Source organism: Heterocephalus glaber, unplaced genomic scaffold (genome assembly GCF_053883595.1).
Source record: "Heterocephalus glaber isolate CG9 unplaced genomic scaffold, H.glaber_assembly_v1.0 deba00001195, whole genome shotgun sequence".
Taxonomy (NCBI): Eukaryota; Metazoa; Chordata; class Mammalia; order Rodentia; family Bathyergidae; genus Heterocephalus; species Heterocephalus glaber.
In genome coordinates, this window is record NW_028258212.1 from 903,621 (window position 1) to 975,417 (window position 71,797).

The window sequence follows — 71,797 nt, forward strand, 5'->3', positions numbered from 1 at the left end:
AAAAGGCAAAGCTGTGGAGACAGTGAAGAAAGGGGAAAGGCAGAGGGTTTAAGGCAGTGAAGTGCCTGTGTAACACTAGGGTGGCAAGGGCACAGGTCGTTAGATGGCTGTCCAAACTTATGGCACACAGGACAACAAGACTGTGCCCATTGCCACCCACGATGCACAGCAGGCTCTATGTCCCAGTCTCTGGGAGCAGTGCACTGGGAGCACTGCACTGTGCAAAGGAAGGACTTGGGGCCTTTATGGTGCCCGCCTGGCAGATCGACATGCCTGGCCTCGCGTGTGGAGGAGATCTGGCATCAGAGGCGCAGCCCACCTGCTCCTACAGATGTAGAAAGTGAGCAATTCGGGCAGGCACTAAGCCACACAAAGGAAACGAAACTCCATCACCAGGGCAGCTGGAGCAGGGCGGCAGGGCAGCTGCTCACCCGGAACAATAGTGTCCGGGGGCTGGTGGGGAGAGTGTAACCATGGGCTATGTAATCAGGGTAATTTCATCCATCACCTGTTACAGGTAAGACAGGAACCATTTCCTTGTCCCTCTAGAGGAAGTTCCGCCCAGAAACTGGGGGCTGGCTGGGGAGACTGTTTTATTAAGTGTTCTGGATGAACATAATACGTGTCTCAAACAACTGTAGCTGAAGTCATCGACAAGCACAATGGTCATTGTACCCGAAGAATCGGGGCCATATTTTATCTCTAGGTAAGAACTATTTTTAAGGTACTTCATAAATCAAGGGCAAGGCTGCTGAAGTAAACATTCCGCAACCCCCAGGGGAAATCTCCCAGGGAGGCAGGCGGGGCACAGAGGCTCATTGTCTTCCAGCTTCCTGCACAGGGCCACAGTCAGCAAGCCTGAGACCTGTGAGCCTGCCAGGGACCCTGCAGGGCTCCGCGTCCTGCTCACAGGTCCTGCGCATCACACGAGGGCGCCTCACACCCCAGGCCTCACCACCAGGCCAGCACTGATCACAGATGACAAAGGTCGCCTCACCCAGGCACCCTCCCTCCCATGCCCAGGGGTGCAGCCCAAGCACACCCCTGCACACATGCGTGCTTGTTCAGTTCATGGCTCAAGGAATGCACACATGAATAAGGAACCACAACTCCCAATTTCTGCTGTGAAGATTGTGAGCATCAGAAAACCCATACTGTGCAGCCTCCCCTGAACTCAGGTGGGCACGGAGATGGAGTGGGGGGTCATGAACCGGGCCCCAGAGTCTCTCTTATCCTGGGCCCTCATCCACTCTCCATCCTTCTGCTTCCTGGCTGCCTCTAAGGTGACCTGTAACACCTCTCCTGGCTCCAAGACCGAGTCTCAGTCCAGAGCCATCCACATTGATGTCAAGTCACAGTCCTGGGCCCTGTGTCTCTCTGACCTTCATTCCAATGGCAGCTTCCACATGCAGGGCAGACCTTGAGGCTGATGTCTCCTGGGTTCTTGGGTTTGGGTCTTCTCTCAGAATCATACTAGGAGGTGGAGCATTCATCCAGAGCCTGATATAAAAACACTTTGCTGCCTTGTATGGAGGTTAAGTAGAGGCTCCTACACGTGATTTCTCTAAAAACTGGGATTTGCCCCGTGTCTTCCACAGTTCACTGCTGTGCTGGGTCTGACATCCAGCCGACTGGTGGCTGGCTGCTCCCTGAGGAACAGCTGCTGTCAGCCTGGAAGCTCTCCTACCTACTTCCCATCACTAATTAATTATCCACTTTCATCACCGATAAAGATGTAACTTTGATGGTTTATTTGAGTTGTTTTTTAGCAAATTTGCCTTGGAAGCCATTCTGTAAGTCACTCTGAATGAAGATTATTTATTTCCATCTTGGAAAGCTCTCCAGTGTTACTTTTGACTACTGCTTCTCTCCACTTCTTTTTATTTCTTCTCACGAGAGCCCTGTTGCCCTCAGGTTACTTTCCTCTTACTTGCCTCTGGAGCTACTGTCTTTTCGTTGCTGCTTTTTCTTCCTCCGTCCTTTCCCTGGGGATTCTAGGAGCCACCCAGGTCCACTCAGCCTGCTGGAGCATGTTTTGGCCAGCTCATCCTTCGCCCCACCACGGACATCTGGGTTCTGACATGGAGGTCCAGGCTCTGGTGTGGAGATCTGGGTTCCGGGGCAACTGTGTGCACATCCATGTCTGCTGCTGGGGTTCCTGATTCTTTCTCATCTGCGCCTGCATCCCAGCCTGCTGGCCTTTACCCACCTTAAGCAATTCTAATCACCACATTTTTCTTTCTAGTTCACTGAGAACATGAAATATAGATCTTGAGACCATTGCTTATTTCTTCTTGAAAATAATTATTTCAAAAAGTTGTATTTCTAGCTATAGTCAGTGAGCTTGGTTCAGAGCATGTCTCTTGTCTTGGCTTTTCTATATACTCAGCCTATACGACCTGTGGACGGAAGATGCAGCACAGGCCTCTCTGCGCCTGCCCTGGCTCCCTGGCTGAAGGGCCCTTTGAGGGAAGTCAGAAGGAGAGCTGCTCAGGCCCGGGCATCACTGCAGTGGTGTCAGGCCCTCACACTCTGATCCCCTGGGCTGGACATTCAGTTCCCTGCCACACTGCGGGATGTACATGCCTTCATGAATAAGGGGAGGGTTTGGTCCTCTTCAACCAGATGTACTGCACAGAAGACAGAGTGGCAGGGCTCACTCGTGGCACCGCCAGCAGCATGCACCTTGGGGGCCACAGCAGCCAGCATTCCAGGTGACCTGTCTGCTCCTCCTCCTCCCCATAGTGCCCACAGGTAGGAGACGAGGTCCAGGGTGGCACACAGCAGCAGTGTCTCTGCACAGGGCACAGTGACTAATGGAGACCTGACTAGGGCCAACAAGGCCTCTCCTGCCTTGGGCCAACCAAGCCCCTAGCAGTGGAAATGTCCTCAGCTGTGCTCCTGAAGACAATGGAAGTCTCTCTAAGGCCAGCAATTGTTGACACTGTTCCCAGGCATTCGGTCGTTTCTGTACTTTCCTGTGTATTTTAAGGATAAGTTGGAAGAGAGATTACTCCGGCTAGAATGGCCTCAGGCCCCAACAAGTCTCTCTCTCCAAATCCCTTCGACACAGAGCCCAGCACTGGTGCCTGCAGGTCCCATGAGGAAGGAAAGTGCAGATAAGTTAAGAGTTTGGCTGACACCCTGGGGACCACCACTGACCTGGAACCAGGCCCAGGAGAACCCCGGGAAGGAACAGGTCCCAAAGAGGAGGAGCTGTTGGGCACCACCTGCATGAGCCAGAGGCAGGTCCAGCCCTCAGCCAGGCAACCCAGGAGGATACCCCTGGGACTCAGGGGGTCAGCTCTGGGGCCAGGAGCTGGGGCTGCAGCAGTAGCAATGTGCAGCCATGGGGTCCCAGAAGTTCAATGGTCAGGACATGGTCCAGCGCAGTGATGGTGAACCTTTTAGAGCTTTCAATGATATAGCCTGCTGCTGCATGTGTGCCATAGGTTCCCACCACTGGTCTAATGTGTCTCCCAAGGCTCCCCTGGTGGTAGTGCTCATGTGGGGATGTAGTTGGTCGCTGAAGACACTGCCCTGAGAGGGAGGGTGAGCGGAGCTCTCCTGGTGAGCTCTGGAAGGGTTGGCATGAAGGAGCAAGCCAAGGCTCCCACTGGCCTTCTGTCTCCCTGTCACACCACTGCTATCACAATGCCACCCACATGGGATCTCACAGAGTCACCGATGCTGCCACCACATCCCTGAACCACTGGGACTGTGAGCTAAGTAAACCCCTTTCCTTTATAAGGTCCCCAGCCTTGGGTATCCATTACAGTGACAGAAGACTGCCTGACACCAGAGGCTTGGTCCGGGTCCCCCTGAAAGCAGAAGCTGAGCTCCAAGGGCACCAACCTCTGGTGGCCTCAGGGTCTCCAGATATGAGGCCTAGCTCTGTGGCCCAGCCTCGGGGGGGGGGGCGCCCTTTAGTGATGTGCCCACATAGGATTGTCACTGCTGCTGGTCCCTGTCCTAAACATGAGCCTTCCTGAGGCACCACTGCCTTCTGGGCTGGGATCAGAAGAACTCCAAGTCCTCTTCTTCGAACTACGTGCCTCTATGGGTGTGGTTTCCAGACGCCCACACCCACGCTCAGCCTCCCCTGCTGTGCCCACCAAGCAGCACAAGCTCAGTGACTGGAGGGGTTAAGGCCAGGCTGAGAAGAGCACCACCCCTGGCAGCACAATGAGAGAAGCTGGTTTCCCTAGGTCCTCCAAGGAAGCAAGCAAGAAGTGCGGCCATCTGGGAGAACCTGCCCCAAGGACAACCCTCTCCAAGGATGTGACAGCCTCCCACCCGTGCCCTCCTCCCTCCCTCCCCTGGCAGAAAACCACCCACTCTGTCCTTGGAGGAGCTGGCACACATGCTCCAGGCTGGGGTGGCCAGCTCTTGAGTTTTGGCCCTGGGCCCTGCCTGCATGTGACGGTGACCCTGTCCATCTGGTGACCCTGTCTATCAGAGCTCAAAGATCTCCCAACTCCATCCATCCCACCCCCTGGAGCCACCAGGATAGAGGGGCTGTGTAGGCCTTCCAAGAAAGAATTTCCAGCTGTAGCCAGCTATTGCACAGCACATTCCGCACAGATTTCAAGGGAAGTCCAACATTAGGCCCAATGAGGTGGAAAAGACCCCTAGGAATCTGAACCAAGTGCGTCTTTCTGGAGACAAAGCCATGGGCAGGCAGGGAGGAAGCTTCTATGCCTGACACCCCTGCATTGCAGTGGCACAGCCGCCATCAGGATGTGTGACAGCCCAGCACCCTGCACAGTGCCGAAAGATGGGCAGGGCTCACACCCACATTTGAAGACAGAAGAAAATGCATCCGATGTGCTTAAACTTTACAACTGTCCTACCTATCAAAATTGTTTGGGTTATGGAGATAGACGTGGGGTGGGAGGAGAAATGTGAAATACAAATACTGGGGAACATTTTCATTATTAGGGACATAGACGTTTAGAGAACCCCTGATAACAGTTTCAGTTACCCAGAGTCAACCTTGGTCTGAACACTCAGGAAGAGATCAAAATATATGGTGACTATTTTTAAATTTTCTTTTTAAAACTTACTACAGTAAAAGACACTGTGTGAGTACCCCTCAAAATCGCGCCCCAAAACACACTTATCCAGGCCGGGGATTTAGCTCAGTGGTTTTGCCGCCTGCTGTGCAAACGCAAGGACCCAAGTTCAATCCCCGGTACCAAAAGAAAAAGAAAAGACATACAAAACACAATTATCCCATCATTATTGCCACTTTCTGAAACAGTTCTAGAATTCTCTTTGCTGAGTGTCTTTAGTTACATTCTCATGGTTGCTTTAATGTCCTGAATCAATTCAAGATTTCCTAGATCTTCAGGGCATGGTCCCCTGGGATCTCCAGGGCGTGGTCTCCTGGGATCTTCAGGGACTCATCTTTCTCCTGGATTTGGGCAGTGAGCTCTTCCTACCCAAAGAAACACATCTGACAAAATCAGTTTGAAACAAACCTTCTTGGCAGTAAGCTTCCTACGTGTTGTCGGCCACAGAGTGTGTCCCTCCTAATGCTGCTCTCCTGGAACCCTCTGACTAGGCCCATGTAGGATGATGCTGCAGTCCCCCTAGAACACAAGGTGCTGGGCAAGCAGAAGGGGAAAGCATGCTGCCCCTACCCATAGGCACCAGAGCCCTAGAGCCCGAGAGGGAACACTCGGATTTCCGGAGGATCCCCACCCAGCAGGCAGGTCCTGAGGCAGTGAGTTTAGGCAGTGGGTCCTCAAGCCCTGCACCTGAGGATCTGGGCCAGCAGGGCCTACGGGGGCAGTGAAGACCTGCTTTCACATACAAACAAATACACAAACACACATACACACACACACACAGGCTCAACACCACGTCTGCAGCTGCCAAATGCTTGATGAGTTTACCTGGGTCAAACTGAGCAGTGAGGAGTTGGACAGACCAGCAGAAAGGGCCAGGGTGTGGTTGAGGAGGGCCTAAACCTCGGACCCGGACCAGGATCCTCCTCCTGATCACCTGGGCCAGGATCTCTGCTGTCCTCCAGTCCCATGCAGCCCCTCCCTGGTCACCACATCTTCCCACACAGGATCTGCACCTGCCTGCCCTGTGGGTCCATGTGGAGGATGATTAAAAGGGAGCTGGAAGGGTGACATGCTAAATAATGTTGAAAGTGGAGTCTTCTTTACAAATGGAAAAAGTCTGTCAATGTCAACAGACAGCTTTCCTGGTCCCTCAAGAATTCTGTTATTAAAAATAATCTTCGATGGACTCCAGCCCCTCTCCCATGGGCATCCCAGCACTTAAAAATAATGAAGCGCTGCAGAGGAACAAAGGTGTCCAGCAAGGCAGCCGAGCCAGACAGCTGGTGCCATGGGGGTCATAAACCAAGCACAGGGAGGACAAGATCAGTGACTGTACTGTATGTAGAGGAACAGCCTTCCTGGAGACACCCACCAATACCATCAGACAAACGCACACAAAGCGTGTGCATGCACACAGGGATCAAAAACATGCAGGCATGAGCACAGCCCCCTCCCCACATCACACACACAGAACACACGAGTGTGCACCATGGACATAGCTGCGCAGCTATGCAGACCTGCTGTCCTGTGGCCGAAGCTGTAATGTCAGGCCCTGAGCCCAGCAGGTTTGTTTCTGGGAGGCATGGGGTGGACAGAGTCTCACCTGACCCCACAGAGTGGGTCTTTGCATCACCCTTGTGGGAATGGGGTGGCAAGGTGCCGTGAGACCACAGAGCCCCTGGCAGGACAGCCTGCAATCCCCTCCCCTTGAAGGAAAGTGGGATGTGACAAAGCAGAGGAGCATCTCGAGACCCTGGGGTCCCTTCCCTGAGGAGCATCTGTGGCTGCACGTGCAGAGGGAGCCTGTGGTTGCACAGCCCTGCACAGGCAGAGAGGCCGGGCACTGTTTGACCACCTCTGCTGCCCCTCATTATAACATCAATAATTTTATAGGCTTTTCATTTAAAATTTTAATGCATGACTTTGGGAAATGAATACTTGTGTGCTTGCTGTCTTTCTCTGCTTCCCGTCCTACTCTCCTCCTACCAGAAGCAAATCCTGGTCATCTGTGGCCACTGGAGCAGGGAGTGAGGTCACACAACAGAAAGCAGCACTGGGGTGGAGCCCATGGCCACAGGAGTCCTGCAGAAGACTCCTGCAGAAAACCAGCACTGTTTATGTGGGGTTTACCATCAGGTTCTCTAGAGAAATTTTCTTGACAGGAAAACCCAGTGTAACACGGGCAGGTGAGTGGGCAAGCGTCTCCTGAGAGCTGCTGTGGACAGTTACTATGGCTCTCCAGGAAGAGGGGTGTGGGTCCTTCCAAGGCAATGCCGTGGCCATGGGGCCTTCAGAGACATCCAGGAGCCATGGGATGGGTAGGGCTGAGCCACGACCCTGGCCGGCCAGCCTGTCCACTCATGGAGGAGCTGTGTCCCTTCCTGCTTGAGAATATGACACCTAGTTTTTAAACTAAATAACAGAAGAATGCAATTGTAAAATATGTGCATCCCGTGGTGCAGAACCAGTATGAAGTTCTTACATGTTTACTCCTAGACATTTAAATTCCAAGTAAGTCAAAACAAACTACTTTTAGTTTAATGTAAGCTTGTCAATCAGAAATTTCCTTTTCTCAAACCAATCAACATTGAACTTAAGAAACTCCATGTATTAGTATAAATGGAAAGAGCACATATAAGTGGTCTTTGTTTTCTCTGGGGAATATTTGGTAGATGTTAGAAAAAGATATCAATCCTTTCAATTATCTAGAATAACCTGATGAGATAAAATCAATGTCCTTCAAAACTTCAAAGACCAACCTGAAAGTACAAAGATATTATTAAAAAACAGAGGAAACACTTCAAGATTATGGGACAGGCAGTGATTTTGGGGATACGACACCAAAAGTACAGGAAATGAAAGTAAAAATAGATAACAAACTGAAAAGCTTCTGTGCAGCAAACAATCAACAGTGATGAGACACCCTACAGGATGGGAAAAATATTTTGCCAACTATTCACCTGACAATGGAGAAAGGTCCACCCTACAGAACTGGGGGTGTAGCTCAGTGGAAAAGCACTGGTCTAGCATGTGCAAGGCCCTAACCTTAAGGATTCCAGCCTTAGCATCACAAAAAAAGAAAAACAGAATACGTAAGGAATCTTAAAAACTCAATAACTAAAAAAAATTTTAATGAGGGCAAAAGATGCAAATAGACACTTCCCATAAGAAGAAATCCAAAATGGCCAACAAATACATGAAAAAATGCTTAATTTCATTAGCCATCGGGGAAATGCAAATCAAAACCACAATGAGAGGGCCGGGGATTTACCTTAGTGGTTCCGGCGCCTGCCTCGAAAGCACGATGTCACAAGTTTAATCCCCAGTACCAAAAAACAACAACAACACAATGAGATATCATCTCACCCTTATTGGAATGGCTAGTATTAGAATGACAATAGCAAACGTTGGCAAGGATGTGGAGAGAAGGGAATTCTCATACCCTGTTGGTGGGAACAGGGTTAGTACAGCCACAGTAGAGGACAGCATGGTGGCTCCTCAAGAAACTAAAAATAGGCCTAGCATACCATCCTGCACTTGTACTGCTGGGTACACAGCCAAGGAAACGAAACCACACACAGACACCAGCATCCCCACGTTTGTGTGGCACCATTCACAACAGCTAAGTTAAAGACAAGCCTAGATGCCTGCCAACAGATGCGTGGATAGCAGGTCATCCAGGCACAATGGGGCATTATTCATGTAGTTTTGAAAAATGAACTCTATCATTTGAAACAAACTGGATGGAACTGGAAGCCATAATTAAGTGAAATCATTCAGAAGCAGAAAGACAAATACCATATATTCTCTCTTGTGTGTGAATGTTCTTTAGTATATGTGCTGCTGAAGTGACCACTTGTGTGTGAGGTTTTTGAAAAGCCAATCAGATTGTACTATGTCACCAAGAGGCTGGGAATAGTGGGAGGTTGGAGTCAGGGACCAGATGCAGCCAGGGAGGAGGAACAAGTTCCACGGTTCTGCAGCTCCCAGGGGAACACAGCTCACAATCAGCGATCACACTCTGCGCAGAGCAAGGAGAGGTGCCGGGAGGCTCCAGACACCAAGGGAAGATAGCAGATGGAAATGTGAACTGCCCCGATTTGGCCAGCACCTATTTCCCACATGTCCTGAAATATCACAGCACACCCCATAAACATGGACGACTATGACTGCTAATCAAAACGTGTTTAAATACTTCAGGAGACAGAAATGTTGATGGCCCTGATCAGATCATTACATTATACACTTCATACATGTATTGAATTACCACATTATACCCCATGAATTTGTAAAATTGAAATAATTTTTATAACATTAAAGACTGAGCCTAAAGACTCAACACCTGCACAAACACACACATGTGCACACTCACGGTGGAAGGCAGGATGGCCCCCAGATTCCTGCCTCACTGTGTGGTCCCCCAGTGTGCCTGATGGGCTGTCCGCCTTCTGCTATTGGGTGGCAATGGATTGTCCCCCCACAACTCAGGTTGAAGCTTGGTCTCTGTGCCTGCCATGGGAGATGGGCCTCATGGGAGGCACCCAGGCATGGGGCAAAGCCTTGCTCTAGGGTGAGCTCCACTCTTGCAGAAGGGTCAGCTGATGTGTGAGGAAGATGACCAAGCAGTGCATCTACTCAGTCTCCTCTCCCACAACCCACAGTGGCCCTCGGTTACAGTCACTTTCCTGCTCCCGGACGAAGCACTCGACACTGTAACTTGAGGAGAGGGTTATTTGGCTCATGGTTTCAGAGATTTCAGTCTGAGGTCAGGTGTGAGCTGGGAGAGGACAGCAACAGCGCAGTGGAAGGGTTTGGTGGAGCAGAGCTGCTCGCGTCCTGGCAGCCAGGAGGGAGCAGCAGGAGGCCCTCCCTGGCACCATGCTCCTGGTCCTGGCTTTCAGAACCATGACTCAAAATAAACTTAGAAACTTCTCAGTCTCAGGTATTTTGTTACAGCAACAGGAAATAGGCACCTGTTTGGACAGAAAAGGTTTTTACAGATTTGTTGGAGACCCCAAGCAGTCGATTGTGAGTTAATTAATGGAAAGACTACTCCTAGTGGGCTGACCTAACCAGGCGGGTCCCTGAAAGGCCTCTTCCTGAAGGATTCCTGAAGTGTGAGGTCCTGGGGGAGGGCACTCATGGCCAAGAGCTAGGTGACAGCCAGGAGGAGACAGGCAGCTCAGCCCCACAACCTCAGGGAACTGAAGCCATGTGGAGGACCCAGCCCGGAGCACCCTGGCTTCCACTTCATGAAACCTGAGCAGAATTCTCAGCTCCACTGGGCCTGAACTTCTGACCTAAAGAAGGTCAAGGTCACACACAGGCATCATCCCACACTGAGGCACAAACTCACCATTTCACTTCCCTCCGACTCCCACTCCTCCTTACCCCATTCCTGGGATAATCCAACAACCCAGACCTTTCTGCAACCTGCTTGGACCTGCCACGGCTTCCCTTGGTTTGCTGCCACTCAGCTGAGCTCCACATCTCATCTGTAGCCCTGTACCGATTGCCTCAGCAGAAACTAAAATAAGTGGGCTGCACAGAGCCCGATCTCCTGGAGGCTGCAGAGAGAGCAACTGCTCGCCCAGGAAAACCCGAGAACCGGCCAGTCTAAGCAGACAGAGCCTTCTGCTGGGACCAAGCACGGGAGGAACGTGAGGATGTGTGGAGTGGAACAAAGCAAGATGTTCAGAGCAGGGACCTGGCTGGCACAGAGGCACACACCTGTGATCCCAGCTACTTCAGAGGCTGAGGGAACACAGCCTGGGCAACTTATCGAGACCCTGTTTCAAAATTCTGTATGTATAAAGGGCTGGGTTGCAGCTCAGAGGTGAGTGCTTGCCTCGTATGTTCAGAGCCCTGGGTCCCATCCCCAAAACTGTAGCGATTTTGGGGGGGGGGGGTCACTCTGTCCCCTGGCTGCTCTGTCATTGCCTGTGGCATGGCTTTCCTGCCTGACTGCAAGGGTGGCTGGGCTCTGTCCCGGGCAGGAGCATGGACTCAGGCAGAAACCCATTTATCTTGTATGTTCTGGCTGGCTCTTCCTGGGAGTCCAGGATGCTTGTCCAAACAGCGCTTCCTTTCCAACCGTGACCACCTCAGAGGTTCTGATGAGGCTGCCATGGGCATCAGCATTCTGAGGCTGCGTGTGGACTGAAGGCTGTTTGAAACCAGCACGCATTCCACTTTGTGAATACCTGGGGCAATAAGGGGTCCCGGGGAGGGAAGGACAGGCTCCTGCAGCCCACAGTGTGACAGGTGTGAGGAGCAAGGTAGATGGCCCACCTGGCCCAGGAGGCCATGGAGGCTTCACTGGGTACAGGGAGGAGAGCAAGACTGAGCTAAGGAAGGGGAGAAGCCAACAGAGAAGAGGGGTGCTGCAGACCTATTAAAGGGGGTGTACCCCCAAAGCCCTTCAGTAATGGGGTTCATGAGCTGAGGCCCTGCCTGAGCAGAAACCCGGGGAAGGAGCCAATGTCGGGAAGGCAGTGAGCTCTGTAACTGTCTCCCTGTGGGACACCCCAAAGCTGCTCTCTGGGAACCCCAGGCAGGTCCAGAAGGAGGGGTGAGCATCTGTGGGGTACACAGTGAGAGACTCCCATAAAGGGGGACATCTGCTTTCGGAGATGAGTGAAAGGCAGCATGAAAAGGCATGAACCCAGTCACAGATGTAGGGCACAGACCCTCGGCCAGGGCTGAGGGCTGCACACCCCATCTGTAGTCCCTCCCAGTCTTCCCAAGACTCAGCAAGGTCCCTTGCTCTCTTCCCACTTGGAGAAGACAAGGGAGCCTCAGAGCTGGCTTGGAACAGCCCAAGTCACAGAAGAAAGGGAAGAGCCGAGAGGTCAGGAGGCAGGCTGCCTGCTCACCTGAGGCCCTTGAGGAGCAGGAGCCAGACTGCAGCACCCATGGGAAGCCTGAAGAACCGAGCTCACCTGCGAGGTGAGGCAGGCCTTGCATGGCAGCCAGAACACTTTGTTTTTCTCCCTCCCTCTCTCTCTCTCTCTGCCACTGGTATTTCAGCCTGTGCAGCCTCACACTTTGCAGGAGAGCAAACGAGGAAGCACTGAGGGTCTGAGAAAGCAAAAGTCAAACAGCAAAGTACAAAGGAAGAGAAAAGAGGCTGAAGTCGAGATCCGAGTTGAAGGATTCGCCCCGGGAGGAGAGGGTGGTGCCTCTGCTCAGAGCCTGGAGAGCGGTGAGCATCTGTGGTCTGGGGGAGGAGGCTGAGGAGTCTGCATCTACGTGAGGAAGGACTTGGGAGCAGATGCTCTCGGGCTAGTGGTAACGAGAGGACGCCAAGCTGCGTCCTGTGTGTGGTGGAGCTGGAGGAGCGCGTACTGATCTCGGTCTCGGGGCCAAGACCACAACTCCGCGCTTCCTGCCAGCCCCGGGCTGCGGGTGAACAGGATGGCCGAAGCAACCGCGGCCCCAAGTCACGGCAGGGCCCTGGCAGGAGGTCAAGGGGGCGAGGGCAGCCAGCCGGGGTGACCTTGAGGAAACGCTTTCGGGAAGAGGCGTGTTGCAACGTGTGTTGCAATGGGAACTGGCGAGCCCTTGCCATCAGGGCGTCGGAGGGTCCAGCTTTGAACAGTGTCCAGAGCTCCCCAAAGTGGTTTAAAGGTCCCTCATCTTGTCCTTGCCCCGCCTCGCTTTCAACACATGGCAGAAGAATAGGAACTATTCCCAGTCAGTCTCAGTGACAGGGAAAGGAAGCCGTGGCACCACCCAGGACACACTCCGGGGAATGTGAACTGTCCATGGCTCGGGCAGCCCTTGGTCCTCTGGGGCTCGGCATCCTTGAAACCATCATCTTTCACATTCCTCTCCTGCAAGCTTGCTGTGTCTCTTATCTGTTAAGCAAGGCCCACAACCTTAAGGGGCACCACCCCTTCAAAATCCTCAAATTTCGTGACCTCTCCCAATCCCTGCACAGCAGCTCTGTGGCCTTCACCTCCACATCATCCTAAAACACCTTTCTCATGTCTGGGGCAAAGCAAAAAGTGTTCAGCTTAGAGGAAGGGCTCCTTGGAGAGGAAGTGAGACCTACTTGGAAATTGTGTTTCACTTGGGGAAAAGAAGTGAACAAGCAATGTAAGAACAGCAAGCCAGGCTCCAGCGTGCTGTGCAAGTCAGCACATTGCTGGCTCCCCTACTTCCGATGGTCAGCAAGTGTGGGTCTGGGACAGCAGAAAGCAAGAATGAGAAAGACAGGAGCCATCAGAACCCTTCCCAGACTCTTGGACCTCCTTACCACAGCCTTAATAGCTATTTATGCCAAACATTGCCCTTCAATGTGTTGAAAATATGCCACTTTTTAAGTCATGCTACTGTCCTTGTGGAGAACAGTATGGGAACTTCTCCAAACATTAACCAGAATCACCCTGTGACCCAGGACTTCCAGGTCCACAGATGGAAAGGCCAACTTGGGATCTAACCCAGTAATGAACCACGTTCACATCAGTGCAGTCCACGGCAGTCGAGGGACAAGGTCAAGGTCCAGATACATGGACAGGCAGAGTGTGAGTCACATGGGTAACAGAGGGACACTGAGCCTTAAGAAGGAAGGTGACCCTGACAGGCCCACACCCTACCGAGGTCCCAAGTAGCGCGGAACACACCGAATCAGCCCGCGCCCCGGCAAGAATCCACTGGACCCCCACCCCCACTCCTCTGTACATCCACCTGGTTCCACACTACAAAGACGCAGAGGACACCAGACCACCAGACCACAGCACTGAGTCCCACTGCTCCCGGCCCAGAGGTAGGGGCTTCTGAGCCGCTATCCCACTGCTCCTGGTCCAGAGGAAGGGGCTTCCCGGCCACCATCCCTCCCGCTGCTCCCAGCCCACAGGAAAGAGCTTTTGGGTCACCATCCCTACCGCTGCTCCCGGACCCTGTCCCACCTCTCCCAGCTCAGAGGAGGTAATCCATGCAGGCGCCAACAGCCGCCCCCCCAGTTGAAATGAGAAAACACGTAAATAAGTCTCAAAACCAGACTTCCAGATCACCTACAGCAACCCCAAAGGGAAATGAGATGGAACCCTCTGATACTCAACCACCTGGACCCACTGAACTGGCAACAAAAGGGGATCTGGAAAAAATGAAATCAGAAATAATTTCTCAGATAACAGGAGAAATTGTGCCCCTAGTGCAAGATATGATTAATAAATCCAGAGAGAAGCTAAGGAATATGATGGAATCCCAACATAGGAAACAAATGGAATGCATAAAACAGATGCAAATAGATTTCCAGGACATGAAAAATTCCATTGAAAGTCTACACAGCAGAATGAGCCAAAGTGAGGACAGAATTTCAGATATAGAAGATAAGATTGCAATTAGTGACCAGGAAAAGAAAAATTGCTTCAAAATTATAAGGAAACATGAGAAATCGATCCAGCAGCTACTAGCTAGATGATGCAAAGAAGAATAACATAAGACTGATTGGGCTCAATGAAGAAACAGGAGAGAATGCAGATGACATAAAAAATCTCTTCACAGGAATAATGGCAGAAAACTTCTCAAGCAGGGGAAAAGAGCTTGACATACAGATAAGTGAGGCATATAAGACTCCAAAGAGAATTGATCAAAAGAAATCTACACATACGCATATAATTGTTAAGATTCCAGAAACTCAACAGAAGAACAAAGTTCTACAAGCAGTGAGAGAAAAGAAACAAATCACATACAAAGGAAAGCCCATCAGAATCACAGCAGACTTCTCAACACAAACCATCAAAGCAGGAAAAGCTTGGAGTGACATATTCCAAGCTCTAAAAGAAAACAGCCTCCAACCCAGATTGATGTACCCTGCAAAACTATCTTTTAAAATTGATGGAGAAATAAGATACTTTCATGACAAAGAGCACCTTAGGAACTTCATGAATGCTAAACCAGCACTCCAAAGAATTTAGCACAATATCCTAGGAACAGACATTGAGGATCACAACCCCAGGAAGCAAAGCAGAATGAACCCATCTGGCATGACAAGAAATTAAATGTAAAGGGGGAGAACCCAGCAAAAAGAAAAACTCATGGCAATGACAAGTCAATACATTTCAGTAATAACCATCAATGTTAATGGTCTCAATTCACCAATCAAAAGAAATAGACTAGCAGAATGGGTCAAGAAGCAAAATCCAACAATATGCTGCATACAAGAAACACACTTAATTCAAAAGGAAACTCATAGACTGAAAGTTAAAGGGTGGAAAACAATACTCCATGCAACAGGAACCCGAAAAAAAGCAAGGGTAGCTATCCTCTTTGCAGATCAAGTAGATTTCAAACCAACACTGATTAAGAGAGATGAAGAAGAACATTACATCCTTGTAAAGGGAAGAATCCAAGAGGAAGAGATGACAATCATAAATATCTATGCACCAAACACTAGTGCACCCAACTATATAAAACAAATACTAACGGACATGAAAAGTCATATATGCACTAATACAATTGTAGTGGGGGACCTCAACACCCCACTATCACAAATAGATAGATCAACTAGACAAAAAACAAGTAATGAAATACTAGAACTCAATCAAACTCTTAAACAAATGAACTTAACAGATGTTTACAGAGTCTTCCACCCCACAAAATGAGAATACATATTCTTCTCAGCTGCACATGGGTCATTCTCCAAAATAGACCACATACTCACACGTAGAACATGTTTAAGTAAGTGTAAAGGAATTGAAGTTATCCCCTGTATATTATCAGACCATAATGCGATGAAATTGGAGATCCATAGCAAAAGAAACTGGAAAAATTTCATAAACACATGGAAATTGAACAACACACTTCTGAATAAGCAATGGGTCACAGAGGAAATTAAAGAAGAAATCAGACAGTTCCTTCAATTAAATGACAATGACAATACAACATATCGGAATCTATGGGACACAATGAAAGCAGTCTTATGAGGGAAATTCATAGCAGTGAATATGCATATTAGGAAAACAGAATGAGCCCAATGAAACAACCTGATGCTGAACCTCAAGCTTCTAGAAAAAGAAGAACAGGACAACCCCAGAGCTCATACGAGGGAGGAAATTATAAAGATCAGAGGAGAAATCAATGCAATGGAGACTAAGAGAACGATACAAAAACTCAATGAACCCAAGAGTTGGTTCTTCAAAAGAATAAACAAAATTGACAAACCCTCAGCCAACCTTGTCAGAAAAAGGAAAGAAAAGGCCCAAATCCATGCAATTAGGAATGAAAAGGATGAAATTACAACAGACCTAGCAGAAATCCAGAGGATCATCAATACCTACTTCCAGAAACTATACACCAATAAGATGGACAACACAGAAGAAACGGACAGATTCCTAGATAAGTATGAATTACCAAAGTTGAACGAAAAAGACCTAAATATTCTAAACAACCCCATATCAATCAATGAAATTGAAAATGTAATTAAAAACTTACCAACTAAGAAAAGCCCAGGTTCTGATGGCTTCACTGCTGAATTCTACAAGACATTAGGAGAGGAACTACTGCCACTATTGTTTAAGCTCTTCAATGAAACTGAAAGGGAAGCAATACTCCCAAATTCATTCCTGGAAGCAAGCATCGCCTTGATCCCCAAAGCAGAGAAAGACCCAACTGAAAAAGAGAACTATAGGCCAATCTCACTAATGAACATAGATGCAAAAATCCTTAATAAGATACTGGCAAACAGAATGCAAAAGATCATCAAGAAGATCATACACCTTGATCAAGTGGGATTCATCCCAGGGATGCAGGGATGGTTCAATATACGAAAATCAATCAATGCAATACACTATATCAATAGAGCCAAGGACAAAAACTATATGATTATCTCCATAGACACAGAAAAAGCATTTGACAAAATCCAACATGCATTTATGATAAAAACCCTGCAAAAACTTGGAATAGATGGTCTCTACCTCAAACTGATAGAAGCCATCTATGAAAAACCAACAGCCAATATCATACTAAAGGGTCAAAAACTGAAATCCTTCTCACTCAAGTCAGGAACAAGACAAAGATGTCCACTATCACCACTCTTGTTCAATATAGTTCTGGAAACATTAGCCACGGCAATCAGACAAGAGAAAGAAATAAAAGGAATAAAGATAGGATATGAAGAAATCAAATTGTCATTATTTGCAGATGACAATGATACTCTATGTAGAAGACCCCAAGAACTCCACCAAAAGTCTTCTAGACTTAATGACCAAATTCAGTCAAGTAGTTGCTTACAAGGTCAACACACAAAAATCAATAGCTTTCCTCTACACCAATGACAGACTCGCTGAGAGAGAAATAGGGCAAATAATTCCTTTCACAATAGCATCCAAAAAACTGAAATACCTAGGAATCAACCTAACAAAAGAAATCAAAGACCTCTTCTCTGAAAACTATGGCACTCTGAAAAGAGAGATTGAAGATGATATCAGAAAATGGACAGACATGCCCTGCTCCTGGGTAGGAAGGATTAATAGAGTGAAAATGACCATACTTCCAAAACTGCTATATAGATTTAATGCAATTCCAATTGAGATCCCAGCAGCATACTTCATGGACCTCGAGAAAACAATCCAAAAATTCATTTGGAACAAGAAGAGACCCAGAATAGCAAAAGCAATTCTAGGTAACAGAGACATGGCAGGGGGTTTCACAATCCCCAACCTGCAACTCTACTACAAAGCTGCTGTGATAAAAACAGCATGGTACTGGCAAAGAAACAGACCTGAGGACCAGTGGAACAGATTAGAAGATGCAGAAACAACCCCAGACACACTCAGCCATCTCATCTTTGACAAAGGAGCCAAACACCCTCACTGGAGGAAAGATAGCCTCTTTAATAAGTGGTGCTGGAAAAATTGGGCTTCAACTTGCCAAAGATTAAAACTAGACCTGTAGCTTTCTCTATGCACTAAACTAAAATCAAAATGGATTAAAGATCTAAATATTAAAAAAGAAACTCTGAACCAGTTGGAACAGAGGTTAGGAAGAACCCTTGAAGACATCAGTGTAGGAAAAGATTGTATGAACAAAACCTCAGTTGCCCGTGAACTAGCACAAACAATCAACAAGTGGGATCTCTTCTTATTAAAAGGCTTCCACACAGCAAGAGAAACCACCAGCAGTGTGAAGAGACAACCCACAATGTGGGAAAAAACTCTTCACCTGCTCTTCCTCAGACAAAGGTCTACTATCTCTAATCTATAAAGAACTTAAAAAGATCAGACCTCCCACATTGAAAGACCCAATCCGAAAATGGGCATCTGAAATGAACAGACATTTCTCAGACAAAGAAGTAGAAATAGCAAATAAATACATGAAAAAATGTTCAACATCACTAATCATTTGAGAGATGCAAATGAAAACAAAGCTGAGATTCCACCTCATCCAGAAAGAATGGCTGCTATCATGAAATCAACCAATAACAAATGCTGGCGGGGCTGTGGGGAAAGAGGAACCCTGCTCCACTGCTGGTGGGAGTGTAGACTGGTGCAAGCACTGTGGAAATCAGTATGGAGATACCTCAAAGAACTAGGACTGGAAGTCCCATTTGACCCCGCTATTCCACTGCTGGGGATCTTCCCCCAAAGAATTAAAAGAATCATACCACAGTGATCTATGTGCACCCATGTTCATAGCAGCACAGTTTGTGATAGCTAAAACTTGGAAACAGCCCAAATGCCCATCAACTGGAGACTGGATAAAGAAAATGTGTTTTTTTTATAAAATGGAGTACTACTCAGCCATCAAAAATGAGAAATTAGAGACATTTATAGCTAAGTGGATGCACATTGAGGCAATACTCTTAAATGAAATAAGTAGGACAAATGTGTAAATACCGAATAGTTTCTCTGGTGTGAGAAACTGAAAGTGTAAATAAGGACTTAATGTATAATGGGTAATGTGAAATAGGAAGAAAAGGGGCAAAGGGGAAGGAAGTGGGAGGGCTAGGGGAAAGGATAGAAGGGAATGGGATTAATATGAGAAAATGGAAAAATAGGAACAAAATCTTTGTAACGGGAGGAATGGAGGGGTTGAAGGGAGGGCTGGGCAAGGGTGAAAAATAAGAACCAAGAGAGACTATGTAAAGGTGCAAATTTCCAATGATGAATGTCATTATATTGTATACCTAAAATGTACCAATGATTAGAATGAATAGTCGATAATGTAAAATAGGAAGAAAAGGTCTAAAGGGGTAGGGGTAGTGGGAGGGGCAGGGGAAAGGAAAGAAGGGAAAGGAAAAAATGCTGAGAAATGGAAAAAATGGAAATAAAGTCTTTGTAAATAGGGAAGGGTGGAGGGCGTGAAGGGAGGGCTAGGAATGGGGAAAAAATAAGAACCAAGATGCATTATGTAAAGGTACAATTCCCAATGAGAAATGTAATTGTGTTGGATACCTACAATGTACCAATAAAAGAATTTAATTTAAAAAAAAAAAGAAGGATGGTGACCCTGACACACTCTATACCACAGATGACCTCAAGGACATGGTAAACAAGCCAGTCAGAGCCACATGTGGGATGCACTCCTGTAATCCCAGCACTCTGGGAGGCTGAGGCAGGAGGCCATCAGGTTCAAGCCTAGCCTGGGCAATTTAGCAATTTAGCAAGACCCAGTCTCAAAATGTAAAGGGCTAGGGGTGTCACTCAGTGTGAAGGCCCTGGGTTGAATCCCCAGTGCCAGGGGGCTGTGCAGGTGCAAATGCTGAATGATTGTACATATGTGAGGTTTCTGAAGCAGGCATAGACTGAGGCCAGGGCTGGGTTGAGGAGTAGGCCAACCTCCACAGCTTCAATTTGCAGGATCAAGCACTCTGGGCATGTGACTGCCGTGCAGCAGCATGAGCAGTGCTTAAGGCCCCTGAAGTGTGCACTTAAAACGGCTGAGGTGCTAGACTGGTGTGCACATTTACTACAGTTTAAAAATACCAACTTTTTCTAAAATGTTGGGTGTGGGGGCACATGCCTGTAATCCTAGCACTCAGGAGGCTGAGGCAGGAGGATTGCTGCAAATTCCAGGCCAGCCTGGGCTACACAGTGAGTTCAAGGCAAGCCTGGAGTGCGTAGCAAGATGCTGCCTCAAAAAAAATTTTTCATTTAAAAAGCCATGCAGCTGCTCCCTTCTTCCTGTACAGCCCAGCCCACGGGGCCGTGCTCCTGCAACGCAGACAACGGTCCTCAAGGAGGAGGCGAGGAGCAGCCCCACTAACCCCACCCGCTTCCCAGGTAACCTGCGCGAGTTCAAAGTCGAGGTGAGCGTGCGCCCTCTGGAGGCCCCAAGGTGCATAGCAGGGAGGGCAGCCTGCCACAGAGCCCACGGATGAAGGTCCTCTGGTCTGCCCTGGGCCTGACCTGCTCCCTGAACACAGCGGCACCTGGCCCCTCCACCTGCTCTGCCCGCACTCCGCAGAGCGTTGAGCCAAGGACATGCACATCTGCAAGGCCCAGCTGTCTGGGAACCCTCGGGCAGCCCCTCCCTGCACTCCCTGCACCCCTTTCCCTTCCCTGGATGCCCCCTCAGTTCTGCCCTCAGTGAGGGGACCACCACACACGCGTGCGCACAAGTGAGCATATACTGAGCCTACAGCCTCACCCTAGACCCCCGGGCTGCCCTAGGCCAAGCCCCACCAGGTCACTCGGCAGCCACAGCACCCACCTAGGTTACCTGAGTGGCGTCCAGTGTGGCAGGATTTACCACGTAGGAAGAACCCCACTGCCCCAGCCTGGCTCATCTTCTGCACGACTTGGACTCCTCCCCGCTGAGGCATGTGGCAGTCACTTTTACTCCATTCAGCACAGGGCCAAAACCACTCGACAAAGTGCCCAAGGGTTGCCCTTCCATCCTCTTCCTGTGGGGTGAGGAGAGTATTCCCAGCCCCTTGTGCAGACGCGAACCCGTTCCCACGACCCTGTCCCATCCAAGCTCCTGAGCCACACTCTCCTGCTGGCACAGTGCCCCACTCCAGCCCCCATCCACTCCTCCCGGCCCTGGCACCCTGGACCTCGCCCACCTTCCCTGGTCCACTGTGACTGGCAAGTGTAGCACAGCACACCCTCACATTTCCAGTCAGCTGCTAGGCAGTGCCTCTCAGATGCTGAACCCTAAACCGAAACCAGGAAAGAAACTTCTGGTCTCGCCTGCAAAGGAAGCCACAACCAGCTCCCCAGGGTCTCTCTTCCTTGGTAAATGCCAACCCCTTCCCCAGCTCCTTAGCTCCCACTGCATTTACCTTCCTCCACTCCAAGCCCTGGGCCAGGCCATCATGGTGGACTCACCTTTAACATAAACCGGCAAGCGGCCACCCCTCCTCACTCTGTGCTGACGGCACAAACCAGGCCACAGCTTTCCAGCCCCAAATCCTTCAAGTCTGCTGCATCTTCTCTCTGCTTCCGCCCTGCCCACCCCATCCCAGTCACAATGGCACAGCGCCCTTTCCCAGGAGTGATGCTTCATGCCCAGTGCCCTCCCTCTCCATGACCTTAAAATGGTGCAAAGTCCACTGAGGCCCGGCCCCTCCCCGACCCCAGCACCCGTGCCTCTCCCCACCTCTTCCCCTGGGGGGACTCGGCCTGGGCTCTGTCACAGTGAGGTCCCTGCCTGGAGTGCACCCCAGGCCTGCTCTTGGCTGCTCTCTACCCCTCAGCCCTCCTCTGTCAAGTGCCAGCCCTCCCTCCACTGCCCCTCCTGGCTCCATGGGTTCCCAGGACATGAGCACTTTCTCTCCTTTGAAGTATTTGAGCTTGTTTGTTCAATTTCCTCGTCCTACCCCTTTCTAGACAGAAGCAGAGATTTTTGTTTCATTCACTGCTGCTGAGAGCCCATTGCTGAGACCTGTTGTCCTGTCCCTGAGATCACGTGTCATGTCTGTGTGTGTAGTCTCTCCCTCTCAGCATCCTCTTCTGTCCTGGTCCTTTGTCACCTGTCATTTTCCTCTCATCGGAGGACCCCTCAGTTTGCTCTCCCCAGTGTTGGGGTCCATTTGACCCTGCACCCCTCTGAGAGGCTGGCCCCACTCAGCTGTGGTCTTGTTCCCAGGAACCAGCCTTGGGCTCCTCCTGCTCCTCGTCCCTGTCTTGAGACCTGGCACCTGGCACTGTGTCCCAGATGGGTCACTTGCCCCACACGTGGCAGCCGTGTTCTACGTGGCCCTCGCACTGTGAGTGGGGTGCCAGTGTGGGCCAAGAGGCTCCTTGTGCCTTTCCCGGGGTGTCCAGGTAAGAAGCTGGTGGCAGAATGAGGTCTCCTGAGAAAGGACACCAGTGGCTGCCCAAGGCCCTCGGGAACCAACAGGAGGCCAGGCTGAAGTCCAGGGAGAAGGCCCCACTCTGCTCCTGTGCCTGTCCCAAAGGAGTTCCAGAAAAGTCCCCTTTATTCTCCCACAATGGCTTCCAGACCCACCCATTCCTCTAGCCCTGGACATCTGCATCTTACCTTCAGTGAAGTCTGCGGTGATAATAATCATAGCTGAAGTCATGAAAACATGCTCTCTGAGCCAGCATGGTTAAGGCTTTGTAGAAATCAACCCTTTTCCCCTCACAGCGACCCCACAGAGTGGCTGCACTCATGTTCCCAACTGGAAAATGAGGAATGTGGCTCTCAGGAGGTGAAGAGCTGCAGGTCAGGTGGCCATGGGCCAGAGCCCGCACACACCCTGGGAAGGACAGAGAAGGAGGCCTGTGCTGCTGAGCCAGGGTGGGGTGTCTGTCCCTGAGGGACTGTGCACAGTGGAGTGTTCCTGGGGAGCAGGGACTTTCACCCTCACAGCCCAAGGCTGAAATCTCCTGCTCTCCAAAGCCAGAGATGACCTCTTACTTAGCATTATAACTACAGTTTGGTTTGAGTACATAGCAGGTGCCTGTAAGCATTTAATGGAATAAGAACATTAGAACAATTAGAAGGCTGTGCTTCTCTGGGTGTGTGTGTGTGTGTGTGTGTGCATGTGGATATGGCACAATAGTATGTACATACGTGTGTTTTGGTTTGTCAGAAGTACTCTTTAGCAATTAAACTCTTCCTAGGAATATACAAATTTGTCCAGTGAAGGATTCCCAAGTGAGCAGAAAATTAGGAGTTATGCCACCTGATTTGAAAAAGAAAGAAATATACTGGAATCAATTAGAATAGAAAAGAATATTCTTTCTCAACGATAGCTCACATTATTAAGGGGTTGTCCAGAAATATCAGGCTGCAGATACACCTACTAAGCGGGGTAGAATCCAATTCTGTAACATGTTAAACCTTCCAAGGTTTCCATTTGTAGTCAAGAAATACAAGATTTTAAAACAACATCAATTAGAAATTTTTTAAGTGATTTTTAAAGTCATCAATTTGAAAATAAGCACTGAGACATAAGTATTGGAAAGATCCTAAAAGGTGTTACAGAAATCCACAAAATAGACCTGACCACAGTCAGGTTCCAGCTGATTAGGCAGGAAGTTCCTGTCCCCAGCTTTATAGAGCTGCAGCATGGAAGACCTTGAAAAGCAGCAGAGTATCCCCACATGCCAGCCTGTGAAGGATATGACCAATTAGCTTCACTTTAATATTAAATATAGATTTCCCATAAAACTCAATTTGCTGTTTCATTAGCATAGTTAGAGAAAATTTTGCTAGGAGCCAAATGTGTTTTTTAAAAAATTTAACCTCACACTAGGGATTAGATCAAGGATAAATGATGAGTTGTGTTCACAAGAACTTTAATAAGAAATTGGCTGGACTACAGGGCCAAGCAGAACTGAGGGAGTGCAGAGCAATCCTTGAACTCAGAAGTCAAGAAGGATGAAGGAAGTGGAAAAAGCAGCCCGTCATTCCTCCTTTCTGAATTGCAGCATACGGTCCTATACGGATGTTCCTGCTTTTCTACACAGATGTTTGGGTTCTGTGTCATTCCCACAGTGAGAGAAACAGAAGCCCCTGCTGACTTTGAAGCTAGAACTCTACCCACACCATCCTGTGCTCCTTCCTCTTTCCTGGCTCTTGTCATTGTCCTCCTCACACACTCCCTATCCCACTTCTCTGGCTCCCATCCTTCCCCAACTCTTCCCAGCAAGGCCAACAACTGGTACACACTACACCTGTCAAGCACCTTCCAGTCCTTTGGGATGAGCCTCCACCAGCCACTCATCTCCCAGTCAGCTTCAGTGTCGTGATGGTCTCCAACTCTGGACGACTCCCTCACACCATGCTTAGGAGCAGCATTTGTCTTTGCTTCCAAAGCTCCCATCCCATATATCTCTGCCACTCTTCTGTCTCCCTCACAGGGTCACAAGCTCTCTGAGAGCTGGACATGTTTCTTCACATTTCACATCCCAGGACCTGGTGCAAAGTAGGTACTCAGTAACTAGGTGGTAAACCAATGACTAAACAAATCCCAGTCACCAACATAGTGAGCAGATAAATGTCCTCTGGGAATCTGCACCCTTCTCTCACAGGAAGGATGACTAAGGATCCACTTCCATATCATCATCCCATGTCTTCACCCAAGTACCCCTCCCTTCAGTGTGTAGTGACAGAGAATACTCCACCCCTGCCTTCCCATCTGCTATTCTTAACCTGTACTCTGGAAAGCATATGGCTATACATGTAACCTCCTGCTTATTTCTGGTCACTACAGCAATTTGTATCATGATGCAGGTAGGAATACCAAACTAGAATCAGACATCAGACACTTTCTAGCTACCCAGTCACTGCAGAGGTGACATCTGTGGTCATTTAACCTCTTTTCCAGCTTCTCCAGGAAGTAGGTCCATGGTACGATGGTTTGGATCTGAAATGTCCTCCAAAAGTCTCATGTATTCAAAAGCGAGGCTTTAGAAGGTGATTAGATCATTAGGGCACTGTACTTATCAGTGTTGGGTAACAAATCATTGATGATTTCATAGCTGCCTTGTTGAAACAGGTGGGTCACCAAGACATGACCTGGAAACCTGTATTCTCCATGGCTCCTCTATTCTTTCTCTGCTTCCTAGCTACCATGGGTTAAGTACCTTTTCTCTGCCATGTCCTTCCACTATGCCAATTCTGGTTGGACCTAGCTGACCATGAACTGAACCCTTTGAAACCATGAGCTAGAATGAGCTTCTCCTCCTTTAAATTGTGGGTTTGGGGTATTTGTCCCAGTGATGGGAAAGTGACTAATAAAGAAAACTGGTACCTGGAATCTGATCATTGCTGTGATTCATAAGCCTTTGGAAATGGTTTGCAGGAGAAGTTTGGCAAAGCTTGGAGGTGGAAACTTAAAAAGCACTAGAATGCTGTAAGCAGAGCTTGACAGGTGATTCTGGTTGGAGCTCAAAAGTCCGCAATGCTAATAGGAATGCAGAGAGTAAAGCCCATGAGATTTCAACAGGGAATGAAGAGTCTATTAGGAAATGAACTAGGGGCAGTGTGTGTTTTATTCTGTCAAAGAAGTTGCCTACATTTTATCCTTGTCCTAAAACTTTGTGAAGCTGAATTTAATGTGGCAGACTAATACAATTGCCAGAGGAAATTTCAAGGCAGCCCATTGTTCAGGTTGGACATGAGAACTGCTGACTGCTTTCAGCCATATTTACAATGAAAACTAGGAGCAAAAAACAGGGCCAAAACATATGAAAATTTTACAGCTTAGCCACAAAAGAAGCATGTGTAAAGTTGGGTCCAAGGAGAGTATTGTTGCCAAAAAGATTAGTACTATTGAAAAGAAGTCAAGTACTTTCCACTGGAACAGTAGAAAAGACATCTTGAGGGCATTCAGAAATTGGCCAGGCCCCACCTTTTGTAGCCTCAGGGCCTAAATGGGTAATATCCCTTAAAGGCTTTGAGATGAGGGCCCCATGGATCCATGCTCATTTAGGGCTGCTTAAGTAAATGTACCTCCAAGTTCAGCCACCTAAGCCTTTAGAAGCCACTGCAGCCATGGTCCAAGGGGGACTAGCTACTGCCTGATCTGGTGACAGAACTTGGCATCATCCACATGGGGCTGATTTTATAGCATGTAGAATGCAAAGGGTGTGGAGTCAGGGAGGTGTCAACCTAGATTTTAAAGGAAGGCTTGAGAGGCCAGGCAAGGAGCCCCTGAGAAGATAATGACTGAGCTGTAGGAATGAAGCTGAAGTACACTGGGGACCTCAGGAAGTTGGAGATGTCAAGAACATGTATCATCTGCCAAGTAAAGCTACAGGCAGTGAGCAGAGCCAGCCTAAGAAAGAGCCCATTAGCTGCAAACAGCAAGGCCACAGGGGGAAGGCTGCACAAACAATGTGGAACTCACCACAATCTGTCACAAGTGCTGAACATGGAGCTGCAGGATTTAATATTTGCCCTGTTGTGTTTCAGCCCTGCTTTGGTCCCATTCCTTTTTATGCCCCTATTTCTCTCTTTTGAAATGATAATGTTTACCTTGTGCCATTATGTGTTAGAAGTGTTTGACTTTCTTTTTTATTTTTACAGAGGCTCACAACTAAGAATTTTCCTTGAGTCTCAGAGGAGTCCTTGGACTTAGACTTTTCAACACTGCTGGAACTGATAAGACTTTGGCACCTCTTAGAGATGGACTAACTGCATTTTGGATAATGAGATGAACATGAGCCTTTGGGGGCCGGAGCAAAATATTACAATTTAGATCTGAAATGTCCCCCAAAAGTCTCATGTGTTCAAAGGTAAGGCTTGGGATGCCATTCCTGGCTTTGAACTACCCAAGTATGGACTGAACTCTCTGAAACCATGAGCCAAAATGAATCTCTCCTCCTTAAAGCTGTGGTGTCAGGTAATTTGTTCCAGCAACAGACAAGTGACTAATACATCTGAGTAACATGTTTAACAGCATTTGATGGCTACTGGAGGATTTCCTCATCAAGATAATTGCTGAGGTAAATCCATTCCCTCATCACCATCACACAATACTTAAAATGCCCTGTCAAATATGGGGAGGAATCACAGTTTTAAAAAATCAAACTGAAGCTTGTTAAGCAGAGCTGGCTCCCAAGCTTCAGACTGTCAAGGAACATGATTCTTGCTCCTGTGAATCCCAAGTGCTCACTGAAAATATTCTAGTTCCATCCGTAACTGTGGAATGAAAGCATACAAACTTAATGGGAAAACAACTCCTGCCTTATATCTCATGATTATGTGGTTCAGGAAATCTGGCAACATTTGACCAGGTGATTCTTCTTTTCCTGAGGTGCTGTGGGGTCACTTGGTACTTTAGTGGGCATATGTGTTCTCTGGAGGGACTAACTGGTTTCACTCCGTGGCCACAGAGCTGCAGGAGAAGGGATGGCTTAGCAGGCCTGCAGGCTGGGTGCAGACAGGGCCCTCCCCACCAACCAAGCTTCCCAAGTGGGAAGGGTGTTCCATGGGGGTGTTCCTGCAAACAAGGCAGAAGCACATGGCCTTTGGTGACCTAGTCTCAGAGACACAGAGCATCACATCTGCTGTGTGTAACTGTCCGAGACAGCCCACCCAGACTCCAGGGGAAGGGACAGAGGTGCTACCTCTCAATGAGAGGTGTCTAATGGGACATTTTAAAACCTGTGCAGGAAGCGGTAATACTCAAAAGGAACTTTTTTTAAAAGAAACATCTGAAAAAAGAACTTCTAAAAAACAACTTGACCTACACAAGAATACTTACAGCAGCTTTATTTGTAATCAACAACTGAGATAACCCAGCATCCTTCACTTGGATGAAGGATAAACTTTGGTATATCTATGCAACAGACCACACCACTCAGCAACAGAAAGAGGCAAGTTACTAATATGATGAGTTGGCTGCATCTCCAGGTTCCCTGCTGAGATAAAGAAGCCAGGCTCAAAGGTCACATACTCTGTGATTCCATTTCTACAACACTTTTGAAAATACAAGACTATAGTGATGGAGAACAGTGCACGAGGTCCAGTCAGGGGTCAGGAATGCTGTAACTACAAAAGAGCAGCACCTGTACCTGGGTAAGGGACAGTTCTCTGTCTTGACGGTGGGTGAATACATGTAAGTAGCAAATTTTATAGAGCTACAAAGCCCTCTGCAAAAGCCACACTGTTTGTTAATTTAAAAAATAAGGCTAGGGGTGGGGCAAACACCTGTAATCCCAGCCCTCTAGAAGGCTGAGGCAGGAGGATCATAGGTATGAGCCCAGCCTGGGCAACTTAGCAAGACCTTCTCTAGAAATAAAAATAAAAAGGGGCTGGGGGTATAGCTCAGTGAGAAGGTCCTAGGTTCGATCCCCAGTCCTGCAAAAAGAAATAATGAGTAAAATGAAATAAAACAAGTTTGAAAGGGCCGAGGATTTAGCTCAGTGGTTCTGCCACCTGCCATGCAAGCAGAAGGACCCGAGTTCGATCCCCAGTACCAAAAAAAAAAAAAAAGTTTGAATCAATAATAAGTAATTTGAAGACTAGATCATGGGCATGGCTGTGGTTCCAAACGGGAGGCTGAGCACTTGTGTAAGAGTGTGATGAGCCGGGTAGGCACCTCATATTCTGTGTTGTTGTAACAAAGTCCTGAGACTGGGCCGGGGATTTAGCTCAGTGGTTTCGCCGCCTGCTGCTCAAGCGCAAGGACCCGAGTTCGATCCCTGGTACCAAAAAAAAAAAAGAGCTGAGAGTGGGTGATTCGCAGAGGATGGAGACCAGTTTCCTCACATTCTGGAGGCTGCTAAACCCAGAGCCGAGGCTTCAGCATCTGGGGATGGATTCTTCCTGAGTCTCCCATGGTGAAAGCTGACAGGATAGAAAGAACCCAGGGCCAGAGTGATGAAGGAGGGAGGTAGAGCGTGGGTACTGCTGGCCTTTTACAAGTAGCCCAGTGCCTCAGGGATGACTTTCACCCTTGACAGTGACACTAACGCAGTCAGAGGACAAGGCCCACAGCCTGGTTGCCTCTTGATGCTGTTCCAAAGATGACTAAATGACAACATGGGGTCAAAGGGACAAACATTTCCAACCACAGCAGGAAATGAGGGAGGCACCCTCTCATGCTCCTCACCCCTCACCAAGCGCTCACTCAGCTCCTCCCAAGCAACTGCAGGCAGTGAACCATGGTGATTCCTAGCAGGTCCCCAGGAGCATGGGGAAACTGAGGCACAGAAGGACGGGGGAGCCTGTGAGGAGTCGCAGCCAGGTCGGCTTGCTGACCACCAGAGCCTCTTGGTCACCAGAACTGGCCTCGCCAGGCCTGGGCAGCAGGCATGGGGACGCCAGCCAGTACTTCTCAAGACTGCTTCCCTGGTTCCATCTTTCAACAATCAAAACATGTATCAAAAGGGATTTAATCCCAGCATTGTGAAGTGCTGTGTCAAACAGATTTGGCTCGATGTTTTCTTAAATTCTGTGAAACAGCTACTCCCAACAGTAATTCAATTACGTTACCATGGCTTTAAACAAAAACAGCAAATAAAAAGATCATATTTTGATGTACAAGGAAAGATCATTTTGAACCAGAGTCATAAATACTTTTGCAAAAGGAAATTAAGTCCAATTGTAAAAGGGAATCAGAAAAGTCTCAGAAAACTCAGAAGTTAGGGAAGGGACAGAGGCAAAACAGGAGAAAGCAAAGGCCCTGATAGGGAAGCTGCAGGGGTAGGCGTAGATTTTAAAACACCCGATTCATTCTACCTCCAACCCTGCTCACCAGGCTGTTCAGGCTGTCTCTGAGAACAGGACATGCCTGAAAGCCTGTGCCACCATAAATCTACATTGCAGGTACCCCCATGAGCCGAGGTGTGCATGTAGGCAGGGTGGCTCATTGATGTGGGAAAGTGTTTGAGTAAAAGGTGCCTGAGGGCCAGAGGCAGGGTCTCAGTGTTGCAGCTCTAAGCTTTAAGCATTAGCAGCTCCTGGTGCCTTCCAGCCACCTGTCAGCTCCTCAGCTGCAGTTCCTACCCCTTTGGCAACTTTCTGGGGCTCTTAGCCTCCCTGGGGCTTTTTTGCAGATCTGTGCAGGTCTCCCTCGCTCTCAGCTTTTTGCTGCTCCATCGAGCTCTAGCGTTCTTCTGGGCTAAAGGCCTTCAGTGTTGCCAACTCATTCTTAGTGCCACCCACTCACCCTACTCTTCCCAAGATACTAATCATGAGTAGGCAACCAGGTCACCTGAGCAAGTGGGGTGCTCTACTGGAGCCCATGTGCAGCAGAGTAGGAGGGGTGTCCTGGACCAGCTGAAGTATGAGGGCTGCTGCTTACACAGAGGAGCAGCAGGCACACGTGTGCAGTCTCCTGCATGTCATGGACTTACATGGGGACTTGTGGAGTCATGACAGAGGGGAGTGCAGTCATCTGGAGGTTGCAAGGCAGCGTCACCTGGGATAGATCTGTGTAGTAGGCCTGCTCCAGCCAATGCAGATGTCTCCCAAGTGGCTGTGAGATACCCAGGACATATCATGGTGGCAGTCTTCTAGACTGTAAGGGAGGCATGGCTTATCGAAGATCCCCCACCTCTGCGAATGGCAGAGCTGAAGCTGCAGTTGTTGCCACTTTCGTGGAGGCTCCAAGAGGGGTCCTCATTGGAGCTTGAGGACTTTAGCGGGAAGTGGAAGTGGGCCCCTTCCTTCCCAGTCTTTGCCCTGTCTGGCGCATCTTTACCACTCCTCAGAGAGGCAGCAGCAGCCCCTGAGTCCTGTCCCTAAATCACAGCTCCTGCCACGGCAGCCTAGACGGTGGCCGAAAGGCCATCACAGAGGTGGTAGGAAGACCCTAGAGCCAGCGGCTAGGGCCACTCTTGGGAAGCAAGGGGAGCATCCTGGTGGCTGTTGTTGGGAACACACACACACACACACACACACACACACTCACCAGCTGTCAGGGAGAAGAGGGAGGCGTCATCCTGACTTCCCGTCTCAGGTCCACCTCTGCTGGGGAGCTGGGGGCCACTGCCGTCCCTGTGAGCATCTCCCTTGCCTCTCGTGGCCAGCCTAGGTCTTGCTTTCTCCTGCTCTTCATTTTTAGTTGTTGCTCACAAATCAAGAGGTGAGGAGCAAACAACCTCATAGAGAAGCCCAATGGCACCTCTTACTCCTGGTCCTTACCAAGACAGTGTAGGGAAGTGCAAGCACACAGCTGATCTTCAGTGGGTTTTCTTAATGTTCTCATGCGGTGTGGAATTCTTCCGGGGAAACGTGCAAAGAGACAAAGATGTTATAATCGGAGGCCCACGCAGAGAGAGCTGTAGCCCTTACTATGGTTTCAGGCTCAAATAACACCACAGGCCAACACATAAAATAACTTCTGCAGGGATTATAAGGATGAAATCAAAAAAACAAGCATCCTGGGAGGTTTTAATGTACCAATTTTAACACAGATTTTCACATGCTAAGTATATAAAAGTGAAGATGCAAAGGATCCAACGAATACCAGTCTTTAGTTTAGACTGTTTCAGAATAACACTTGAGGGTCTGTACAGCAATTCATCATGATTTCTTTTTTTTTTTTTTTTTTTTTTTTGTACCAGGGATCGAACTCAGGACCTTGTGCTCATGAGGCGGCCTGTGGCACCACTGAGCTAAATCCCTGGCCCTCATCATGATTTCAACTACAAAAAAGAAATAAAATGTCAATTCCAACACTTTCCCCTAAAATCCACCTCCCTGCTTAGCCTGGAAAGACCCACACAGGGGACCAGTGTGCACTGTACCTGTCATCAGGCAGCTCCACCGGGGTCCTGTCCTCCACGGGGGGTGTGGCCTGAGCACCTCTCCCTGCCTCTGTCACCGTCTTCTTCAAAACAGGGAAACTGCAGTCCTGGCCTCAGCGTGTTATTGTAGAGATGACAAAATAGACACATAAAATGCTTGAGAGAATGCCTCACAGGCAGCAAACTTACAGCAAACATTAGCTGTTATTATGACTGTCATTTGTTCTGCCACATGGCCCCGGGGCTTAAAACAATATTTAAAAAGAAAGGTTAGGGGTGTGGCTCGGAAGTAGAGTGTGTGTTTAGCTTGTGCAAGGCCCTGGGCTCAATAATCACCACAGAAAGTGTGTGTGTATGTATGTACATGTGTTTGGGTTTTTAATCTGATTTTGTTTTTAATTAAGTATTATGGTCACACACAGATTTGTGCTGATGTTGTACCTTCCCCACTTTAGTCCTTCTAAATGAGCTGACAAAAAGCACCACTGCCGATCACACATACAACAGGAGTTTCAATCTTGTGTTTTTAAATAGCTGTTTAAATACTATCCTGAATAATAACTTAGTCCAAAGTAAAGAATTCAAAAATAAAATCTAACTTACTTTTGTATCATGCTTGTAAAAGGATCTGAACTTACAGATCAACTATAAAAGGTGAGAAGTGTTAACTATCCTTTATTTCGTATTATACATACACCAAACTAAAATGCCTTTCAGTAAGTAAAAGGCAGCAGTCTTTAGATACAGGGAATTTAATTAAATTGGCATAGTCAAGATAAAAAATATAGATGTTCCTTCCTTGTCTTCAACCACTGTCTTTTACAAGCTAATAAACAAACGGAAACAGGAGTCTTGCTCGGTTGTGAGACAGTGAAGGATTTCCCTGGTATTTAAACATATTCACACAACCAGTTATATGTATGAATCTAAATATAAAACCAGCCTCCAGTGGGTTTTGAGATAACATTCTCCATCTTTGTGAAAAGCTGAACATTACTAATCAAGTCCAACCATATTTTTAGAAAGGGAAAACAGTGATAGCATTTACTGAGCTGGAATTACTATCAAAACTTGAAAAAAAAAGATATCCATTTAACTATAAGCCAATTTTACTTAAATCAGGACTGTCCAACAAAAATATTCTGTCAGCCACTCATGATCTGAATTCTGGTGTATGAGATCTATTAAATTATGGTACACATAAGAAAGCCATGAGACGTTTCTGTTTTGTAACAAATAAGGCAGTGACTATTACTCATTAGTAGCTTTTTTTGAGGTAAGCTATTAAGTCTGCCCTTTCTCCCTTCTTCTTAATGCCAGCAAAGATCATTTTTGTTCCAGGGTTGTACTTCTTGGGATTCTCCAAGTACTCCATCAGCGTATCCTCTCCCCCGGTGATGCCTTTGTTCTTGCCGGCATCTGTGTAAGAGAATCCAGCAGCTTGACCTGTCTTCCGCCCACACAGACCATGATTTGGCCCCGTCTTGTGCTTGCCTCCCTTCTCCACAGTGTGGCACTGGGCACCCTTCTGTACAAAACTCTTGCCTTTCTCAATATCATCCATTTTTAAATCTGCTGTGGCTTCCATGTCTGGTGCTCACCGCTCTTTTGTTGTTACCACAAGGAAGGTCCCAGCTCAGAAGCCAGGCATCCTGCTCTCTCTGTAGGTGTTTGTTTTTAAAGTAAACCAATCCAAAAGAAGAAGCAGTTTGAGATAGTCTTAAATTAATGGCCATAAGTAAGGGGTATGAATGGAAGCGAAAGAAACTTAGAGATACTAATTCTCATTTTGTGTTACCCCAAAAAAGTCACAGATATGGAAGGGAAAGTCCAACTCAGCCTGGCGTAAGACAATTAAAACCCTTACCTGGAATTCCGAGCTTAAGAGAGCTCTGGAATCAGTTGATCCAGGGAATCTCCTAGGTCACAGAGCTCTACACTTCCTTCTTTCTGCCATAGAGTCAGCTCCATCTGCTCAAGACTGGAATGTGTTTCCCTGTACAGCTCAGACTCTGTAATTCTTCATTGCCAGGCCAGAGACCTCACTGCCCAACAGTGGGCCCCCTTCCCAGGAAGCAACGTAGGGGCTGCCTGACCCTGGGGGAATGCCTGGCTTCCACAGCAAGACCTGGGACAGTCCTCAGCTTCCTCCCAAGTAGGACAGTAATGGAAACAGGAGAAATTCAGGAGAGCACGTGGGCAAGAATGAATGCTGAACACTGAACCCCTGGGCCAGCTGTCTCCCTGTGTGGATTCCACACCGCTGCTGGACAGTTCCTTCATGGCATCCACTACGTGTGAACTTCAAGACACACCAGCTGTGTGCATGCAGTGGGCCAGCTCTGCCCAAAGTGGACCAGGGTGATGCTCTGGCAGGACCCATTCCCTGATCTAATCAGGTGTCCTTTGGAAGCTCTGGGGTTCTTCCAGGACTCCTCTCAGCCTAGGTTTTCTGTGCTGATGCTGTGACAGTCACGCTGATTGCTGCATGCGCCCGTGATGGAGACACAGCCCAGGGCCGGGGATTTAGCTCAGCGGTTCCAACACCTGCCTGGCAAGCACAAGGACCTGAGTTCGATCAGCGGTACCAAAAAAAAAAAAAAAAACCCACAGAAGTCTACCAGAGACACAGCCCAGAACCAGGACGGCAAGATTCAGGAGGCCTGGTGCAGACCCGGCCAGGCTCGGCTCCATCCACCTACTTCCCTAAACGGAGCTCTGACCTCATAAATCACCCAGCACACTGAATGCATCCAAAACCCTGACAAAACATTCCTCCCAAGTCTGGTTTATTTCCAAAGGTGAAAGAGACTAAATTATAAAATATTGAAATCTCTCAATGAAAGTAAACAAGGGAGAATTGGGTGAAGTATCATGGAAGTTTATAAAAACTCCTTCACAGAATAAAGAAGTCCCAAGAGCATTTGGTTTAAGTTAATAACTTATGCTGTGATGAAAGCACCCTTTGTGTGCATCCTACAGTTACTCCACATCACAAGGCCACAGTGTGACTGTGTGTGTCTCGTAGTTAGGGGCCATACACACCCTTCCTGCAGCTGAGAGCTCTCGGAACTGACCTGCAGCTTGAACTCAGAGACCTCCTGGAGTCTTAGGAACCTTTAACTCCATTTCTACCCTAGAATGAAGATCGCTGTGGGCTGGCACCTGTGTCTTTAAAATCCTGTACACACATAGACGTCCCCAAGTAACAAGATGCTGGAGACAGAGTGGGGTATTTCCCAGTGGGCATAGGCAGAACCTCTCATAGAATGAGATTTGGGGGAACGTTAGCTGAACCCTATAAGCGCTCACCCTCTGGGGTTAGTGAGGCACTGGCATCTGTCTACATCACCAGCTATTCTCCTTCTGAAAGAATTAAAAACATTGTGTCACAGTGATCCATGCATACCCATGTTTATAGCAGCACAACTCATAATAGCTAAACCTTGGAAGCAGCCTATACGGCCATCAACAGACGAATGGATACAGAAAATGTAGTATTGTCACACAACAGAGTACTAGTCTGCTATAAAGAAAGATACATTTGAATCATTTGTAGGAAAAAATGGATCCACCATGAAAACATAATGTTAAGTGAAATAAGTCAGAAACATAAGATTAAATACTGTATGGTTTCTTTCATATGAGAAATCCAAACAAAAAGCAAAATAAAACATACATAAAAGGAAATAGGCAGGGAGATCTTTTGCACTGGGAAGAAGACCATGAGATGGAGGGAAGGCCAAAGAGGGGAGGGGAAGGGAATTAAAAAGAACTAAGATCCCCACAATGAAAGTAATCATCATGTGTTGCAAATGTGCAAATAAGTGTTTTTTTAAAGAGCAGTGCGTGATGAATGAGCAAACCAAGCGCTGTATCAGAGGGGATGAGCACGGAGCACTGTGTGAGGGGAGGGAGAATGCAGCAGAGGTGTGCTACCCACACAGTCCCTGCTTGTGAGTCTCCACAGTGATGGGGTCCCCATACTCAAGGGCTTGCAGAGAGAGACTGAGGACATACCACAGTGGGGCTTCAGCACAGGCCAGTGAGGCCAGAGAAATCAGAGACTGCAGACCACTGGGAGGATCAGCCTCTGTTCTCTGGGTGCTGAAGGGTGAAAGATTCGGCAGCAAGGCTCCTGGGCCCTGATACTATGGTGGTCACTCCCATAGCTCCTGTGAGAGCAAAGATAATGAGGGAGCTGCAGGCAGAGAGTGCTGCTGTGGAGCTTTGCAGTAACCCCCGGTGCTGTGGCTTGGATCTAGGATGTCCCCAAAGTTGCTGTGTTCTGAGCTGAGGTCTGTGGAAGGCAAATGGATCCTGAGGGCACTGTACTCATCAGTGGATTCCTCCATGGGCAGACTCAGGATCTGATGGCACTGGGGCAGGGGATAAGAACGTGAAGTGGGGGCTGCATGAGGGGATCTGTCCCGGAGCGCCCCAGGGAGTGAACAGTATCTGTTCCTCTCTCCCTCGCCTCTTCTTTCCCTCGTTCGCTCCTTCCCCTCCCCGTAGTAAAAAGCTTGCTTCCCTGCACACTGCCCTGCTCCCACTTGCTTCTTCCTCACCTGAGGCCAGAAGTAGAGAAGCCAGCAGGCCACAGACTGAGACCTCAGAAACCAGGAGCCCAGCAATTCTGCCCTCCTCCGAGGTGTTATTCTCGGGTGTTTTGTCACCCTGGTGGAAAGTCAATCCACTCAGTGACAAGGGGCTAGTATCTTGGGCCAGGTGCCTGCAGCGATGAGGTGGGTGGTCTGATCCTGCACGCCCTTTTTTTTTTTTTTTTGGGTACCGGGGATCAAACTTGGGTCCTTGCGCTTGGGTAGCAGGCGTCGAAACCACTGAGCTAAATCCTCGGCCTTGCACGCCTTTTTCAGAAAGAGCAGGAATTCACTGTTGCCGGTGGATACGGACCGGAAATCCACGCATCCTTCTGCACAGAACACTGCCCGGGATATCGGTGCCCTCAGTGAAGAGATGACTTTCCCTCCCTGATCTGTGAACGCTTCTCAAGCTGAGTGCTTGTCTAGGTGTTGTCCACAAGGGGGCTGTGCAGAGCTGTCAAGTAACAGATAAAAACTGTTCATCCGTCTGCGTGATGTTACACACAGGTGTACGTCTTGGAGCGTTCGGGTCGGAATTAATTCTTGTGGTGCTTTAGACGCGGTCCAGAGTCAGTGGACTCTCGAATTGTCTCGGAAGACTCACAGGGGACACAGGACAGAGACCTCAGATGAGCAGAGTGCGAAAGCGAGGACGCCCGCCAAGCGGCCCAAGGCGAGGAGACCCAGGGCGGGAGGAGAGGCAGGCCCCAGCTTTTCTGGGTGAAGGAGGACCTGGTCCCTGCTCCGCGGGGCTCCGATCCGGACCGCACAGCGGACAGCACCGCTCCGCGGTGCGCGGGCGCCACCTGCTGGAGCATCACTGCAAAGACGCCGGTTAGGGCCTGGGTTACCCTAGCTGTGGCCCCAAGTTTGGGAACTGCGGAAGGGACATCAACTAATTGCGGGACCCACGGGAGGCGCTGGGTAACTTCCTAAAATGTGGGGCAAGAGGGGACGGGGCAGGGGAGTCGCCACCTTCGACCCCCGCCCTGAGGACTGAGTAGGCAGCGCCGCCCCGTGCCACCCAAGTCCCTACCCAGGTGGCTCCCCACCAGAACACACATCTCTACCCTGCTGCCATCCATGCTTGAAGCGAGTCTATAAACAAACTTGATCCCACAGAACAAATCCGAGGCCTCCACGGGCTGTTCCCAACTCTGCCGGGGGACAGGGTCCCCTGCCCATGATGCCACCCTTGTGAAGCACCTGCCAACACCCTGAGTCCAAGTTCCTGTGTGTCTATATGAAGATCCACTGAGCATCACTTGCTAAGACAGTCCCATTGGAAGGACTCAGCAACTGTTGAAAATCAACCCAAGGTTTACTGTGGGTCTGTCTCGATTCCTTGTTCTGTCCCTCAGATTTATGGATCTGTTCTCCTGCCAATAAGCACTGGCTTCATCACTCAGCTTCTAATAACTCTTGGGAGCAATCAGGTAACCCATGGGCCTGGGATGCTCTCTCCACTGGGCTGCCTGCTCCCTCCTGTCTGCTCCAGCGTCTCTGGAGGAGCAGCCTCAAGCCCTGTGCTTTTGTCTTTGCCAGGACCAAGCAGCAAATCAGCCCACAGTTGTCCTGAAACAGTATCAGCCACACTGAAGATATATCTGAAAATGGCAATAAACACACAAAGCTTTATTCTGCCTTGTGGAAGTGTAAGTCTTCAATGATCTTGTCTTCCCTGAGGTCTACTTTCCCAGCTCTTCCTAATCTGCAGAAATTAGTCTGTGATCTGAAATGTTCAGTTGACACTATCTTCTCCCACTTTGTGTGTGTGTGTGTGTGTGTGTGTGTGTGTGTGTGTGTTACATCTGTATCCTTGGCCTATCAGATTTAGAAATCCCTTCTTGTTGGGGCTCAGAGATTTCCTTTAATGCATAGTTGGGAACTTCCCAACTCTGTAACCCCAGTGGCAGGCCACGGTGTTTCCTGGTTCCTGGCATCTTCTGTTGGGTGGACCTCAAGACAAGTCCCAGGGAAGGGATGGTGCCAGCCAGCAGTGTGTGAAATCCTGGGAGGCAGGCTGGGTGTGACCCCTCTGGGGCACTCTAAGGGGATGCAGAGTACAGATAAAGAGTCTCCAGGAAGAATGGCTCATGGGAATCATACTCCATGGGCCAATTGTCTTGGCTGAGGGCGACTCATGGAAACATTCTACCCCTGCTTCTGAGACTTGCCACACTCAGAGAGCCAGGCAAATTCATGGACCAAAGAAATCCCTCAAGTAAAGAACTGAGAGATTGCGGTCAGATGCCTTCCATGTGCGGGGAATTGTACAGCAATACTTGAGGCCAGCAGAGGCGACGTGAGAGAGCACCAACAGCACCTCCTACAGAGATACCATGATGTCCCACAGGAGCACTGGGGACCCCTATAGTAGCGAATGGCTGCATGACAGTGCCACTTCACCCAGGTCTCCAGGGCCTGTGCTCTGGCAGCACCTGCCTGAGGAGACCTCCAGGAATATGAACAGGAACAGGGTCCTGACACTGGAAGAGCAACTTCTCCTTTAGTTGTAGAAAGATTACAGAAAATATTGTGCCTCTAATTTTATTAGTAAGCATTTTTACATGTAGAGTACTTTTGTTATGGTTTGGACTTTGAGTGTCCCCAAAGACCCCGTGCTAAAGGCTCAGTCCCCATCCTGTGGCCCTGGTGGAAGGTGGTGGGACCTTCAGGAAGTGAGGCTTGACGGAGAGAAGTCAGGTCATGTGGTGGGTGTGTTCTTGACAAGGATGCAAGGACACCACCTCCTTCCTCTCCTTTTGCGCCCTACTACTGTGATGTTCTGTGCAGCCACAGACCGGAGAGTCATGGACCCCACCCTCTATGGACTGAAGCGTCCAAAACTGTCAGCTAAAATAACTTGTTGGTCTCTGATGGTCTGTCACGGCAGCAGAAAACACAATTTTCCAATTAAGTATTTTACATTTTTATCACTGTAAGCATTTCTGAAAATGTTATTCAGAAAAATTTAAGAAAATACTGACAGTTCACATTATGAGTTAAAAACAACTCACTTCAATTCCCAACCCAATAAATTTTATTTTAAAAGCATCCTAGTAGATAAACTGGCAAGTCCAGAATCGAACGCTGGAAAAGTCCTAACTAAACATTTACCAACACCTAAAATACTAAAAAGACAACTGTGGTTTTTTAATGGTTGGAAGGGTTTCAAAAATACTGAGGATAAACACACATAAAGCGACACATTCCCATGTGCACAACATTTTTGTCATAAATTGTTTAAGTGAAAAAATATGTCACAAAAGAGCCAGAGTACAAACTCTGTTCGCTGTGAAAGCCCATTTTCTGGGGCCCTGAAAGCAGCAGTGTTTCATATCAGAAAATATCACACAAGTCTTCACTCTCCAATTTACCTTTTCTCACTTCAAGTAAACACAGGAAGTTCTTTTCCCAGCAACTTGACAGCTATTAAGGCCAGTTCAAGTCCCCAGACAACACTGTTCACTCCCTGTGCCTGGCACCCAGTTCCTAGCAGACCCATGGAGCTGGGCCTGTGAAGATGCCTCCTTTGCCAAACATTATGCCCCCTCTGCCTCCACTGGAATTATTTAAATGTGTTCAGCACTAAGAAGAATTCTCTAGGGGGAGAAAGCCAATAAAGCTGTTCTTTACTCCTGGAGACCTCAGGATTTGACAAAACATGTGAGCCATTTTTAAAGCCCTGGCCTTAGACTAATGAGCGTATGACCTGAAGTTGTAAAATCTGCCACTTCCCGTGTAGCTCACAAAGTAAAAAGCAGGCTATCTAGGCCCACAGTTCTGAGATTCAAATTCAAGATCAAGTGGACCATGACTTCTGGCCTCCAGTGAGGTCAGCAGATAGTAATGGTGCAGCACACAGGGAAGGGAGCACTCACATCTGGAGACACGAAACAGTCCAGCCCAAAACTAGACTAAGTCCACTGTCTCCTCCAAGGCCTGCACTCTCAGTGACCTAAGGGCCTCACACCAGCCCCACGTCATGCCAGTCCACAGCACCTGCCAGAACTGCTCCCTGGGGACCATGCCTTTTACACATGGCCATTTGGGGGACAGTCACCCACACTGCGGCACCTGCCAGTAGAGACCAGCAAGGATCACTACCAAGATCCCCAAGGCAGTGGTTCTACCACAGGTCGATCTCCATTAGTGTAGAAGAAATCCAGTGCTTGCTACCAACCCTCAGTGCACGTATGGTAACTTTTGATCATTCTATTCTTCCCTTTTCTTATAAATGAAACATGGTGAAATATATTTGAAATGCACTCACAAAATATAAAATGACACTTCACTGGCAACAATCTCTTATTTGTGCTGGTAAAAGAATGGTTTTTATCTTCAAGTTCAGAGACTCCTACAACCTTGGCTTCAGGTTCAAGTTTTAAAGTCACTGTAAAAGATCAACTATAAAATTAAGGGAACAGTCCACCACCCTGCCCTCACTTCTGGGGCCACGAGATCATGTAGGGCTTGATGATGGACAGACCCCCCTGAAAGCTGTTGTGCTCACGGTTATGGTTCATTGAAGTGAAAAGCTAAAGGAAGATCAGGTCCAGGAGGAAGCTCAGAGAAATACACCACCTGAAGCATCCTCTGTCCTCTCTGGGGAGTCAGGACAGCATGACTTTCCCAGCGCAGCTGGGTGACAGTCTGCATGTGTCTGGAGGTGCATGTGATCATCTTGCAGGGCTAACTTTAATGTCTGGGCTCTGGCCCTGTGGAGGGCAACTGATCATGTGACCCAAAACCCCCATCCTGTGTCCTTCTGTTACTACCTGGGATGTCCAGGTCCCGATGTGAAGGCACCCAGCTCAAATCATGTTTTCATATTATCCAGGGTGGCCCAAGGTCCCCAGGCAGTGAGTACTGTCCTGACCAAGCCTGACATTCCAAGGACTAAGACATCACCTCCCAGTAGATAAAGGCAAAAGTCTCACCTCTTTGTGGGCAAGCTAAATTATTTACCACACAGGAAGAAAATTAGTTGTATGATTATTACAATTGTGCATTTTGGGCTGGGGATTTAGCTCAGTGATTCTGCTGCTTGCCTCGAAAGCACAAGGACCCAAGTTCAATCCCCAGTACCAAAAACAAACAAACAATTGTGCATTTTATATTTCAAGAAATGTGTTTGACTATTCTGATATATGGTTGAAGCCTTTAAAGCCTTTGAAGCAAAATCATGACTCACTTCTTACTTTAGTAATAGCAAATGATAATAAATTTAAATTTTGCTTGGAAAAGAAAATGAGTAAGAAAGGTAAAAGGAAGAGAGGGAGGGCCGGGGATATAGCTCAGTGGTTTCTCCGCCTGCTGCACAAGCACAAGGACCCAAGTTCGATCCCCAGTACCAAAAAAAGAAAAAGAAGGAAGAGAGAGAGGCAAATCATTTTCATGTCCTTATAGTCACCTTGTACTTTAGCATCATTACCACCAACAAGCTTTATTTTCTTCTTTAAAATGCAGAAATATCAGGATTGGAAGAAATTAAGGAGATGCGACTACAACTATATGAAATGGAAAATCCTGGATGCGATCTTGGAACAGAAAATGGAGAGGACAAAGGAAACTGGTGAAATTCAAACAAAGTCACTAGTTTACCGTTAAGTATTACAACTGTATATCATACTGATTGTTAATTTCCTCATTTTATAATGCTATAATTCTGTGAGTTGTTAATGTTATGGGAAGCTAAGTTAAAGATATATGCAAAATTTCTGTATATGTTCGCAACTTTTCTGTAAGTCTGAAATCATTTCAAAATGAACAGTTTAAAAGGTTGAGGGCCAGGGATTTACCTCAGTGTTTCCGCCGCCTGCCTCACAAGCACAAGGACCCAAGTTCGATCCCTGGTACCAAAAAAAATTTAAAAATAAAAGGTTGAGGCAGGTGGAGTGTCACAAGTTCAAGGCCAGCCTGAGCTACATAGTGAGATCCTATCTCAAAAATAAATTAATTTAGAAGTTTGAAATGATCTATCTCTGCTTATTCAAGGATTCTCTAAGATAACTATTGTCTTAGTCTATTTTCTGTTGCTGTAACAAAATATCTGAGACCAATTAATTTATAAAAAACAGAAGTTTACCTGTATCATAATCCTGGAGGCTCAGAAATCCCAGGGCCTGCCACCAGCATCTGTCACCCTCTACTGGGACCACACTCTGCATCATAACATGGTGAGGGCTTTATGTGGTGCAAAGGAGCAAGCCAAAGTGGTTTCTCTCACTCTTATAAAGCCACTAACTTCATCAAGGGCCTCCATGATCTCTTAGGATCTCTGACCTCCCAAAGGCCTCATTTCCAAATACCATTAACATATGAATTTGGAGACTAAGTTTCTGACACACGAACTTTGTGGAGACACAGTTGCCCCTGGGCAATTACTTTAATCTCTTTGGAGAACAACCAGCTCCTTAATGAAAAGTATGCGTCATCTGCCCTAAAGACCCTCTAAGTCTACTTTGGCCATTTTATGAGTTCAGAGACCCACACAAACTCCACCTGGGAGTCCTGTGAAGAAGCCAGCTCCAAGGGCTACAGTGGGATCCAGGTGTGGGGGAAGTGGCCCTGGGCACCAGCAGAGGATCCAGGGAGAAAGGGCTTCTGGCTCCAACACACTCACACCCTCAACCTCTGGCCACCTATCAGAGTCCTTTTTACAAGACAGCAGAGATGTAGGGCTTAGTGCACCCCTCCCACCTGTGTGAAGGTGTGTTCTGAGAGGACTCACTTGCACAGGACCCCTCCTGTTTGTGAGCCAACAGCACCACAAACATTCAAAAGGGGTCCTCATCGAGGTCCACTCAGGGACACCAAATGGGATCAGGATCAGCACCAGGCACTAGGGCCTCAACAGGAGAGGTGGCCAGCCTGCTGCCCTGGCCAGAGACATAGATATGCACTAGTGGGTCATCTGTGACACCCCTCCCCTGACCCCTGCTTCTGGTTTATAAGCAAACCCATCAAGAGGTTGAAGAAGGACACAGCTAGCTAAAAGGTAGAAATAATAGCAAGAACAAATAGCCTGAAGCCAGCACAAACAGCTTTTGTAAGATGAATGATTTTGGTTTAAATAATTGTGGGAGACAAATTCATGGCGTATTCTAGGATCAAGAAATCCATGTTCTCAGTACCCTGAATTTACAAATCAGGTGATAGTGAGGTCAAACACAAGACACATTTATTTAAAAGGACAGAAGCAACTTCAGCAAACCAGATCACTTGTTCAAGTAGAAGCCAGCCTGACAAATAAGACACTTGGTGGCTCTCACTCAGAGTTTGACAGCCTTTCCAGAGACCTGCACCAAAACACACTCCTTTATCCTACTGAGTCAAACCTGGCTGCTGAACAGGTAGGCATCTCAGAAGGAAACCGCTCCCTTCCCAGCGCTGAGAGGACACAAGTTCAGAAGAGATGGAAGGAAGGCTGGTTACTTCCATGAATGCACATGGTTGTGGCCAGGGGCTAAGTGCAGTTGCTAAAGGCTATTTTAGGCAGCTTAACTTTCAGACAGGGACTGAAGTAAACACAGATGTGAAGCATAAAGGAAACTACTTTGATGAACACTTCCAGGAGGATGGATGTTCACACCACCACTCCAGACCTTAATGATCTGTACAGAGCTATAGCACCAAGGGAAGGCTTCAGTTTCCTGTGAGGTTGGATGTCTCATGGAAGTTTCTGGAGCAAACAGTCTGAGAGTCCTTTCCAAGCCAATAACTCACTTCAAAGACGTGGACACCACCGCTTTTATTCCACACTTAACATACAATTACCTGATTTTTTTTTCTTGAGGAAAATAATTCTAGAAGCCATATGTAGACATTTAACTTTTGATATGTAGTGTCAAATCTCTAATTGGAATGATTGTCTCAATTTACACATGGATAAAAATGTCCATTCTAATACTACCCTTTGCAGGCTGCCATTAAGTAGTTTGGCAGAAATTTTTCTTTGTTTCAATTGGCACTTAAAACCAAATAGTAAATCAGAGTGTTTTTCTTTAAAATGTTGCTGTCTTTGGCCACATTTCTACTGAAATATTGGGGGGGTTTTTTCTTGATTTGTATGGTGTCTTTAAATATGACAGTTGCAAATATTTTCTCCGTTTGTCATGTGTTAATTTCACTTACTGGTGTTTGGGCCACACAGAAGTGCTGGATTATAATCTTTTTCTTTGTTGTTTCTACCTTTGTTACCAAGGTTAGGAAAGCCTTTCCTATGCCAAGATTGCAAAAATATTAATCCATGTGTTCTTCTGGGCCACTTATGGATCTGTGTTTCACATTCTATATTTAATCTTTCTGGTGGTTATCTTGGCATAGAAGTTAGGTAAACATTTAACTTTACCTCCCTCCAATGTCTAGCCTTTTGTCATGACACCATTTATTGAATTATCTTTCCTTCCCCTAATGTTTTGAAATGTCTGTGGGGTGGGAGACTAGTTCTCTGACAGGCTGTCAACTCTACATTGCTGACACCCTCCTTCCTGCTAAGTAACTGCCTTAAGATGCAGGCAGTGGCTGAGGACTGGTAAGTGTCTAGGGAGAATTGGTTCTCATCTTAGGCTCATCAACCCCAATCCTAACCACTATCTGCCCCACTTTCCGTTCAGTATGTCCACTTTCCTGAAATCCCTTAAGAGAACTTTTGCAAATTTACAAGAGAAACATGACTATAGTTGCCCTTCACAGCCACTTTTTTCCTGCCAAAGCTTTGTCAACCACTTTCATGGCAAAGTCTGAAACATATCCCTGTTCCACAGCTGGCCTTGAACTCAATAGGACCCATATGCCTGCACTGGTTTCAAGGTACATGGTGCTGCTTGTCACAGCACCTGACAGAAGTTAGGGAATACTGTCCCTCACCTACCCAGAGCCTTGGGGAAGAGGGAAGAGAAACCACACAAAACTGTCCTCTTCAGACAGGCAGACTGGCATTTCTGTGGGCCTCTTGGATTCTGAAGAATAAAAAAAGTGCCTATGGCTCTCTAGAAGGAAAGGAAGGACAGAGAGGAGGTGGGAGGTGGGGCCCCAGGGAGCTGGGCCATGGTGCTGAGGTGCCATCCAGGAGTGGTGAGCTTCAGAGCAGTTTGCACTACACACTCTTGGACTTGCCTTCTGGCCGAAGTGTCAGAAAGGTGGTGTTTTTTTCTCATTCCCACTCAGATCGCCAACAACGTGTTAAGGTGCAGAGGGCATCATACTTACATTTGGGTCAGCACAGCACCTGACACTTAAAATGGGCTCAACAAATACACATTAAATGAATTTAAGTACAGATGTTATTAATGGTAATAATTAACATTTAGGAATCACTATTATTTATATGACCCAAAAGCATATTGTGTGAAACTAAACTTTTGCTTTATCTAACAGATGTGTGCCTTTGGGATAGACAACGAGGACACAAGAGGAACCGGTCTTTTTAAAGTTCTAATAGGATGACAAGTCTACTGTGGAGGAGAGGGGTTCTGGAGAAGTCCACCAGGCAAAAGAGCTCCAAGATGAGGCCAATGTCCTACAAAAGTCCATTCAAGGGCTGTGGATTTAGCTCAGTGGTTCCACTGCTTGCCCTGCAAGCACGAGGTCGAGTTTGATCCCCAGTACCAAAAAAGTGCATTCAAATGAGGTTGAGGCATTTTAGGGAGAATTTATCTCATAAATGTTCAAAAGCAACCCTGGTCCTTCCCAGGGCCAAAGCTTTGACTGCCTGTGTTCTTGTTGGTCCTCAGAGAAGTTCACAGCTCTTCAGTCAATAAAAATTTAACTTTTCATTTGCTGTATTCTCTCCATGGTCCGTAAGGTCCATGCAGAACTATTTCTTCTCTGCCCCTGTCACTGTCTACCTCTGGGCTTCCCCAGGTGAGACGCCCACAGCTCCCGCAGCTTGTCAGCGAAACCACAAGCAAATCCAGGACGACCCTTTCTGACGCCTGATGACCTCTCTCACCCACTATTCCTGGAGAGAATTCTCGTTAAAAGGCCACAGAGCGTCCCAAATAAATCGTTTGAAGTATTCGCTCCCAGCTTCCAAGCCCTACTCACAGAACACTTGGTCTTTGCCCAAGCGGCAGCTCAACACATCACCTCTGAGGACCTGAGGCTTTACCATACGCGTCTTGCAGCAACCTTAACTGTCGGTTTCCAGGTCAGCACTCTCACCCGAGATGGTGCACGCCGTGGACCGGACCACACTTCCCACAGTGCTCCAGCCCGCGCGGGGACTCTTGGGAACTGCGGTCGGTCACGTGCGGGCTCCTGGGAGCAGTGGGGCACCGCGCGGAGGCTACTGGGAGCGGTGGTCCTCCGCGCCGGGGCTGCTGGGAGCTGTGGTCGGCCTTGCGCCCCTGAGCTGCGGGCTCGGCGCCGGCTTTGTCTGCGGGTACGCGCCGCTGCGGTGAGTGAGGCCGGGGCCTGTCAGTGCGCCTGACGAGGCGGGGCCGCCACCAAGTTTCCGCCCTGGGCCCTTCGCGCGCGGACGCGAGCAGGCCAGACCCACCCAGGCCAGGTGGGAGAGGACAGCCCGCAGACGAGGGTCCCCGGGCCGGAGAGCGGGGCCTGAGTCCCGGACTCGGGGCTCGCTGGGTTCGGCGGAAGGAGAGGTCCGCCAGGACCGAGCGTGGTGGGGCAGGGCAAGCGGAAGGCCCCGCCGTCTGCAGAGGAGACACGGGGACAGGCAGGGCAGCTCCCGGGGAGGTGAGGAGACCCCCACACACACACTAGTGCGGGGCGCCAGGGGTGGGGAGAATCTACCCGGCAGGAAGCCCCTGAACCTTGGAGCCGTCCCCAAGAGATTCTCTAGGCGTGAAATGTGCCCCGCTCCAGCCCAGCCATTCTGGGGACTCAAGATTTATGACTTAAATCTGCAGCCCGTATCTGAGACCCCTCACATTTGGGTCTTGTTCTCTCCTGGGAGCCACCCGGTAAGACAGTGCCCTCCACCTGTTTAGTAAGAGGAAGCAGAGTGGTGTGGTCCCTTGGTCGCACACGTGAGAGCCAAGCAGGCATCCAGGACCTCATTCTGAGCCTTCTCCAGAGGATAATAGCATTTCTGGTAGGGAAAGCAATATTTTCTATTACGAAATCACAAGTCTTCAAGATCTTCGAGAATTTGATTCCTCACACCTGTGATCAAGGGCGAACACTTTCACAAGTTCCCCTTTTTAATCAAAGAGGCTCCAGAGGATGCTGAGTGTTGTCTGTTGGATATTTCACAGCAGGTGGAGAGGTAGAGCTGTAGGTTCTACTCACTTGTTCTGACTAAACCCAGTTTTCTGGAATCCCCAGTGACAAAGTGTCCAGGCCTGGGCACCAGGTACCATATACTGTACATTTCCACTGGCTGGATATGCAGTTGTTGATTGATTAGTAATATTGCGAACTGCCAGGCGAGTGTGCCAGCACTCTTAACAAGGAGCTTCTTGGTAGCATGTGTTCTGCATTGGATCCAAAACCTCCAAAAAGAACTGGTCACCACAACATATAGCTGAACATGCAATTGTCAAGAAGTGCCAGGTACTTGGTTAACTAAAAATTGTAGCATCATACTGCTAATTCCTTAACTCAGGAGTCCAGCCTTTTGATGGGATGTATTAGAGGAAACAGATCACACATACCACTACATAAATAAAGTGTAAGAATTCAGTAACTGGGTTCTAAAGTAAGAAATATTCTAAAGGGAAAAAATAATAGTGGAGTAGGAGAAGGATGGGTCTGGGTTTAGAGCCTCCTAAGAAAACAAAAGCCCTTGCATGGGCCGCATAACCGAGAACTGGAAAAGAGCTGGAGTTACTCTACCCTAGAACCAATCATGAAGGTTGAAATGCTGGTTTTTTAGATTATGAATTCCTTGGGGTGTGGAGGAAAAAATAAAAGGCAATAAATAGTTACATAGGAAGTAGAAGATCCAAGTTTCATCCCAAGATCAAAGATAAACAGGGCCAGGGATTTAGCTCAGTGGTGCCAGTGCCTGCCTCGAAAGCACAAGGTCCTGAGTTCGATCCCTGGTACAAAAAAAAAACAGACAAACAGGAGTGACCATTAATAAGGTCAGCAGGAACTAATGCATGTGTATATCTTCATGCTTTCCCACATCCTCTTTCCTTCTGGACTCATTTTTGTGTGGTCCTATCTTTGATCCCTTTTTGCAGTGACATCTAGATTTCCTATTTCCCCTCACACCCCAAACCGGAACTTCTGTTGAATATATCCTTCTCACTTACCAATTTTGCCCTTTCCTGTTTGTTTTTGTTATTTTGTTTGTCCCCTGCCCTAGGTGCTCAAGAATAGCCCATGGAAGAATCATCTGAAGAGGTGGTGATTAAGGTCTCAGACCAGGAGTGGACATGTTTGGATTTCCAACAGCTACCCTGCTGGACTGTCATGGGAGATATGCCCAGAATGTAGCATTTTTCAGTGAGTGAGTCAGCTGGTAGTTGGGATGCTCTCAGCACTCACATACTCAGGGTCCCTGCCCTTAGCAGTGATTCATAATCTGAGGATACAGAAGAGACATTCCTTTGGTGGTGGTCCCTGTTCCTTGGGGTCATAGGAAAAACTTATAATAAAGTTAGAAATAATAGTCAAGGGCCAGATTTAGCTCAGTGGAGCCTGCCTAGCAAGTGCAAGGTCCTGAGCTCAATCCCTGGTACCAAAAATAAGAAAAAGAAATAACAGTCAAAACAGAACAAGGGAGCAGTCTTGATGCAGAGTTAGTCTTGAGGTGGAATATGAATGAATGGGCACCTTTAATTCCGCACCATCACTGAATAAGGATAAGGTAGGGGAGCAGGGGAAACCGTCCCGAGGATGCCACCAAGAAGACTAGTAATAGTGGTGAATGGACCCATATTTAAAGTGCACTAAGAGGCTCAGATACAGGGCAGTATTGGAAAATACTGTCAGTGTCTGCAAATGAGGCTTGACATAGTGGTGCATGCCTGTTAATCCCAGCTCACTGGGAAACTAAGGCAGAAGGATTGCAAGTTCAGGCCTAGCCTGGACAACATAGTGACTTAGCAAGACCCAATTTTAAAATTTTTAAAGGTTACAGATGTTGCTTAGTGCAAAAGCCCTGGGTTCTATCCCTAGTACTACAAGGATAAAAAACTCCATACAAAGAAAGTGTTTAAGAAATATTGTGAAGGCAAAGTTGATTTCAGGACTACTGTAGCTTAATAGATTGAAAATAGCATGGATATTAGAAGAAAAAATTCCTTTGATCAGATTCTGTAATTGCCCTGGGTAGATTTGCAGTATCAGATAAGTTACTTAACTTCCTTAATCTCTGGGCTCGTCATCTATAAAATGGGACAATAAGCTTGTAGGATTAAAGGGTTAGAGATGATAAATTTAAAAAACCCAGGATTCTGCTTCATATTTTCTGAGGTTATAAAGCTTATTCCACTGGCAAAAGAACAGAGTGGAGTAGGATGGATTTCTCAGGAAGTTAATACAGCTCAAGCCTCTGGACGCCTTACTGGCATTGGTCTCTTTGAGGACTTTCTCTTTTATACTTTTTTTTTAAAGGAGTACCTCTAAAGTTTTATAGTTTTAGGTCCTATGTATCCTGGACCCACACCCTGTTTGGGAGTCAGATAAAACTTGAGCATAGGACTATGTGTGATCCTGTATAGTTTCCTTAATTTTCTGAGCCTCTCTTCTTATCTATAGAGATAATCATGTCTACCTCAAAAGATGATTTTGGAGGCTGTATTTAATTTGGAGATAGTGCATGGCTATGGAGCATGCTGGTGTTTGAATCAGACCTAACTTATCTAAGGTTGTTACTTCAGACACCTTCCTTAGGCTCTCATTTCCTTATCTGTAGCAATCTCATGAGATTGCTTTCAGGACTAAATTAACTATACAAAGTTCACAGTATAATGTCTAGCCCATAGTAAGCACTCAGACTATTGTGTTTCTCTTTTTCCTATTCTCACTCAGTATATTGGTGCATCTTACATGACTTCCCTCTCATTTTACCAGATGTGATGACAGAAGCCCACCACAAATATGATCACTCTGAGGCCACAGGATCTTCCAGCTGGGATTTCCAGAATGCTTTCAGAAGAGAGAAGCTGGAACAGAAGTCTCCAGATTCTAAGACACTCCAGGAAGATTCACCTGGAGTGAGACAGAAGGTTTATGAGTGCCAGGACTGTGGCAAGTCCTTCCGGCAAAAAGGTAGCCTGACATTACATGAGAGAATCCACACTGGTCAAAAGCCCTTTGAGTGCACCCATTGTGGAAAAAGCTTCCGGGCCAAAGGCAATCTTGTTACACACCAGCGAGTACACACAGGAGAGAAGCCCTATCAGTGCAAAGAGTGTGGGAAAAGCTTTAGTCAGCGAGGCAGTCTGGCCGTCCATGAAAGACTCCACACTGGACAGAAACCCTATGAGTGTGCCATTTGCCAGAGAAGCTTCAGGAATCAAAGTAACCTTGCTGTTCACCGAAGAGTTCACAGTGGTGAAAAGCCCTACAGATGTGACCAGTGTGGGAAAGCCTTCAGTCAGAAAGGTAGCTTAATCGTTCACATCCGGGTGCACACGGGCCTGAAGCCCTATGCCTGTGCCCAGTGTAGGAAGAGCTTCCATACTAGAGGGAATTGTGTTCTGCATGGCAAAGTCCACACAGGAGAGGCTCCCTACCTGTGCAGCCAGTGTGGAAAAAGCTTCACTCAAAGAGGGAGTCTGGCTGTGCACCAGCGAAGCTGCTCACAAAGGCTCACCCTTTGACTTTCTTCACAGGAAGTTCTCTGTATGGATTAAAGGAAGTTATCTTTATGAATTAAGAATGCAAAACCCTCTGCGGTCACACAGCCTATCCAATGGTGTGGAATGAATGGCGAATCTTCTAGGAAGACCAGTGTTAGGTAGGATAAACTGACTTTTTTCCTTTCCCCCAGATGAATATGAAAAATAAACGTCTTGTTTATCATTATCATGTATTTTTCATAATTTATCAGTTCATTATGACCTAATTTCTCAAGGTACCCTCATTAATCTAGTGCTATCCTAGAGATTATTCTGAATGTAGCAGATACAGATTTTCAATTTGTAGATGATACCATCAGCCTTTAAAAATAAGCAGCCTCTTGTTAACCCCAAGGTCCTTTACTTCCCTACATATTCAAATTAATCTTGTTTTACATTCATGATTAATGGCCAGAATCCAGGGGGAAATTTTAATTACTTTAATAATCCTCTTATTAAAATTTTCATTATCTGGATAACAAATCATTACCCCAATAACCTGTGCTAAACTACTGTTCATAGCAGAGGCTCTAGCCTTTTCTTACAGAGGTTTCCTTTCCAAGCCTGCAAAGCTTTGGGGTTTGTACTTTAAGATTTTCTTCAGACCTCCATTCCTAACATGGATAGAGATAATTTGCCTGTAGCGGAAGAGCAGACAACAGCTGTGTGCAATTAAAAAAAAAATCCCAATCTCCTGAAGTTCTACAACAGTGCTGTCCTCTTCCGCCACAGAATAAATTTAACCTTTTTAACCTCTAGGGCATGAGACCTGAAGAAAATTGAACAGAAGTTGACTTTGTGGGGAAATTTCCATTTTTTAAATTTTAGCCATCTAAAATTTTAGCATAACTTCACGCTGAGCACTTATATAATTAATGAATGAAGTATAGAGTGTGTTTTCTAGTAAATCCAATAAACTGTAGGCTCTTTAATCCCACAAGCTCATGACATGGGAGGCTGAAGCAGGAGGATCAGAAGTTTGAGCCCAGCCTGGGCTGCTTACCAGTTTAGCAAGACACTCCCAAAATTTTAAAAAAAAAATTAAAGGGGAAGTGGCTGGGGATATAGTTCACTGCAAAGATCCTGGAATTAATCCCCAGTACCACATTTTTTTAAAAAAACTCATAATAGCAGATCTTTATCATCTAGAGAGGAAAATTGCATCAAAAGTCTGAGCATTGATTAGTAAGAAAATAGTATTCTCAAAGATACTCTGGTAACATTAGAAGATAGACACAAAATGTTCTTAACATCCTCATTTATAATAGCCACACTGAAATAACTCGGGGGCCCAACAAGAGGTGAGAGGTAAATAAATTATTCATACAATGAATACAAGTCACCAATAAAAAACAAGTAAGTACCCAGGCACAGTGGCACACTTCTATACTCCCAGTTACTCTAGAGGCTGAGGCAGGAGCCCAAGTCAAAGACAACTTGGGGCACATAGACACTGTCTCAAAAAATAAAAAGGGCTGGGCATCGATGTTACTCAGTGGTAGAGCACCCCTAGGTTCAGTCCACAGGAGAAAAAAGTAAACAACTGATGCAGGTAACATTATATATTTCAAAGCCATATGTTGAGTGAAAGAACCTAAGTATATTCACACAAACATCCATGCACACAGATCTAGTGTATAATTTCATTCATATATCTTCACAGAAGAGTAAGTATTGACTTAAAGAGACACAACTTTTTATAGAATTAAAAAATGTGCTACCCCTTATTTCAGGTGATAGACTCATGAGTGTACAATTGAATTCAACACTTAAGTATGTTTATTTAATGTGTACTTTAAGAAGAATGAGGCAAATTACTAGTTCTTTGGCACCCGTGAAAATACAAGTCTATGTCACCTCTCCTGAATCTGAACAAGCTTCAAACAGCAGAAACAACAGAAGTGATCCTACATGACTTCCAAGAATAGGTCTGAAAAGCTTACCTGGCTCTCTCTGGGACACTTGCTATAGGAGAAACCTGCCGCTATGGAAAAAGCCCAACTATTCTGAAACCATTATAATACATAAACTGCATGTAAGTGTGCTCGTTGGCAGATTCAGCTGAGCTCCCAAGAAACAGCTGGCATGAACTCCGTGCTGTGGAATCTAATTACTGCAGACATCCAGCCCAAGAGAACTTCAGATGACCAGCCCTGCTGACCTCTGACCCCAAATTGTCAAGCAAGCCACATTCCTGTCTGGACTCTGGATAGAGGTGATTCCTTCCTAAGCCCACTCAGGTGGTGGCAGAAAACATTTCCTTATAGGATTGAAGGTCCCAGCTTCTTACTGGCTCTTGGCTGAAGTTTGTCTTAGGTGCCTGGAAGTTTTCTGCTACCATATGGCAGTTTGCTTTTAAGTCCAACAAACTCAGTTTATCTTTACAGTCTACTAAGAACACAGACACACATAGCTTAATCATAGCAGTGACATTCCATCATGTTTGCCATACTCTGTACATAGTTGGAAGCAAGTCTCAAATTCTACACACATTCAGGAAGGGGAATATACAAGGGTAGAGGTCTTGGTGGGTAACCCAAGTACATTCATTTCCTAGGGCTGCTAGAACAAATGTGTGACTTTCCTTCTGTTTTATACATTCTATAAATGTGCTTTAATTTCTTTTATATTTTAAACTCTTATCCATGATGTACTTTTATCATAAAAGGTCCAAGTAATACATAAACTATCTAGGAAGGGTATTATACCATTATTCTATTATTCAGCCATTTTACCCATGTCTTAGACATCTTTCTGTCAGTTCTCACACGTCTAACTTATCAAATATTAATTGATTTAAGGACTGCCTTTAAATTAATTATTAAATGACAAATGACAAGGAAGGCATGTATCTTAATTTGACTATTGCTCTATTATGGACATTACAATTACTACAATTTTTCATTAATACAACACTGTAAAGACCATCTTTATTTCAGGTTTGGTTTGGTTTGGTTCAGTTCAGGTCAGGGTCTTGTTATATAGTCCAGGCTGTCCTCAAACTCACTGTGTAGGCCAGGCTGGCCTCACAATCCTCCTCCCTCTGTGCTCCCAGTGCTGGGATTACAGGCATGTGCCACCATGCCTCACTTTTATTAACTGTTAATAGAAATGTTAGGGTACAATGGTACAAGTTATGTTTCTCACCAGCAAGTACATTGCTAATTCACAATTTCATATGCAAGTGTGCCTATATTCTTGAACTCTCAAAAGCACCATACATTGTCTAGTTTATCAATTTTTTGCCATACAGACACAGCAATCTGATCCCCCCTCCCGACCCCCTTACCTGAGATCAAACTCAGGACCTTGTGCTTTTGAGGCAGGCACGGTGCCACTGAGCTAAATCCCTGGCCCAAGAAACCTGATTCTTAATTCACATTTCTCTATAGGTAACCATCCCTTTTTAGTTTGACCAGTTGGATTTCTTTTCCTAACAATAGCACAATCAGATCCAAAACTATTTCCCCACTCGAATTTTTGTTTTTCTCACATGTAAGTACTCTTTAGTATTTGTTAACTATGATATGGTCTGACTCCTTGTATCTTAACACTGTAAAGTCACTGGTCATACAAAAGGTTTGGGGTTTTTTTGGTTTTTGTTTTTTGTTTATTTCAGGTTCGGGGGATGGAACTCAGGTCCTTGCTCTTTCAAGGCAGGTGCAGCGCCACTGAGCTAAATCCCCAGCCTTAGGCTTTAGTTTTTACATGGTTTTATAAATTTTATTTTTATGGCTTCTAAATTTCTAAATTAGGAAGGCAACTATATTAAATTACAGATTATATGTTAATGTATGTTTGTTTAAATATTTCAAAGAACACAAGTAAAATTTGGCTTCATCATACCAATACCACATCCTCCTCAAAGATGACTACTGTTAAAAGTTTCTGTATTGCCTCTATTTTGCCAGGTCTTTTTGAACGCATATAATGTATATGTACAAGTACTAAAGAATAGCTTTATTTTAAAAATATAAATTAGACTATAACATACTGATTTTCTGCAACTTGCTTTTATTGTTCTTTTTGTGGTGCTGGAGATTGAGCTCTGAGCCTTTCATTTGCTAGCCTTAAAATCTTCCTGCCTCTGTGCTCCCAGGTGCTTGGGACACTCCACCACAGAGCTATAACCCAGCCCCATCAAGCCGCTGTATGTAACCTAAGGTATCACAGAGTTATTTCTACTGCTGACTTGGAGTTCTGGCTCATTCTTTTCAATTGGTACACAATTCTAGAGTAACTTTCCACATTGATAGATTTACATTCCTCAAATATCTTATTCGTGCAAACCACACAATGAACACCCTTACAAGTGAGGAGTTCTCCCAGACAAGTACACATCTTCGTTAAATGTGTAATTCATTGAATGTCTCCTCTTTGACGGTCAGAGGGAATAAAGTACTTCTGCATGACAACACACTAACTACATCCAATGGCTCTTTCTTGGTTACCAGTTTTCTTGTGTAAGGGCTGAACTCTGAGGGGAAGCATTCCACATTTGTTCCATTTCAGGCTGTTCTTCAGCATGAAGCCTCTGATGTTGAACAGAGGCCTGTGCTGTACCTCATACAATGATCGTGTTCTCTCCAGTGAGTTCTCTGATGTCCAATACTAGTTAAGCTCTTTATAAAAGCTTTCCCACTGCCCCTACACTGACCGAGTTTGTTTCCACTGGGCCAGACAATGGTTGAGCTGTACCAGGGAGATTTCTACACTTGATCGTGATGGGCTTCTCTCCTGTGTGCATTCTTTTTTGGTACCAGGGAACGAACTCAGGACCTTGCACTTGTGAGACAGGCAGCAGAACCACTGAGCTAAATCCCCGGCCCTTCTCCTGTGTGCATTCTTTGATGACTGATGAGAGCTGAGCTCTTGCTAAAGGTTTTTCCACACTCATTGCACTCACAGTTTCTCACCCATGTGGACTTTCTAGTGCTCCAGCACAGTCACGTTGTCCCTGAAAGCCTTCCCACAGACTGCTCTTGAATGTATTCTCGTTGAGAGTGAGGGCCATGTTCTGAGCGAAGTTTTTACCACAGTTGCAACATTTGTAGGGTTTCTGGCCAGTGTGATTTCGAGGATGGAAAAGTATAGGGTTCTTTCTGAAAGCTTTTCATTGCATTTATGAGGCTTCATTCTAGAATGAATACTCTGGTGATTAATAAATATTGAGTGCTTCTAAGGAATTGCCCACATTCAGTACATCTGTAAGGCTGCTAGCTGACATGAATTTTTTGGTGTTGTTTTGGTACCAGGGATCGAACTCAGGACCTTGCACTTACAATGCAGGCAGCGGAACCACTGAGCTAAATTCTCGGCCTGACATGAATTTTATGATCATTTAAAAGAGGCAAGGGCTGGACATGGTGCCAAACCCAGCACTTGAGAGACTGAGATAGGAAGATTGTGGCGAGTTTGAGGTCAGCCTCAGCCACACGGTGAGTTCAAGGCCAGCCTAGGCTACATAGTAAGACCTTGTCTCAAAAAAAAAAAAAAAAATGATAGATAGACACTGATGGTGGAGAAGAGCTATTAAAGGTACTCCCACATCCTTTGTATGTGTGTGGCTTCTCGCCAGCGTGGTTCCTCTGGTGACTGATGAAGGAGGAGTCACATCTGAAGACTTTCCCACATTCCTTGCACTCACGGTGCTTCCTTCCCTCCCATCCTGGCTGCTTTCCATCGTGATACTTGCTCACTCTCCCAGAACAGAACCTTCAGAAGAATTCTGCCTTGGGACCGACACCTCTGTTTCAAAGTGTCCCTCAAATTAGCTCAGTGGCGCCACACCTGTCTGGCTAGCACAAGGCCCTGAATTCCATACTTGGTACCAGAAAAAAAAAAGTGGCCCTCAGAGACTGAAGAAGACTTTTGAGAATTCAAATGTTCACTATGGTAAAACACTGAAAATGAAAGTTGCACACGGATTTGGGTAATGTCCTATTCTGTATAACCTTGGTAAAATTATCGATGATCCCATTTACAAGTCTTGCTAAGAAAAGATGGTGAGGGCCGGCGATTTAGCTCAGTGGCACCACACCTGCCTCACAAGCGCGAGGCCTTGAGTTCAATCCCTGGTACCAAAACCAAACAATAACAAAAAAGAGCACACAGAGGAAAGATGGCCAGACCAAAGAGAAGAGATGTGAGGTTCTTTTAAAAATGGGGAATGGGCCAGGGATTTAGTTCAGTGGTGCCACTGCCTGCCTTGCAAGCGCAAGGACCGGAGCTCGATCCCCGGTACAAAAAAAAAAAAAGAAGTAAGCCAGGAGAATTGAACAAATCCCTGTAGGTGGGACATTTGAGAACGTAACAGGGTCCCCCAAAAACTGAGAATAATTTCTCTGAGAATCTAACAGTGAGCTGACATTTAATATGTGAGGGAAAAAACAGAAAAAGATTCAAGAAACAAAACAGTTCTCAGGCCAACAGCATTTTACTGCAGCAATCTAACTTTTAACATATATAAAAAAGAACATTCCAGTGAAAAGGTGAACTATGCAATTTTTCTCTAGCTGCTTAAAAAGTGTAGGTACCATCCATCACAAATGGCATACTGTTGTGAGTACACATGACTGTCATCTCTGTCCGCTGAGCCTGAAAATACACCCTTTAACCGAGCAATTCCCCTAAGAATATTCTGTAGATTTGCTTATACATGAGAGAATCCATGAGTATAAAGGTAATTACTGCAACATTGTCCATTGTTTTGTTTTGTTGTGTTTTTTGAGACAGGGTCTTACTATGTAGCCCAAGCTGGCTTCGAACTCTCAGTAATCCTCCTGCCTAACCCTCTGAGTGCTAGGATTACAGGTGTGCACCACCATGCCCGGCCTGTTCATAGTTATTAAGTCTACCAAACAGAACTGATTATAATCAGCCCTCCATATCCTGAAGTTCCATATCTACTAATTCAAAGAACTACAGAAAGAAAATTTTTTAAGTTGCATCTGTATTGAACATTGCAGAATTTTTTTCTTGTTATTAGTCCCTAAACAATATTCCCTATACAACAATTTATATAACATTTATAACAGCTTAGGTGTAATAAGTAATCTAGAGATGATTTAAAATATACAGTAGGATAAGGGTAAGTTATAAGCAAATTACCGTGTTATTTTATGTGAAGGACCTGAGCATCTGAGGGTTTTGGTATTGGGGAGTGGGGTTGTGGTCTTGGAGTCAATGCCCTGAAGATACCAAGGGACGACTGTACATAAATTACAGTACATCCACAAAAAGGAACCCATGCAGGCATTAAAAAGAAAATGGCAGCTCTAACTGATATAGCAATGTGAAGAGATTTCCAAAATATAAGTGACAAAACAAGATGCAAAACAGTGTGCTAGTATGTGCTTTTAAAAATGAACACATATTTGCACAAAGTATACTTCTTATCTAGAAATTACCATAAGAAACTTATACAGGATGCCTCTGGGGAGAGAAACTGAATGATCAGAAATGATTATGAAAGAACCATCTGTAGATTATGTGAACCATCTGTATTCTACACCATCAGCATTTCTAAAAACTAACAAATAGAGGGAAATACACAGAAAAGTATCATAAAACACTAAATGGTTGTGAAGTGTCTGTGGAAATATTTATTAGTCCTCTAATGGGAAAAAATAAGAGAAAATAGCTAGTTTTTATTACATCTAAATTGTAAACATCCCAAATAACAGTCAATTTTTAAAAATTAAAAAAGGCACGGGGCCAGGGATTTAGCTCAGTGGTTCCTCCACCTGCCTCACAAGCCCAAAGTCCCAAGTTTGATCCTTGGTGACAAAAAAAAAAAAAATAGCATTATTTTACAAAGAATCTGCACAAGATTAAGTAGCTTCTCAACATAGTATTACACTATATGTACACTGTATATGTTCTCAGACATGCAAATAAACTTGGGATTTTATTTAGTTTACCTTGGATGTTTATATAAGTATATGGATTCTGAATTAAATTTATTTTTATTATGAAAAAAGAATCTACCCGAGAACTTGTGGGGAGGAGAAATTAAACATACCAAGAAGGAACTATATCAAAACAATTCAGAAACATCCTTTCACCTCCTGTAAAGCAGGGTTATTTATCACTGATATTTTCCATGAAATACAGTTATAAAATTCCCCTGAAAATGACGTAGGCAAAACAATAAAGTTTTAGAAAATATTGGCAGTGGTTAGGTGAGAAAAACATTAATGCTTAATGATTTAGAAATGAATTTTGACACTGAGGAAGTGACATACAGAAATATATACAAAGTATACATAGGAAAAATAACAGCTAAGAGCAAAGAGAAACAGAGAAGAAAAAAGATACATGAGGGGCTGGGATGTAGCTCAGTGGTGAGCACTTGACTAACATCACTGTGACCCTGTGTTTATCACCAGCGCCACAAAAGAAAAAACATATGAGAAAGGGGACAAAAGGACTTCCCCATCAGTTTGCTTGCCAAAAATAGCAATTACCTGAGAGGAGGCTATGCTTATATTTAGGATCTGTCCTAACTATAAAGTGGTATATAGTCGTTTAACAAACAAACAGTAGAAAATTTGGAAGAAATTAAGAATGGACAGAAGGAAGAAAGAAACAAAGGACAACCTGATAAAACTAAAGAGACTAGGCTGCGGCATAGGTCCGTAGCAGAATGCATGCTTAGAATGTGCAAGGCCTGGGTACAACCCCCAGCACCAAAAAAACAACCAAAGACAAACAGAGCGAGGGGCAACCCACTCGGGACCCCACATTCACAGTCCCCATCCCTATTTCCCCATACATTTTCCTACTCTCAAAAGAAAAAGAAAGAAAGAAAATTGCAAAGCTGGTTGTCCAGAAATCCAGCTGTAATACTGGAGAAAAAGTCATCCTCATTGTCCCTCATCAGTGATTGAGGGACTATGCTAGATGTTCTTAAATTGCAAGAAACTTTTCAGAAGTGCTGTTTCGGAAACATGGAAGAACAGTGCATGCACTGGACACCCAAGCCCTGCTTATAGAGGCAAGATGGGGCCACAGCTCAGTGGTAGAGCACATGCCTAGATGCCAAGGCCTCAGGTTCCATCTCCTGCACCAAAAAGAAAAGAAAAGAAAATTAAGATAAAGAAATGAGGACCGGGGATTTAGCTCATTGGTCCCACTGCCTACCTCACACGCGCAAGGTGCCGAGTTCGATGGCTGGTACCAAAAAAAAAAAGAAAGAAAGAAATAAAAGATATAGCAGTAGGCCCCTCATGTAAAGGTACAAGTTCCCAATGAGAGATGTAAATGTATGCCTAAAATGTACCAATAAAAGAATTAAAAAAAAAGAAATAGGCCTGAAATTGAAATTGAGCCCTGAAATTCCAACTTTCATCCAGACTTTGGGATGGTCTGTGAGTCTCTGGTTTTCAGTTTTTCGTTTGGCAGGCCTGACCATATCCTTTGACCTCACTTTGTTGGGCAATATCATTTCGCTACTGTACAAACACACCACATCGTCCATGCTGACCTTAACAGGCATTCCCTTTTCGCACTCTGTAAAAGGCTTTGGTCATTAGCAAAACCCTCAACAATACCAAGTTATATAGTGGGTGTTGAAAATGTTCAGCTAGATGAAGGTCAGGAGGAGAGGAGGGTCCAGGCGTGGTGGTGCACACCTGTTGTCCCAGCACTTGGGAGGCTGAGGCAGGAGAATCGCTGTGAGTTTGAGGCCAGCCTGGGCTACATGGTGAATTCAAGCCCAGACCTTGTCTCAAAAATAAACAGATAAATAAACTTTAAAAAACAGTGAGAATTTCAGAGCAGAGTCATGGGTCTGAGGCCTGAATGAAAGGAGCAGTGGTCCATAGGAGAGGAACAAATGAAGATCAAAGAGCAAATTGTTTGGCATGAGCATGACACTTTAAAAACTTTTAAAGAAGAAACCAGAGTCCAGATGGGTGCTTTGAGGTGAGTGTTTTGCCCAAGCACCAGCTCTGTGCTGTCCTTCATGCTGAACTGCTGTAAAGGCTCCAGCCTCACTCACTTGCCCAAGGGCCCGGTAGAAACTCTCACACCTCCATGGAGAGATCGACCCCCAGCTCCAGCTGCAAGATTGTTTGGGTTTGGAAGAGAGAAGCCCTGTGAATACCAAATAAAAGGAAACTTACTGTGGCTATGAGCAAAGGAGTCAGCCACACAGGCTCTGCAGGGAGATGGATCGCCAGGTAGGCCTACAGGGTGTATGAAGGATGTCCAGATTTTACAGTAATGCAAGTGGAGGAGGGATGTCAGTTAGAAAATGGGGTCCTCCTTTCAAGACCACCCTGAACTACATAACAAGACCCTGTTTCAAAAAACAAAAAAAACACCAACAAAAAGCTCCTCCTCATAGGTAAAAGACTCCTGGCTTTGGAGGCAGGTAAGTTCTGACATGGAAAAGCCAAAGACCTGAGCGAGCTAGCCCACACAGCAAAGCTACCATCGTACATTCCGTATGACTGACCTTTCTGAAGGATGGAAAGGTCATAAATGCCAGCCTCCAAGCCCATGCTTTAAAAAAATAATAACAAGATTCTTAATTACCACAAACCACGCACCCTAGGGAAACACAAATAGACCAGTAGACTAATTCTGAGTTAAGGAGAAAAACACCCTTACCCACAGACAGCAGAGTCCCACAGTTTTCCAGCATCACATCCCTGTGCAGTGCCTGCTGAGCAGCAATCAAGTGTCTCCATTCCACCTGGGTGAGGGCCACATCCCCAGATGTCAGTGTCCCTGCAAAGCGAACCCAGACCTGTTCATCCAGGAGCCACTGTTCGCACCCTTACCTGAGGCCTACACTGGGATGGCTTTGCTGGAGAAGAAAGAGGCTCAAGGCCAGCTTCTAATCATCCAGACTCAGTTCATGGAATAACAAAGCTGGAAAACCAGTAGGGGTGAGGGAGAAATCGTGACCCCTCCCTTCAGCCAGGCCACACCACCCACCTTGGTGTCTCCCGACATCTAAGCGGTGCTCCTTCAGTGGCCCTCATCCCTCCCTGCAGACATCTTTGTTGCCTCATCAGAAAAGTCTTTTTTCTCAGTCCTGTCCTCAACCACCATCTGTCTGGCAACTCACACTTCATCTTCTTCACATGCTCTCTCACTACCTGTCAAGTCTTTATTGTTGGTATCCTCTCTAATGTGAACTTCAGGAGGGAGGGGACCACTTGACTCAGTGCTGTCTCCCTAGCCTAAAACTGCCCAACACAAAGAAGTGTTTAAAAAACAGAAACGGAAAGACATGGCAAGTGATACTGGCTTTCTCTTAGAATTCATGAGGAGAATAGGCTGGCTCTGGGGCAGACTATTTTAAAAAGAGAAAAAAATGTTTAAATGCTTTCCACAATAACAAAACCAACTTAGTATATAACAGATACAGTGCCAAGGCCTAAGTATACATCATCTCTGAATTTTCACTGTAACTGTATAGTCAGGCGAGGGTCTGAAGAGCTAGGCGTCTCCCATGGAAAGACCCTCTGTTTCTCCAGGTCCTTGCCCTCACTCCAGCAAAGAACAAAGAAGTGAGGTGAGGCTAGCTCAAAGCAGAAAGCCTCAGGGGAGAAACAGGGAAGACATGTCCAGTGGGGAATGAGGAAGTCAGAAATGAAAATGTGATGCAAAGGTTTATTTATAATATCGAGGATGCAGAGAAAACTGCCAGGTGGAATGCTATAAGTAAAACTTAGAGGAATAAGCTGATCCCTAAAAATAACTGCTTCATTGATTGGAGTAATCTAGGTCAATCAGGGTCTTAGCCTTTGTTTCAGGAGTCAGCAAAGGGTCATGGGGTCTAGGGGCACACAGTAAACGCATGCAAAGGTTTCCTAAAAGGCAACTTCTTCAAGTACATAGTGCATAGTAAGCACATGGTGATTTCCATAACTGTCCGCCACCCAGGTCATGACCTGTGTCACCACCTACCTTCCCCTCTAATTGTCCCTACAGGCATTGTTGTATATGTGCTGGTTTAGAGGTTTCATGGGGTTTCTGCAGTGCTAAGAACTGAACCCAGATTCACACACGCTAAGCATGCACAACACCACCAAGCAATCTCCTCAGCTCTGTTTCTCTCTGGTAGCTAAGGGGGATCAGGGTCACAGGGTTGAGCAGACATCATCAAGTGTGGCTGTAAGGAGTGGAGACGAGACTGCAACAAACTGGAAGAAACTGCTGTGTGCATGAAGGAAAAAACTTCTAAGCCTAAAACTACACATCCAAAGATGTTTCAGATGAAAGACTTTGATCGGTAGAGTGGTGGAAACACAGACGATCTTTAATTTTAAAACCTTCGTTAATCTTGTTTGTATAGTATTCAAATATTCATCACTTCTTTTCAAAATGCTTATTACTTCCTCTCAATTTCTCAGAGTCCCTCAAAACCCAGTTTCTTAGGGCTGGAGATTTAGCTCAGTGGTTCTGCCACCTCCTTGGCGAGCGCAAGGACCCAAGTTTGATCCCCAGTACCAAAAAAAAAAACAAAAAAGCCCCAGTCTCTTCCAGGACAAAGGCAAATACCAGCCTCCTGCCCCGGGCCGCGCGCATCTCCACCTTTGTGCAGGGCAACTTTGTAGGGCTCACTAAAGCTGCTGCCTTCCCCTCATCACTCTCATCCAAGGCTCTTACACGAATCCCATTCACTCTTCAGGAAGAACTAAGGCCACCTGCCTTCCTACTGCCACATCACACACTGAGCGCTGCAGTCCCTGTCCTGTGGTCCCGTCAGCAGGGTCAGCCTCAGCCCGGGCCATTACATGCTGTGTGTGCTTCTCCTCGTCAGTGAGTTTGCAGGTCATTTCCCAGCTTCCAACGCTCCGCACGGTGTGGGTGGCAACCATCCCCCTGGTGTGGACAGTGGAGTGGGAGGAGGAGGAGATGACTGGGGGAGGGAGAGCGCTTCGTCCTTGCACGCGTGGCGCATCTTTAGGTCACTCGGGGCAAAACGCTCCAGGACTTCTCAGGGAAAAGACGGTCAAACTCACCAGGACCTGGGCACTTGGAAGACTTGAGGCCATCTGTCTCCTGAGCCGTTCTGCCCGGTGAGAGTAGAGAACCCTACATGCGCCCATACGGGAAAAAGGAAGTGTGAAGAGCCACGTCCCTACCCTCGTTAGAACCCGCCTTCCACAGGCCCAGCGCCCCGCGCCCCGCAAAGACCCTGGACGGAGACCGAAGGCCGGGCTGGCCGCGCGCGTAACGAGGTTGGCGCGGCTCCAGCCTAAGCGTCTTGCCAGCGCCGCGGCCAGAGGCTTCTCTCCGCCGGGCACAAGCCGGACACAAGCCGCCCGCTCCGCCACACTGGCTGCCCCTGCGCCGGGCCTCGAGCCTCCACCAGCCTGGATGAGAGGCCTCGGGGCCATAAGGAGGTGAGGACTGCCGGGCTCCGGCAAAGAGGAAACCAGACGAAGCGCACCTGACCGGCCACTACTGCTCATGCACCCTCAGAGGTGGGATGGGGCCGAAAGAGGAAGTGGCCTTGGAGGCCTCTGGGAAGTACAGTCTAGGCTACCAAGAAGCTCCCAGGCCTCTATCCTGAGAGCACCTTGGCATTAACTGGGAAGTTTTGAAAGGAGAAGGTGGGTTGAGGACCTGACACGGGGATGGAGCGCGTTCTTGGCATGCGCAAGGCCCTAGGTTATATCCCTTACACCATAGAAGCTACGAAATTAAGGCCGTGGTGGCTTTCTCCCCCCTTTCTCCAGTGAGTTCTTTTATCTTGCTTTTCCGCATTTATTCAGCCCAAGCTCTCCCTACAGAGCCAGTTTCTCTCCTACTCTTCACTTTTAATTTTTCAAATAAATTTTGCCACTGCTTTAAAAAAAAAGATAAAAAATAAAAACAAAAGATTCCTGAGTCCCAGCTTGAGATTCTGAATTAATTAGCCTGCGTGTATTCCTCCCATTAACATTCTTAAAAGATTCCAGTGAGCTAATGTGCTAAATGATAACCTGGTGTTAGAAATGAATAAGGATGAAAAAACAAAAACCAAAGAAAGAAATAAGGATGTGAGAAAGGTATATAACTTGGGATTGTTTATGTTTACTTCCCGAATAATCCTGTTTTGATTTCAAGAAAGAACATATTGGAAAAAGATGGCACCAGAATGCTAAAAACTATCTTCTCACCATTTGAAGGCATAGAAAATGAAACAAAATCGAATGTTTTAACAAATGTACTACTTTCTAGAAAAAAAAATTACGTATTTCTAATTATAAATTGCAAAGTTTTCAGCTTAGGAAGGAAAATTGTCATGCATGAGCTGTGTTACTAACATAGATCTTACACATTTGTGTCTTTCAACAAATGTTATAATTTATTGAATAATAATAAATTCACAAGCTACATCAGTTTCATCAGCTTAAATTCACTGTGCACTCTTGATGTTACTTGGTAGACACAAGCAGAGCAGTCACAAGTTCTTTTATTCCATTCCAATTTTAATCACTAATCTATAATATTCAAGTCATACATTACACTTCACATAGTAACATGTGGGTTATAGAATGGCTAAGAAAGGCTAATAGCACCCGTAAGGTTTAAAGGAGTCCTGTAGGGGAGTGCAAAGAGAAATAATACAGATGTAAAAGTCACTGCAGGTGGCCTCAAAACTGTTCAAGGCAAGTGGGTTCCATCAACAGGCAATTTCAAAGTGTCAGCCTGAAGTAGGTGGTGCATCACAAGCAGGAGTAACTGTGCTGAGCTGGAGGCTTAGAAACAGATGGATTTCTCTACCTGGCAATTTTCCTGGGTAAGTCTCATGGTGAATGACCAGGTGATGAGGTAGGTAATGCCACCATATTTGCAGTCTGAGCTGCTCCTCTTTTATGGTTCTCAGGTGAGGAGCTTGTATCTAGTGTGTTTGATAAGCTTATATGCCTGGTTTTCCTGGTATGATTTGATATTCCCATTTAATAGCTTTCCCACTGCTGGAGCCAAATACCTAATACCTGCAACTTAAAATAGGAAATGGTGGGCCGGGATTTTGCTCAGTGATTCCAGCACCTGCCTTGCAAGCACAAGGACCCAAGTTCGATCCCCAGTACCAAAAAAAAAAATAGGAAATGGTATATTTGGCTCACAGTTTCATGGTTGTCTTGTTATAAGGCAGAAATACGGTGGAAGACTGTGGGACAGGGAGCAAAGCTGTTCATTTCATGGCAGCCAGGAAGCACAGCAGATGAACAATGCCAGAAAGGAAGGGGTCAGAGACTAGATATGGACCCCAAGGTCATACTTTCATGACCTACCAAGACTCACCCAGAAGCGTGCTTTGCTAACCCCTGGGCAGCTCCCAAGCCAGGCAAGTTGGTTATTGAAGCTTGACCATCACACCCATGCATCCATGTGCTCCTGATTTGATTCAAGAAGTTAATTTTCATTGGAATAAGTTTTTTATTAGTTTTTGCCTTATGTTTGTGCAGGACAGACAGCAGTGTTTACTTGTATAAACAAGTGATAAAGTTATTCTACTTTGGCACATATTCAAAATGGAGTAAACTGTTGTTTAGGCAGTCTGAAAGCGGCTGTTCTTTGTAACAGAGTAACTCAGAGAGGAACACAGCCTGCTTGTCGCACACACCCAAAAAAGATGTGTTTCTTTGATTCTCCTAGGACTTTTTGTTTGAAAGAAACTTTCCCAGGATGGAGCTTTCACTTACCAATTTAGCAATGACTAGCCAGTGCCCCATTATGTGCTGGTCACTAATCTAAGGAGAGGGCAATCCACAAGAATTCCCTCCTTGGCTGAACTCCAGTCAGACTCTATGGAGTCTTGTTTTCACTCGTACCTTGACATTGGCCTGCCGAACCCAGTTTTAGCAAAGAATCCCACTAAACCACTTTATGAAAATCTTATAAAAGCTTGGTAATTTTTTTCCACTCCCTCACCCTCTCCCATTTGTATAATTCCTTGCGCCTTGCCCTGTTGTTTTTAGAGTTATGATTAATCTCTCACACTCTGAGGATATTGTTAGAAAAAAACAAAACCAGACTCAGTTTCTCCTATACTCCCACTCGAAACTCAGCCCAGAAGACTTCTAAGACATCTAAAGCTGTGTAGGGATTTTCCCCAATAGTGAGCAGCAATCAGTTTTGCTGCAGACACCAGCTGGGTGTCCTCCACTCCAATGCAGTTCTGACTCTTTCGACTGCAGACAGCATCAGGTTCCACAGGTTGAGGACTTAACACGTTCATGATGGGGCCATAATTTGTATGTCTCTCTGCCAGGTGACTCTGACTTGAATTTGATTGTTGGATGTTGTATAGCTAACCTGTATGTGCTCTTTTGTTAATATAAGACACTAAAACAAAAACAGTCATTGTTATTTCATGGCTAGATTATTATTAAGCTCAGTGATAAATTTTTCTTTTTTATTCCTTTGTTGTTCCTTGGTGGTTCTCATTTTCATTTGGGATTTTTGTTTGTAAGTAATATATATTATAATATAATATATAATAACATTCAGTTTTCAATTTTAAGAGTATTTCAACTTTGTAAAACTTTCCCAATTAGATTGTTAAGCACATAAAATAGATGATTCATCAGATGAATCTGTAATTTTATCTCAGAAGAGAAAAGGGTCATGAACTATCTATTACTCTTCAGATGAAGATGCAGTAAGTGAATGTAATCTGTGGCCAAGACATTCAATGAACATGGCATGGATTTGGATATGAATGTAAAAAATCAAAAGGAAGAATGGCAGCTGATAATAGAAACATAATAGAACATGAGCACATGGAACCGCAAAATGAGGAACTGCTCATTAGAAATATTAATTGCAGTGATTCATTTGTGTTGTATAAATTATTCATATCTGATAATATATTTGAAATTATAGTTGAAGAAACAGATATGCCATACAATGTAGCCTTAATGGAAAAAGAAGAAAACCTCAGCAAGGTTGAGAATCTGTTAAAATTAGCAAGATGAAAATTTGTATAGGTGGTTTTTTTGGGGGGGGGTTGGTATCAGGGATTGAACTCGGGACCTTGCGCTTGCGAGACAGGCAGTGGGACCACTGAGCTCAATCCCTGGCCCCTGTATAGGTGTATTATTAATTACACGTAGTACCATTACCAGATATTAGATTGTATTGAAAACAATATGTATGCCAAAGGATATATACAGAATGCCATGAAACACAATCATTTTTTGGCTATTTTGAGCAGTTTACATTTCTCTGACAATACCACATTGAGAACTGAGGACTCCTTCAATAAATTTAGAAAAATCATGTAAGAAATTATTTGTACATCCAAGAATGCAGTAAAACCTGGGGAGAGGGATGTAGTGATAGTGTGATTTTATGGCAATACATATCTGCATTTTTGCCAATACATCAAAGGAAAATATGGAATAAAATTATATAAATTATGTTTGCCTAATGGTTACACCTATGATTTAGAGGTTTATGCCAGAAAGAGTGCAAACCCTATGATGCATGGGCATTCTTATGATGGTGTTTTGAAATTAATGAACAGCTTATTATTTGAACAGCACACATTATATACATACAGTATGACCATAGCACAAGAACTTTTACAAAGAGAAAGGTAATTTTGGGCCAAGGATGTAGCTCAGTGGTGCTCCACCTGCTTCACAACCACAAGGTCCTGAGTTCAATCCCCAATACCAGAAAGAAAAAAAAAAAAGAAACAAAGAAATGTAATTTTGTGGCACAGTATGGCTAAATTGAAAATTTTTACCAGTATAAGCAAAGACAAAGCAGAAATGCAGTGAAATCATAAACTTTGAAAACCATTCTGGTGTAAAATTTGTTAAATCAACTGATAAAAGAACCATTTGTATGTTAACAGTTTGTAAAAATCATGCATGTATCTGGGTGTGATAGTACACACCTATAATCCCAGCACTTGGGAGGCTGAGGCAGGAGGATCACTGTGAGTTCAAAACCAGCCTTGCTGGGGATTTAGCTCAGTGGTTCTGCCGCCTGCCTCAAAAGCGCAAGGATCCAATTTCAATCCCCAGTACCAAAAAAAAGAGCAGCCTGGGCTACATAGTGAGCTCAAGGCCAGCCTCACTACAAAGTGAGACCCTGTCTCAAAAAAATAAAAAAATTTTAAAAATAAAAAATTATACATGTATATTGATTAAAGAAAAACCTGGAAACAGAAAACCTGACCTTGTCTTTGATTACAAGAAAGCAAAGAAAGGCACTGATTTAGCAGACCAGATGTCATCATATAACAGTACCTTAAGGAAAACATTAAAATGGTATAAATAGGGGCTGGGGATTTAGCTCAGTAGCACTGTGCCTACCTGGCAAGCACAAGGTCCTGAGTTTGATTCCCAGTACTGGAAAAAAATAAATGAAATACATCTAATTAAATAAATGAAATTGTAATACATCTAATTTCACTTTTTTTTTTTTCTTTATGGTACCAGGGGATCGAACTCGGGTCCTTGAGCTTTCGAGGCAGCCGGCGGAACCACTGAGCTAAATCCCCAGCCCTGTAATACATCTAATTTATAAAACATGCATGTTATACACACCAGAAATAGTGTACTTGTAGGATTTCTATGTTAAAATCCAGAGATTACCTCAGTGTGGTGGACAGGTCTGTAATCACAGCACCCAGGATGCTGTGGCCGGAGGATTGCCCCAAGTTCAAGGCCAGCCTGGACTACATAGTAAGTTCTAAGGCAGCCTGAACTATAGCAAGACCCTGTCTCAAAAAAAGAAAGAAAAAAATCAGAGATTAATTATTGATAAACTATTAACAAGTTGCAGGTGACTAGTGATGGTTAACTTGGTAAGTAGTTGTGGATAACTAGTAACAGGTAAGCAGTGATTGTTAACTCATTCAGGTAATAGCAATGGGTAAATAGTTGTGAGTGACTAATGATTAGGTACTCGTGGGTAACTAGTTATTGGTAACTGGTTGTGGGCAGCTATAACTGCCAACTTGTGAGTAATTAGTAATTGGTAATTAGTGATGGTTAACTAGTAATTAAGAACTAGTCAGTAACTGGTAATTAGTAACATAGCTAGTGATAATTAACTAGCTGTGGGTAACTAGCAGTTGCTAAGAAGTTGTGAGTAACTAATAATTGGTAACTAATTGTGGATAATTAGCAGTGGTTAACTACTAACCAGTAACTATCTATGGTTAACTAGTTGTGGATAACTAGCAATGGGTGAAAGTTCTGCCAGCTCTTTAGAGGACTAATAGCTAGAATATGTAGAGAAGCATAAATATTACACTTCAAACTAAAAACTTTAACAAAAACTAGGCAATTGAAATGAATAGACACCTCAGAAAAGTACAAGTAGCCAATAAATACATGACAAAATGTTCAACATCTCTGAACATTAGAGAAATGCACATTAAAACAACACTGAGATTCCATCTTACTCCAGAAAGAATGGCCATCATCAAGAAATCAAATACCGAAAAATGCTGGAGAGACTGTGAGGAGAAAAGAACTTTTGTACATTTTTGGTGAGACTGTAATCTAGTACAACTACTATAGAACTCAGTGTAGAGATTTCAAATATCCAAAATTAGAAATTACATTTTCCCTAGATGTTGCTCTTCTAGGCATTTTTTCCAAAGTGTTAAAGGGGCTGGGGATTTAGCTCAGTGGTTTTGCCGCCTGCTGCGCAAGCGCAAGGACCCCAGTTCGATCCCCGGTACCAAAAGAAAAAAGTGTTAAAGACATAATATTACAATGATATATGTATACACGTTTGTAGCAGCACAACTCATAATAATTAAATCTTGGAAATAGCATATATGTCTCTCAATAGATGAATTGATAAAGAAAATGTGGTATTTGTACTCAATGGACTATTACTATGATTTTGAGCCATTTTAGGAAAATGGATGCACTTTGGGATCATAATGTTAAGTGGAATGAATCAACACACAAACTTAAATACTTCATGATTTCTCTTATGTGAGAAATCCAAAGCATAAATAAACTTAAGAGCAAAATGAAAGAGAGATAATAGGAAATAGGAAGATAGACCTTTTGTAAATGGGAAGGAATCCAAAAAAGGTTCTCACCTTTTTGGAGTGAAGAGAAAGTGGAAGTGAAAAGAATTAAGATGTGTTGTGTGCAGGTACCATGATGAAGGTAATTCACCATGATGAAGGTAATTCACCATGATGAAGGTAATCGTAATATGCTACAATACGTAGAAATAAAAATTTTTTAAAGAACATGAAAATATGGGGATTATATTTCCTTAAAATTAATATACTTTTGGGCTCGCAATTTAGCTCAGTGGTTTCACCACCTGCCTAGCAACCACAAGGTCCTGAGTTCAATCCCCAGTACCAAAAAAAAAATTAATATACTTTATTGGTATTTAGTACTTATAGATTTTAAAAAGTAAGAAAATATAGAAAGATCCTTTCTTCCCTCCAATTTTTATCACTTCATCTATTAGTTACATGTCAAAAATCATAAGACAATATTGTTTCATCCCATGTTAAGTAAAATCCATAGATTTCATTAGAGTTCATATGTGTTGTACATTATTTGGGTTTTGATAAATGTAAAATTATATGCATCTGGTATTATAGTGACATGCAGAATAATTTCACTGCCCTGAAATTCCTGAAATTCCCCTGAATTCCCTCGAATTCCCCAGACAGAAAAGTCTGTCCGGGTGACTCTGTGCTTAATATTTTTGGGTGGTGGGAAATATGGAAGTGTATTTCAATTTTTATATTTAATTTGAAAAGAATGTTAAAAGAGACATTTCTCACATTCCAC

At 45.7% G+C, this 71,797-nt stretch overlaps 1 protein-coding gene, 1 non-coding gene and 1 pseudogene across 8 annotated transcripts; 1 reads left to right on the forward strand and 2 right to left on the reverse strand.

Moving 5' to 3' along the window:
- Positions 1-22,525: 22,525 nt before the first annotated feature.
- On the reverse strand, positions 22,526-46,613 carry LOC101724567 (uncharacterized). Its single transcript, XR_002391953.2, has 3 exons — positions 46,336-46,613; positions 31,679-31,785; positions 22,526-31,150 (listed from the first exon to the last, which is right to left on the reverse strand). It is a non-coding gene; the product is annotated as an uncharacterized LOC101724567 (transcript).
- Positions 31,792-46,337, reverse strand: LOC147828231 (cytochrome c, somatic pseudogene; annotated as a pseudogene). Its single transcript, XR_015451132.1, has one exon. The product of XR_015451132.1 is annotated as a cytochrome c, somatic pseudogene (transcript).
- On the forward strand, positions 46,534-55,470 carry Znf32 (zinc finger protein 32). 6 transcript variants are annotated; one of them, XR_206422.4, is made up of 4 exons: positions 46,534-46,687; positions 48,566-48,705; positions 50,278-51,166; positions 53,103-55,470. XR_206422.4 is itself a non-coding variant. In XM_021251608.2 (3 exons), exons 2-3 carry the CDS (start codon positions 48,636-48,638, stop codon positions 51,027-51,029), a joined length of 822 nt encoding a protein of 273 aa, XP_021107267.1. In that variant the 5' UTR covers positions 46,534-46,687; positions 48,566-48,635; the 3' UTR covers positions 51,030-51,234. The 6 variants fall into 6 exon arrangements, 5 of the variants coding, with proteins under 5 accessions (XP_021107267.1, XP_012924464.1, XP_012924463.1 ...); XM_021251608.2 differs by lacking the exon at positions 53,103-55,470 and having other exon boundaries at positions 50,278-51,234; XM_013069010.3 differs by lacking the exon at positions 53,103-55,470 and having other exon boundaries at positions 46,611-46,798; positions 50,278-51,234.
- The last annotated feature ends 16,327 nt before the right edge of the window (positions 55,471-71,797 follow it).

Coding starts and splice junctions, on each gene's coding strand:
- Znf32 (XM_021251608.2), top strand. CDS start 48,636: ATGTTTGGATTTCCAACAGCTACCCTGCTGGACTGTCATGGGAGATAT. Junction 48,706..50,277: donor CCAGAATGTAGCATTTTTCA/GTGAGTGAGTCA, acceptor TCATTTTACCAG/ATGTGATGACAGAAGCCCAC.